The following is a 72,089-nucleotide window of genomic DNA, read 5'->3' on the forward strand; positions in this document are numbered from 1 at the left end:
ATTATGTATTTGTGGCTTTGTTATCTTCCCAGTAATGGTGGTTGCTATAGTTTTGTATATCAGCCCCAGTCACTGGAATTAGCTGGAGTGTGAGTTTGCTACTTAGGTAGAAAAGTTTCTGCTTCTACAGTTCTTAGGGCTGCAGATACTGTCCTCTGTAATCCAACACTTCCAATGCAATAGTTTCTAATTGAGCCCACTTCTACCTCTGGGAAAATGAGGAAATGGGAGCTCTGGGAGGGTACTGGGGGCACTGCTATGCCTATGTGGATTTATTTTCTGCTTGATAATGATGGCTGCTAGATCACAGTTGCTATACCTGCTCCTGTCCCTGGGTTCGGTTGTAGTATGTGCTGACATGGTACATGCTGCAGTCTCAGGCAAAAATATTGATTCTACCCTGCTGCTTCTTAGGGCTGCAGATTTTACATGCTAAAATCTGACTCCTCCCCTGCTACCGAGTGCTGCAGTGATCTGTAGGCTGAATCTCTGGCACTTGTCTCTGTCCTTCCACCTTCCCTCCTCTCCTGTTCACTTCAATAAACCTCCCTTCAGATGTTTTGATGTAAGAATCTCTTAGATGTGTTTGTGTGTTGATCAGGGAATCCTTTGTTGAATTATAGCTGTCCAACTTCAAGTAGAATTATAGCTGTGTAACTTCAAGTAGAGAGACCTGGAGAACCTCTCACACTGACATGCTGCTGACATCACCCTAGAAAATAAATTAATTTTTAAAAAACTTAAAATGACACGGTTAAAGATCTAGTTACAATGTAATTGACAAAGAAATTTGTTTTTCTCCAAAACATACAACATTTTAAGAAAATAACCATAATTACAAGAGATGACATTATACCAGGACACATCAGAATTTTAGGAACTTCATACAATTTTGGAGTATTCATATTAATAATATTTACCCATAGATTATACCCTAGAAGTTTATCATCATTTATTTTACAATGCTCTTTATATAATTTAACATGCCAAATAATTCTAATCAGCTTAATATTTCTCTTTTATAAAGAGAGAGGACAAATCTTTTGAGGTATTCCAGGTCAAGAAAAAATTATACTCAAAATTCAAATTTTAGGAAGTTTGTCAAACATATAAAAACATTTGGACATTTTACTAAAAAATCACAGGTCATTATGAAACAAGTCTTAATTACTCATTTAACCAAAGTGACAATAAAAGAATTCAGAGACAAGTACAGAAGGTTACATAATTGTTAGGAAAGATTTTGTTCTTATTATTGAGAAGATTCGATTTTCTTAAGTCATCAAGGACCTGATTAAGACAACATAAAACACAGGAAAGTTTGATAAAATATGGGATCTTTGTTTTCTAGGCAAAAAAACTTTTCATAATATCTTATCAGGAACAAACCAATAGTACAGGAAAACTTAGACCTTTTACCAGAAAGAAAGCCAACCTTTAATTCTGCATCACCTTACATTTGATATTTAAGTTTTACTTAATTTAATTTATCTCAATCTTATTCAGCTTGGCCACTTACAAAATTTCTCTTTCACAATTCCTTTTTACAAACTTTCTACAATTTTCATTGTCCAATTTAGTTTGTCTGTTGTTCTCTTACCCATTCAGAAATACCCAACTTTTTTAACAGGAGAAAATATCTAAATTTAATATGTATACATACGTGAGGTTGCCATAAGTATGTAAAACCTGGCCCTGGCTGGTGTAGCTCAGTGGACTGAGTGTGGGCTGCAGACCAAATAGTTGTAGGTTCGATTCCCAGTCAGGGCACGTGCCCAGGTTGTGGGCCAGGTCCCCAGTAGGGGGCACGCAAGAGGCAACAACACAAAGAGGGGGAGATACTTCTCTCCCTCTCTTTCCCCTTCCCTTCCCCTCTGTCTAAAAATAAAAAATAATAAAAAAGAGAATTAAGATCTGACAACATATGGGCAGTTAAGAGTTACATGAGCTAAGGAAAATGGGGAATTAGTGATTTGTGACTTCAAAGGACAGAAAGACAATTCAAATGGAGATAGGAAAGCAAATGTTTGGTAAATAAATGTTTATTGGGCCATCTTTAACAAAGGGACATGAGAGGACTTTGAACAATGGGCCTTGCTAGGTTCCTCCCTATTACACACTAGTTCATTTTTTCAATACATTTTATTGATTATGCTATTACAGTTGTCCCATTTCCCCTCTTCATACCCCTCCACCATGCACACCCTCTCCCACCCACATTCCCCCCCTTTAGTTCATGTCCATATATCATAAGTTCTTTAGCTTCTACATTTCTCATACTATTCTTACCCTCCCCTTGTCTATTTTCTACCTACCATCTATGCTACTTATTCTCTGTACCTTTTCCCCCCTCTCTTCTCCTCCCACTCCCCTGTTGCTAACCCTCCATGTGATCTCCATTTCTGTGGTTCTGTTCCTGTTCTAGTTGTTTGCTTAATTTGTTTTTGTTTTTATTTTAGGTGTGGTTGTTAATAATTGTGAGTTTGCTGTCTTTTTACTATACATGTTTTTTAATCTCCTTTTCTTAGATAAGACCCTTTAACATTTTATATACTAAGGGCTTAGAGATGATGAACTCCTTGAATTTGACCTTATCCGAGAAGCACTTTATCTGCCCTTCCATTCTAAATGAAAGCTTTGCTGAATAGAGCAATCTTGGGTGTATGTCCTTGCCTTTCATGACTTGGAATACTTCTTTCCAGCCCCCTCTTGCCTGCAAGGTCTCTTTTGAGAAATCAGCTGACAGTCTGATGGGAACTCCTTTGTAGGTGACTGTCTCCTTATCTCTTACTGCTTCTAGGATTCTCTCCTTTGTTTTTATTTTGGGTAGTGTAATTATGATGTGCCTTGGTGTGTTTCTTCTTGGGTCCAACTTCTTTGGGACTCTCTGAGCTTCCTGGACTTCCTGGAAGTCTATTTCCTTTGCCAGATTGGGGAAGTTCTCTTTTATTATTTGTTCAAATAACTTTTCCACTTGTTGTTCTTCCTCTTCCCCTTCTGGTACCCCTATAATTTGGATGTTGGAAGGTTTAAAAATGTCCTGGAGGTTCCTAAGCCTCTTCTCATTTTTTGAATTCTTCTTTCTTCCTTCTTTTCTGTTTCATTGTTTATTTCTTCTTTCTGGTCTACTCCATTGATTTGAGTCCCAGTTTCCCTCCCATCATTATTGGTTCCCTGTGCATTTTCCTTCATTTCACTTAGCATACCCTTCATTTTTTCACCTAATTTGTGACCAAATTCAACCAATTCTGTGAGCATCCTGATCACAATGCTTTGAAGTGTGCATCTGATAGGTTGGCTATCTCTTCGTCACTCAGTTGTATTTGCTCTGGAGCTTTGATCTATTCTTCGGTTTGGGCTATTTTTTTTTTGTCTTGTCATGCCGGTTGCATTTGAGGGGCTGAACCTTAGGTGTTCACCAGGGTGGGGCAACCCACATCGCTGGGTTGTGACACTGTATGTGGGGGCGGGGTCCAAGAGAGAATAATGGCGCTTGCTCCACTCTCCGTCGGATTTCAGTCCCTTCTACCACTTCCCCCAAGCAAACTGGGCCTTTCTGGTGCTAATTCCCATGTGGGTGGGCTGGTGCATAATCTAGGACCCTGTGGGTCTCTCCAGGGAACTCTCCTATGAGGCCAGGAGTCTCTCCCTGCACCTCAACCCCCACAGGTGTCACCAATCAGTGTCTTGAGGCTTTATTTCCCCACAATGGGACCCTGGGTTGCATGGTCTGTCTGGCTCCCCAACCTCGCCTGGTTTATCTGCGCATGAACGTGGGACTGCCCAGTCAGCCAGCCACCTTGCACAGTGCCTCACTTCACAATTGTCACCTCACTGGGTCTGCCCATTGCCACCCCGTGCCCAGGGTCTGCCCGCTGCAGTCTTACATGCCTGGTGTGACCACTTTTTGTGCTGCAACCCCTCTCTGCCCACCTACTGGTCTGGATGAATATGTCTATTTTAACTCCTTGGTTGTCAGACTTCCATACAGTTCAATTTTCTGTCAGTTCTGGTTGTTATTTTATTTTTAAATTATTGTTGTCCTTATTTTGGTTGTGTGAGGAGACACAGTATGTCTACCTATGCCTCCATCTTGGCCAGAAGTTCCACTAGTTCATATTAAGCTACAGTTATCTATGATAATATCCCTTACTGGAACAGGTACTCTAAATTTCTTTTAGGCAGTTAGGGGGAAACTCAAAGGTTTTTCCTGAGTCATTTCTTAAATATGACCAACTTAAATCATTAATGTCCCAAAAGGCATATTTGGGGGGTGGCAAATTCTGCTTTCTCTCACTAATTAATGAGTCCACATTTTATATCAGCCTCAGTTACACTCAGCCTATCAGTCTGCAGTACCAGTGTGAGCTCCATCTGTTTTCCAGCACACTCATGGTTTCTTCACTTTCTATTAGACATTTGACCAGGAGGAACAAAGGAAAAGAAGAGCTACTGCATGGTGATGTACCTGGGAAAGAGAGGCTAAGTGAGAGAAAAAGGAAGAGAAATGTCCACCTGGTATGACTTGACAAGCACCCACAGTGAGTTTTCATAATACAGGTTAGACCTCACTGATTTGACAGCTCTCATCCCTCTAGGTCTGGGCAGGAACAAGACATGGTCAGCCAGAGATCCCCAGGGAGTGTCCCTCTTCTGGGCTTTTCTGCATATCTAGGATCTGAAAGAATCCTTTTTATGGTTGTCTTGATTTCTTACCTCCAGGTAACACTCTGGTGGGCAACACACTCATCATCCTGCCCTCTATGCTAAACCCCAGCTTCTACTCTCCAATGTATATTTTACTCTCCAATCTCTCCTTCTTGGACATCTGATTCACCACAAACTGTGTCACCTAGATGTTTGTCATCCCCTAGGAACCAAAGAAAGCTATCATCCTCCTTGGCTACCCTGTTCAGCTCTCCAGGTTCTTGTTCCTGGGAGCAAGAGTGCATCCTCCTGACAGGGATGCCCTTTAACCTCTATGTGGCTCCATCTAGGCCACCATCATCCACCCTCACCTGTGCTGGCTGGCTGCTGGCAGCTGTGGCCTGGGTCACCAGGCTGTTGGAATCAGTGGTCCAGACATCACTTACTCTCCACCTGCCATTCTACCCCCACCAGCAGATGGATGGTTTTGTGGGTGAGGTCCTGATAGGTTAAAGGGACATTGAGAATTCTCCCTGTTTATGCCCAAGCTGTGACTTTTATTGTAAGAATGAAATATAGGCATGCTGTCTCCCAGGGAGAACTGGCCCTTCTCCCTGGGAGATTACTACTTTTAATATTTAACTGTTCCTTTGAAAAGAACTGGCCCTTCTCCCAGAGGGACCTGTCGGTTAGCTAAGTCACACAAGGCCCTTGGCACATAGCCACTTTTGTCTAAAACATATTTAAGCATAGCCCCCAAAGTGAGACTTTGGAATCTCACCTGAGGGAAGGATACTTCACTCAGAACTTTTCCCAGTCGGACATGAATGCTGTCTCCAAGATTCCCCAGCATCTATGTTCAGGTATTGGTGATTTCCTGTCTGGTGATATATGCTCTTGATTCTTGTTTTCTCTTTGCTTTTCCTTAATAAAGTGCTTAACTATTCAACTTTGACTTGGGGTTTTTATTGTCTGTGAATCTGAACCTCTAAATTAAGTGCCCACAATCCATATGTGCCCCCTAATGGCACATGTACCAGTTTTAATTTGACTCTCCAGCAGGGACTCCACCTACAATGAGATTTGCACTGTTGTCAGTGTCTTCATCTTGGTTGTGCCCCTCAGCCTCATCCTTGTTTCTTACAGTTCCATTACCCAGGCAGTGCTGAGGATTAACTCTGCAAAAGGGTGGAAGAAGGTTTCAGAACCTGCTCCTCTTATCTCACAGTGGTTACCCTGTCTTTGTTGTCTACCTTCTTCCCCAAAATCCCTATGCCCATGAAAGGAGCAAGTTCTTTGGTCTCTTCTATCCAGTGGGCACTCCTTCACTTGACCCTCTCAAATACACCCTGAGGAATGGGGAGGTAAAGAGGTCGTTTGGAGGATTGCTGGAGAACAAGAATTCCAGGAGAGTGCTTTAATGTGCTTTCAAATTGAGAGGAGATTATTCATGCTTCTGTCAAGGAGTGTGTATTCCTCACACCTCTGCCTTCCTCATACCCATCATGCCACAGTAATGAATGATAGCCACATATATGTGCATGTGTATATTTACGAGTGTGCATGCAGGTGTATGAGAGACAGACTGAAAAGTTGATAAGAGGAGGAATATATCACTATATAAAACATTATATGGAGGCAACATATCAGGCTGCAAAGGTGGCAAGAAGTCTTTAAAGCAGTCCAAGAAGCAAAGAAGATGAATGAGATAAGGCATTAAAGCAGAGAGAGAGAGAAAAAAAAAACTCAGACCATGAGGAAGATCTCCCTGGCCACAGACAGAATGAAGAAATCTGGCCAAAAATGAACTGTTCCTGGTGCCTGGGACAATGGTAACTCTTAATTCCACTTCTGTGTCAACATCTGGGTTCCCTGTTATCACATCTGTTTGCCACCTATAGCTGGAATGAAATGTTGTCTTGGAGTCCATTGTAGATCTAGAGGTAAGCTTTTGTAAAAATAATGATAATAATCATTAAACAGCTCATCTCTTCAGTTCTCCTCACTCAGTTATGAGGCCAGCACAGAATCCTGCCAAAGTGTGTTCTTCAGTCTTTGTTCTATCCTGAATTCTGGAATTAAACCAACTTTTGGGGGGGAAATAATTATATAAATCAAATTGAATATTTTCTTTCTTCTGTCTTATTTTAATGGTCTTTGCCTCCATGATGATGTGCTTATTTTTATCATTTCTATTTCTAACTCATCTCCCCTGACATATCATCACTATTTCTTCACCTCCATTTCTAATATCTACCATTTGGTCTTTGCTTTTCTTTTGAGTCTTTTTCTACTTTCTTATATGTCTGTTTTGCATTTTTATTCTATTTTATCCCCCTAAATGACAGCAAGGAGGGACACAACTGAAACTGTTCAGAAAGCCATAACTTCCTGTCAGGTAACCTCTCAAATATACCCTCTTGCTTTTATGCCACAATCAAATTTCCCAGTGTCCTTAGGCCTGAAGCCAGATAGACCTCATGGAGAAAGTTTAAATTCTTTAGTCCCAGTATTTCTTTTACAGTGGACACAAAATGTAGGTAAACAAACAGCTGGGAGACCAAAATGTCTTAATGTCCAGGCTGTCAGGACAATTTTGACAATGGGGACCTTGGTGCCATCTCCTGGCAAAACATGGCATTGAGCATAGCATCCCTGACTCCTGACCTAAGACTTCTCTTTAAGGTCATCAGTCTTGTACTCTGCTCAGAAAGGTAATTATTATTTTATTGTTATTATTGAGTATTTATATAATGACTATGATATTCCAGTACCATTTAAAAGTAATTTACACACATTGACTCATTAATCCCTTTAACAACACTATGAAGCATATATTATTCTTTCAGATACAAAAACAGTTTAAGTAGAAGATTTAAAATGTCAGAGATTTAGACCCAAGAGGACTAATTCAAGTCTCTATGCTATTAACCTTGGCTTTTGGTGCAAATAGTGCCTTCCCAGCCCAACTGACGGGTCTCAACCTCTCAATAAACTTGGAGGGAATCATCCCAATCTAGAAATGCATCTAATTCAATCCTCCAGTCAATGGAAGTTTGCTTCCTTAAAATAAGAGTTTATTAAATGACTGAAAGCATCCTATGGACACAAGAAAAAATAGCCCACTTGAAAGAAGTTCTATGACACCTCATGGTATGTGTTCCTGGCTTAGTTCCACCACTAGATTTCATACTTCCCTAAGGAAAGAATCAGATTTATGCAGAAAAACTGGCACCCAGTTACTTCTATAAATTAAGGATTGAGTGAATAGATGAATGACTGAAGGAATGAATGAATCTTTCCAAAGAATGTGGAGCTCTGGAGGTCTTGATCCCATAGTTGTCTTTTCTAACTTTTCCATGGCAATGGCAATAATACCAAGTTCTCTTTGGGTATATTTTTCTCTTTGGGACAAAAAAAGAAAAAGGAAAATCCTAGCTTTATTGTAGTCTGAATACAAAATGTCTTTGACTCAACACTTAACATGGCATCGGCACAGAACATCAGCTTAACTCTCTTTTTTAATTCTAATCTTCATTTTAGCCATCCATGTACTAATCTTAATCTTAATTTTTTGTGCCCTGATCTTAATATAGACCCTCATTTTATATTTGATAATCCTAATCTCACCCTATGAATAATACTAACCCTAATTTCACTTTTTAAATCACTTATGTAATACCTTTTTCTCATGACCACTTCTATTCCCTCTCTCTGTGACCCGAAAACCTCTATTGTTTTTGCCTATTTATCAGTTCCCTAAGCCCAGAGACCCTAACATTTATGTAAAGTCCTTTTTACACATATTCTAAAGGAAATACAACAGACAATTAAATTAAGCAATCTAATAGAATCTGTTGTAATAAAACCTAATTTGTTGAATAAATTACTTAACATCAACTTTAGAACTAAAATGTTATTCCTAATTTATTCTATGTGGAGAGATGTTCTAGGAGAAAATCCAACATAAGTTTACCCAGTCTCAATCTTCAACATGTCTGAAGAAGACAGAGATAGTCAGAGACATATTTCCAGCATTACACAGCTCGGCTGAAAACAAGTAAGAGGCCAGAGGAATACAGGATAAGTGTTAAGGGAAAAAATTCATTCTTCTTGTCAATGCAGTAAAGAATTACAGATCAGCCTGTCTATTGTCATGCAAGCCAAGTTCATTAGTGATACATTCTCACAGAAGATAATGGGAGGAAAAAAAAAGAGAATGTGCCTTGCCAAGCTTGGGGAGAAAGGCACAAGGCACAAGTAAATGCAAGGCAAGGGCAACAAAAAGCATCAGGTCCTTTGTCCTGAAGACATATAATTGTGGGGTACAGTGACGGAGTTACATATGGATTGGTGGGTAAAGGTGGTACCAGCTTCCTCTGGGGAACATGACTATCTAAATGTAGGTATGTGTGGAGGGTTGTTAGCCCAGATTCTTGCTCGACCACATTCATTCATCTTGTTGGCAGCAGTTAAAGTTAAGGTAGTTACACAAAGTTATTTATGGGCTCTTTCTGTAAGCACCAGGGGCCCCATAGTAAAACAGATAGTGACCAAAGGCAGGCAATTAACCAATTGTAGTAAGCAGTTGTTTTATGGGCTTCTTCTTTGGACACTGTTGACATCCTCCTTTTACCCTTTCCAGGCCTTGGGATAAATACAAAGTTTCAAAGGCTTTCTCTCAGATAGTGGAAACGATACATACAAAATTTCAAGGGTTCCCTTCCTTCTGTGCTTCTTGGTGTTTTTTGTGATGTTGGAACACCCAGCAGTCTTATCCCACCAGGCTGAGGACTGCTGAGTTACTGAGACATGTCTCCCTCCTTCTCCCTGCCTTGGTTTACTATGTATCCTACCTAACAAAAGAATGAAGTGTGTAAGTCCTTGGGTGGTGTGGTGATCAGAGAATTGGGTTCTTTTAACCCTCACCCAAAGATACGTTTATTGATTTTAGAGAGAGGGGAAGGTAGGAAGACAGAGAGGGAGAAAAACATCCATCATTTGTCTCTCCTACATGCCCTGACTGTGGACCCACAACCCAGGCATGTGCTCTGACCTGGAGTCAAATCTGAGGGACGATGCTCCAAGCAACTGAGCCACACTGTCCAGGGTGCAATCAGAGAATTCTTGCTAGAGGTTTAAGCCACAGCAGAGGGAACAAAAATAATGTGAAATATTTGCTGATTTACTGTGTGGAAAGAGCTAAAGTATGCTGTGCATTAAGAATGGGAAGATATGGAGGAAGGAGTTACATCAGTGAAGTCTGAGAAGTAATACTCTGAGAAAAAAATATATTTAATACAAAATAGGTTGGTGAGCTAGTTTGGACTAATAGCCACAAAAAGGAAGTCATATAGCATCCTTTTAACCCATATAAAAATTACTTAGCCTAGAGCCTGTTTGAGTGCAGGAAAAATAAATAACCAAGACAGCATAAATAATAACAGCATACAATGAGTAAGGGTAACAGATGTATAGCTTCTCTCCTGCACACTAAGATAACCTAATGGCACACAATAAGGCTTTTTAGCCCACAAAGTGAATGACCAACCCCAAAACTAGACAAGGTGATTTCAGGAGGGAAGCAGATTACTAGAAGATAAAAATTAACTGCTTACCTAATCAAGAACCAATCAGTTACTCATGATTGCTTGTAATTTTTGCTCTATAAAACCTTTTGTCTGTAAGCCATTGAGGAGTTTGAGCTTTTGAGAATGAACATTTCCCATCTCCTAAATGATACCATTCATAATATAGCCCATCTTTCTCTACTGTGAAGCCTGGTGTCAGCTCTCATTGTAGACTATTTAAGAAATATATAGGACTCCTGGCCAAGATGGGCACATAGGTAGTTACACTTCATTTCCTCACACAACCAAAAGAAGTATAAAAACCAATATAAAAAAAAAAACCAGAACTACCAGAACTGTATAGAAGTTCAACATTCAAGGAGTGAAAGAAGAAACATTCATCCAGAGAGGTACGAGGGGCAGTGACGGGAATCTGAGGTGGAGAAGATGCGTGGCAAGGAGGTAGCTGGCAGACCGGATGGGCAAGGTGACCACTGGGGCTTGCAGACCAGGCAGTCCCACAGTCACATGTGGATAAGCTGGGATGAACAATTAGAGAGCAAGATAGACCACATAACCCAGGATTCCAGTGCAGGAAACTAAAGCCTCAAAAACCTCTGGCTTAAAAATCTGTAGGGGTTGTGGTGGTGGTGGGAGAAACTCCCAGTTTCACAGGAGAGATCATTGGAGGGGCCCACAGGATCCTAGAACATACACAAGCCCACCCACCTGGGAATCAGCACCTGAAAGGGCACAATCTCTTTGTGGGAAGGGTGGTAAGTGAGGGAAGTGACTGAAAATGGGATGAGAGCTGAGAAAATGGCATTGTTCTCTCTCTGACCACTCCCCCACAGACAGCACCACGATGCAGCAAAATGAGTTCCTCCACCCTGGAGAATACCTATGGCTCCACCCCTTACAATGTAACAGGTGTGCTGATACAAAGAAATATGGCCCAAATGAAATAACAGGTCAAAGCTCCAGAAAAAGAACTAAGCAATGAAGAGATAGCCAACCAATCAGTTGGAGAGTTCAAAACACTGGCTAACAGAAATGATTGAGTACAGTAGCAAAACAAAGGAAGAAATGAAGGCTATACAAAGTGAAATGAAGAAAAATATACAGGGAACCAACAGAAACGGTAAGGAAACCAGAACTCAGATCAACAATTTGGAACAGAAGGAAGAAATAAGCATTCAACCAGAATGGAATGAAGAAACAAGAATTCAAAAAACTAAGGAATGGCTTAGGAACCTCAAGGACAACTTTAAACATTCCAACATCTGAATCATAGGAGCACCAGAAGAGGAACAGCAAGAAACTGAAAACTTATTTGGACAAATAATGAAGGAGAACTTCCCTAATCTAGCAAAGGAAATAGACTTCCAGCAGTCCAGGAAGCCCAGAGAGTCTCAAAGAAGTCAGATCCAAGAGAGCACACACTAAGACACATCATCAGTACATTACCCAAGATTAAAGATAAGGAGAGAATCTTAAAAGCAGCAAGAGGAAAGCAGACAGTTACCTACAAAGGAGTTTCCATCAGACTATCAGCTGATTTCTCAAAAGAAACCTTGCAGGCAAGAAGGGGCTGGAAAGAAGTATTCAAAGTCATGAAAAGCAAGGACCTACCACCTAAATCACTCCATCCAGCAAAGATATCACTTACAATGGGACGGCAGAAAAAGTGCTTCCCAGATAAAGTCAAGTTAAAGGAGTTCATCATCACCAAGCCCTTATTGTATGAAATGTTAAAGGGACTTATCTAAGAAAATGAAGAAGATCAAAACTATAAACAGTAAAATGACAACAAATTCACAGCTATCAACAACTGGGCCTAAAAATACAAAAACAAAAACAAATTGAGCTAATAACTAAAACAGGAACAGAATCACAGAAATGGAGATCACATGGAGGGTTATCAGCAGGGAGGGGGAGAGGGAAGATTTGGGGGGGAATACAAAGATTAAGAAGCATAATTGGTAGGCACAAAATTGACAGGGGGAGGTTAAGGATAGTATAGGAAATGGAGAAGCCAAAGAACTTATATGTACAACCCATGGACATGAACTAAGAAGGAAGAATACTGGAAGGAAGAGGGGTGAAGGGTGGAGGAGGATAAAAGGGAGAAAAAAATGGGACAATTATAATAGCATAATCAATAAAACATACATAAAGAAAGAAGTATATAGAAAATACTAAATGGAATACAATGGGAAAAGGGGATCCTTTACAGATGCTTTAAGACTACAAGATTTAGATCATGGGGGTGTAGAGTACAGCATAGAAAATATAGTCAATAATACTGTAACGACTATGTATGGTGCCAGGTGGGTAGTAGAAACACCAGAAGGAACACTTTGTAAAGTATAAAGTATATGATTCTCTAATCACTATGCTGTACACCTGTAACCAATACAAATTAATATTGAATATAAACTAATGGAAAAAATAAAATTAAATGATAAAATTTAAGAGAATAATAACTTCCAGGATTTAAAAGAAAAAAAAAAGACTACATGATTTAGATCTTATGAGGGAGGGCACTTACGTATCCACCTAATACAACACTTGAGCTGGGAGCTTTAAGGGATGTTATTCTAGAACCTCTGTTTGAGTTGCCTATTCAAGTTACAATCACCAGTTCCTTCTGGAGGGCTCACTGAATCATGACTAGCCCAAACCCTATTGAATCCCTCCTACCCCCAGTGAAGCCAGCCTTCCTGGTTTCCCCCCTGCAGAATTAATCACTCAGCCCTAGAGTACCAGAATATACCACCCCAAAACAGGCTTCTTTGGCATGTGGAGCTAAAGGTTATTGAGAACCTGCATATTCAGGAAAAGCTCTAAAAACAAGGCACAAGCTTTTCTTTAGTAAAGGAAATTTACATTTGTAAAGGTGCCTGCATGTCCTATAGCAGAAAGAAGGCATTGACTTAAATCTATTTCAGTCCTTACTAAAGGACCTTTGTTCACTTTTCCTGATCACCTTCACATTACTTGCCTCCACCACCCAGAAACCCAAACCCTTTTTCTTTGTTTAGCCTAAAATGGTACAGAAGCCCCAATTCTAACCACTCCTTTGGATTGATTACTCATCACTGGGTGCTGCCATGTGTATATGTGTGGCACACCTGTTAATAAACTTCTCTTGTTTCTCTGTTGCTAATCTGTCTTTTGCCAGTCTAGTTTAGAGGGCTACAGCTGGACAACCCAACATGGGTAAAGGGAAAAGGTTATTTTTTTTCTCCCCTCCCCTCTACACACACCTAGAGAAGGCATTCTACATGCCACTGGAGTGTGACTTCAGCATTTGTCTGTTTCCTTAATTTGACTGTATCAGGCCCTGGCAGAGTGCCTGGCTCACATAGGCCTCAGTGTTTCATCATGTGGGCCAGTGGTGCTGGGGGTTCATCTTCCATGAGAGTTTTGTGGCTGAAAAAGGGGTTACCTAAAAACTACCTTTGGAATTTCAGAGTAATCTTCTTTTTCCCTTTTTCCAGATCCCTCAAGGCACACCCACCATACCTAAGCAGAAACCATGAAACCCCTCATCATTATCTTATTCCCCACATACCAACTCTATGTGCTGAAAATATCATTAACTATCCTGTGCCCACCAATGTAAAAAGAAATGTCTGCATTTTACTCTTTATCCAATCACAATTGTCCTGCTTTGCTTTCTCCCGCCTCCCTTGTCACCAATGGATTTCATGTAACCCTGTCTACTCCTTTGATTCCAATGTATAAAATAATGTGTAAAACTCCCATTCTCTGGAGCATTTCCTCAATCCATTGAGATTTTGCTTCCTAGCAATTTTCAACACTTAGGCTAAAATAAACTCATAAAAATTCTCTATAGGTTTGGATGTTTCCTCAACAGTCTAGCAATTTCCTTTCTTGCTTCAGTGAGTCAGGTAAGTAGATGCCATACTTGCCAAGTATGTCAAATATCACTTGTTTGGGGCATCACCTGACATGAAGCTCATCCTGATTCCCCTTCAGTTAATACACCATGAAGTGCAAAGTAACAGAACTCCCTGCTTCAAAACCCTGAGTGAATGAACAAGGTGTCCATCCAGGATGGTCTGAAACTACACAGGACTATGGGAAGAGCCACAGCTGCAGAAAGGGCTAGGTGTGGGAGAACAGCTGGCCCTGAAGTGTCCAGAGAGGCTTAAAATCAGTGAAGAGACAAGACTGGCCATCAGACAAGCAGTGTGGCCAAGGAAAGTGAACACTTGCTCCAGAGCAGGCAGACCACACGTGGTAGATCATTTTTTCCAAAGAAAGCTGACCCCATGACCTATCCCCAGTGCTCTTTTTACAATGTGATTGATGCTTATCTCATCAAGAGGTTGGGGGTCTGTATTTCCTTCCCCCAAATCTAGATGCAGCCTTGTGACAGCCCAGACCATGGGGTTCCACATAAGTGATGCTATGTGACTTCCAAGGCTATGTCAGAGAAAAGAGATGGCTACAACCTGGCTGGATCTCTCCTTTCATCTTTCTCTCTCTCCAGACACTCACTTTTGAAACCTAGTCATCATGTCATGAGGAAACCCAGGCCACAGTGAGAGGCCACTGGAGGAGCCTCAGCTGATGGCCGATAGCTACCTGTACACCCTTCAGATGACTCCAGCTCCCAGCCTTCAAATCTTCCAGGTATCTTCCTGCTGTCCCACCTGAGTTCCTGCCCCACAGAAACTGTGATAATGCTTGTTTTGGGTAACAGACAATAGGTAACAATACATGCACCATGAATGCCAGCTGTAATCCTCATTAGTTGTGTGACCCTGGACAAGAGTCCTCCTCTCCCTGAGCCAGTTTCCTCGCCAGACAACAGGTAAGAACACACACCTTCCCTACAGGGTTGTTCTGGGCACCAGAGCTGATGATTACAAGATGCCCAAAGGTCCTGGTTGCTCCAGCTATCTTCTTTATCTATTTTACCTGCTTATTGGCTTCACCTTCCGCCTTGAAAATGTACCTTCATGAAAGGCCATTCTGCTCACTGCTCTCAGCAACTTTACCAATCAAAACATGTTGCCTGAAATGAAAAGATAAAACTAACAGAGCATCAATGTGCTCACAAAATGCCAGTGACTAGGGTAGGGAGACAAGTCTGTCAGGGTAGAGCAGGGCCATGAAACGCTGGCAGGCAGTCTCAAGTCCAGGGCACTCTAAAGTCAGAAAGAGATCTGAAGACTGAGGGTGACACAGGTAGGGATGGTGACGCCAAGGGAGTCACTCCCCCCAAGCCTGCTGAGTGGCAGTCTCACCACCGAGCAGAGATCCCCACCCACCAGGAGCTTCCACTAACCCTGCCATGTGGCATGGTCTCACACTGCTGCCAACAAAGTGTCCAATTTGCCCTTGGCCACAACAGAACCTCCATCCTTTGTAATACACACTATGCCTAAGTGCAAAGAAAGTTCAAAGTGGTAATTCTGATCTTTTAGGTCCTACCCAGGGCTGGTATATACAGCTTCTGCTGCTTCTGAAGGCAGCTGGCTGCTCATTGTCTATGCTAAAGGCTCATCTACTCCATTGGCTTCCTTCCCCTTTGCTTGAGAATGTTCCATGGCTGGAAGAGGGGAACCTCACATTAAGTCCAAATGGTCCAAGGCAGATTATCAGAATGGAAGACCTGGTCTAAGAGGTAATGACCATTGCTTTCATGGAACTACAGAAACTGACTCTGAAACAGGACAATGAAATGATATAGCCCACTCAACCCTTGAACTCTTTTACAAAAATCACTTAAAAGAATCAGTGTGAAAGGGAAAGTTTGAGCTTCAGGAAAACCCGTCTCAGGGAGCATTTGAGATCTTGCTCCCTGGCATATGTTGTCATTTTGGCTCAAATAAACTTTATAAAAATTCTCAAAAAAGATAAAGAAATAAAGCAAAAGCACTTCTCTAAGAGAACACAAAGGATTATAAAAGTTCCAGGCAAATTTGTTTATTTTTTTCCAATAGCCATTCAATACTTTCTTTTTATTTGGATAGCAAATCCTTCCAAGATGCCACGAGTTCTTAGACAAAGACTTCTAAGTTTGGAAACACTCAGGGGCCAGCTCATCCACTACCTCCTAGCAATCATCATTTTGTTGTTCTTAGTTCCTAACAAGGAGAGTCCTCACATCTGTTCAGCTACATGCTCTGGGCTCCCAATACGTGTCAATCACTGTGAGAGAACTCATTAAATAGCAATGACAGTGGCTAGCATTTACCCAGAATCTGCATGGTGGTGGTGGTGCTGGAAGATAATTATTGTCTTCACAAATAAGAACTTAGAGAATACAGAATACAGAAGTTTTTGCATGTTGTAGAACCTAACACTCTGGTAGTCTAACTCCACATTTTTAACCACTAATGCCATCACTCAGTAATGGCAGCCCTGAGCATGTCCTGCTTTGTCCTGCTAAGTCCTCACAGGATCAATAAAACACCTCTTTATACACCTCCCCTTTCATGCCTTTCCAGTGCCATGAAGCCCTCCAAGTGTCTGTGGTTGGACTGAAGCCCACTCTGTTCCCAATAAGGGACAGGTGCTAAGTCATACTGTTCACTGGTTTATTGAGATCCTTTCCCAAAAGATACCACAGTGTGAAAGGGTTACCATCTGCTGCTCCATAGTCCCATATATCCATGTCAACAGTCAGGGGTGCCTTCCTTTGCTCAAAATTTTCACCAACTATCCACTGGAAGCAGCTCCCAAATCTCCCCATATTTTCTCTCCTTTAATTGCCCCAGAAAAACATAAAACTCAAGGAAGCAATCTTGGGAGGTAGTGTACAGAAGGGAGAGGTGTGTGTATGAGACTGCTAAAGAGCCAGTGAGTGAAAAGCTTCAAGGAGGTACCAACTAGATTACTAAGTAGTGACATAAAATCATATGGAGGAATAAGAGAGAAAAGGGTCTGGTTCTCAGAGCAATGGAGACCCAGAGAACCTCAGGAGTCACAGAGGGGCTGTATTTACAAGAAGTGGAATGGGGCAGTATGTTCTTCCATCTGGGGATAGGGAGCCCTGCTTCTCCCTATCCCTCCCCCTACTGGCCTATCTTCCCCACAGCCCCCTCACTTGTAAAGCAAATGGACTCGACTCCCATCACAGCTAAGCCGGTCAGGGAGCTCAGGGGGGCCCCTGGGTAGGACCCCAGGCCCTTCTGGGGGTGTCAGAGGTGGGCGCCGAGAGCGGAGCTGCTGCCGAGACTGGAGCTGATGGCGCAGTTCAGAGACTCGCTCCTCTTTCTGGAAGAAAAAAAAATAATTAGGAGATGGGGAGAAGGGGAAGTCATGAAGGGTGGGGGAGAGAAAAGGGGACAACAGAAAAAAATGGAGGTGGGGACATAGAAGTAGGTGGACAAAAGAAATGAAATGAGAAATCCAGAAAGAACAAGAAAAGCCAAAAGAGCATTAATGGGAGTACCGCTGAAGGAAAAGATCAGGGAAATAAAGGGAAAGAAAAAATGAGGAAGGGGGCAAAGGTTAGTGCACACTGCTTCCAACATCTCATACAGATTTGTGTCAACCCAGTTTGAATATGCCCTGCACTGTCACTGCACAGCCTGGGGCCCAGTGGACACCAGGGACACCTGCCCATCCCCTTTCCTGGAGGGTATGCTCAATATTAGCTGCTGAAGGCTCACCACTGCCCAGCAGAGCCCTCACCTCCTGACAAGGCCAACACTGAATCTTACCTGGCACAGAATCCTTGCTCCTTGCCCTATCCCTCCCCTTCCCTAGTCTGCTGCACTCATTCCCAGGCAGGTTTCTCTTGTGATGGGGCTTCCTGGACCCCTTTTGCACCCTGCATCAGCACACCTCAGCGATGATCTTTTCAAGTTCCCGGTTCTCCTTCTCCAACAGCCGGGACTTCTCCTCCTCATGGTTGTTGGTCGATGATCCTGTCTTCATGGTGTCCTGAGCCTCCGACTGCCATTCCCCTCGGGTAATCAGTCGACGCATCTGGGGAAGAATGTTTGGGGCGTGGGAGGGCCAAGCAGGGACTGTGTTAGCAATAGACTGATGGTGGGTTAGAACTGGAAGGAATGAAAATAAGAGGAACAAGCTCAGCCCCAAACAGGAGGAAGGGGACAGGGGAGCAGAGTCCTGAGAAGAAGGGACGGGGAAGGTAGAAGTACACCCAGGAGCTTACCTTCGGCACAAAGAGCACAACCAGAGTGATGTAAGAGGAGAAGACGATGGCAAGAGAGGCAAAGGCGAAGGCCGCATCCTGCTGGCTGGACAGGATCATGGTGACAGGGGCAGTGATGAGGCACAGGACCTGGGGGCAGTGTGTTTGGGGAGTCTCAGCTCTGCAGGCTCAGACAAGATCCAGGATTTTCTTTCCCCAGGAGAGAGTCTATGAGGTCAAGCTCCTGTTGAACTTTCCATTAGAAAAGGATCCAAATAGGATCATCCTCAACTCTAGCTTAAAAAGAATCACAAATAAACTGTCCGAAAGCAGTTCACAGCTCTAGGTCAACCCATCCCTCAGAGCAGGAGTGCCCGTGCTGTCTGGACACACACCCAGAGTCCTGAAGAGTCAATCTGGCAGGAACTCTCAATTCAGATTCCAGCCTGTGAACCCCAGACAAGTAATTTAACCTCTTTCTTTCTGCCTTCTCATCTATGTCATGTGGACACTAATATCCACTTCACTGGATAGTTGTGTGAGGATTAATAAAGTAGTGTCTGTGTGTGTTTTGTAAACTGTAAAGTACTTTACAAATCTGAAGGATTTAAAATCTCTTTAAGACTTCCATCCAACTGATCTAAGATCCAGTGCCTGATCCTTCTCATGCCACCCCATCTGGGTTGCTGTAGTCAGACCCTCGGGTCAATGCCAAGTGTCCAGGCAGCTCACCGCCACATTGTAGATGGCCATGCCCACAGCCCGGTGGTCATTGATCTTCTCAGTGGATACACTCTTGGTCTCATAAGCAAGAAAGATACCCAGTAGCAGCAGCAGCCCCTTGTAACCATAGAAAATGCCTGCAACAGCAGGAAAGGGTCACCTAGGCAGCATGACCTCCATGGTCCCATTCACTCCCATCCTCTCTATGATAGTCACCCACCATGGATCCTTCTCATAGTTCTCCAATGAAAATGGAGCCTCCTCCCCAATCAAACCATCTGAGCTAGCATACTCCTCCCTGTCCACTGCCCCCAGTGTCTACCCAGTTCACCCCCACCTCACCACTTCTTCCTGGGACTAGGAACCATGTCACACAGGAAGACGACAGTCAATAACGGCTGTTAGGCAGGCAAGGGCCTGGGCCACACAGTGTCTTCTCACCTTTAAGGTGGGAAGACAGCTTTTCAGACTGGGGACAGGTATACCATTTGTGATCACAGATCAGAGCAATTTTATAAAGGCTAGAAGGGACCTAAACCCATGCCCCCAGTCTTACTCTAGGGAGCTGTCTAGATGTAGACCTGTCAGGTCTGAAGATGAGAGAGAGGCTACTCCCACTGGTCTCTGCTTCTGCTGGACCCAACTTGCCTTATCCCTTCTTTAGGCTCTATCCTCCCTCCAGCAAAAGACCAACTGTCCCCTACTCTCAGAAAAGATCAGTTCCATGACAGCAAAGGACATCCAAACTGCGTTCACCTCTTCCTCTTTTTCTAAAGATGTTTCTCCCTCCAAACCCACTGTCCTTGCCCCATCCCTCAGCCTGTCCCCCACATCAACACACCAAGCCACGTATTCATCTTCTTGGAGCTGCAGTGCTCCAGCTGGGGCAGAATAGATACATCAATATCTTCCTTCGGTTCCTCCTTGGCAAAAGTCTAAGGGAGAAATAAGGCCACAGGAAAGATGGTTGTCATCCTCCCCTGTTCCCCCCACTTCTGCTCAGTCCGCGACTCCCAATTTGGCTCCCTTTCCTATGAGACCCCCAGGATGAGGCCAAGTTCCACTCTGGGCCAGAAAGCATTCACCTGAACACCTTAGGAATGCTTACTCCCCCTCTTTCCATGATGCTTGGAAAGTGTGCAAATCCTTCCCAGACCCCCTACCATTTCCATTCTTCAGATTAATCTAGAGGCCTCTGATGGAACTCCTTCTAAGGAGGAGGAAAAACTCTGACATGCAGAAGGCAGAAAAGTACTCTCCTACAGAGGGGCTTTCCTCCTCAAGACCACATGCAGCCCTGAAGGCCGTGACTGCTCAGCCTTCTGACCCCAAGTGGTACCTCGATGGTCCGGTGCAAGGGGTCTACAATCTGCCAGATAGTGAGAGTGAGGACATCCATGCCCACCAGCAGGCCCACTGTGGTGTACAGCTTCCAGGGCTCCAGGGTCTGGGCAAACACAAAGAACAGGCACATAAGGGGAAGCCTACTAAGCTGACAGCCAAGGCACCAGGGGCTGAGGGATGGCAAACAGCTCACCTTCCTCCACTCCTTCTTCTCCTCCTTCTTTGTGAAGACCGTGTGGACCCACCAGATCTTGGTGAACATGGAGCCATAGCCCAGACTAAAGCCCAGACCCAGGAGCCAGAGGCGGGCCTAGGAAAGGAGAGAGGCAGGAGCAGAATAGGGCAGGGCTGCAGCAGGGGACAGATGACCATGCAGGCAAAAGGCAGCCAGCAGGAATAGTAGGAGAGGGGAATGCCCATAGGGGAGGGCTCCCTACCTTCAACAGATTCCTCCCATCCATCTTCTACTTTGCCACCAAGTGATCTTGCTAAAACCTCCTGGTTTTAATGACCAGTCACTTCTGACCATTCCCCAATGCCTAAAGGTTGCAGCCTAGAAATCTCAGAATATGGCAGGAGACTGTTTACAGCATGGTCTCACTCATCTTTCCAGGCTCAGCTCCCAGGCCCTTGCCTGCCCCACACTCTAGCCATGCTGCTCAACTGGCTCTCCCTTGGTCTGCTGTCTTTCGTGTCTTCGCTAGTCACATGATGTTCCCAGCTGACAAAATCCCGTGCATCCTTCAATATTTAAACATCACCTCTTCTTTAAGGTCTGCCCAACCACTCCGAGCTGCTCTCTCATTTGCTCCCACAGCACTTTGCACAGATCCCTCTTCAGACACCTGTCACACTGTACTGTAGCAAACTGTCTGCCTCCTCACTGCATTCTGGTCTCACTGGAAAGACACCGCTCCTAATGAGTGGAATGTGCATGTATGTGCAAATGCCCTGTGCAGAGAGTCATGAAGACAAGCAATGGGCAGAGGAAAGAGAAGTAGTAAGGTGGGCAGGGAAAACAGTGTGTGTTTCCTACCAGCATAACATAGAACCACACAAATACCACTGCTGAAACCAGCCTTTCCCCACAGCTGCAGAATCTTCCATGTACCAAGAGTCCCATAGGGCCTCTCCCTGTGTAACAGTGGTCCCTTCCCCTCACTGTCCCAGCTGTCAATTCACATTTCTGCCTCCACCCTTCCCAAGGCCAACTAAGGCTCCCACAGGAAACCCAGTTCCTGTTCTCAGTCCCCACACCAAAGACAAGCCATCACTGTTTCTTTGTTCAGACCCCTTCCTTCATCTTCAATACCCCCTCCTCTTCTTGGCAAAGCATGCCATGGCAACCTGGGAACCAACAAGTGAGCTACAGAATGAAAAGTGTCTGGAGGCACAGAAAGATAGGGCAGAGACCGAGACAGATCAGAGCAGTGACATTAGAAGGAAAGGCAGGGAACTAGACAGCACAGGAGGTGCTCCTGAGTGGTATGTCAGCCAAAGTCTGCATGGTATCTGTGCCCCCCTCACCTGGCAGATGAAGGGAAACTGGTTTCTTCCAATGTGGTAACCATCCAGCCCGAGGGGGAAGACAGCAGCTAATGCCAGCGAGCAGCCCACAGCTGTCAGGTTATTCAGGTTGGGCTGTGAGTTCTGGATATAACTAGGGCAGAAGCAGGAAGGGAGGGAGAGAGAGAAGAGCAGAATTACCCCCTTCTGAAGGGAGGCTCAGCTCTCCAAATGCCACAGACAAAGGAAGACAGGCCTGGAGCAGGAAGCAGAGCCTTGAGAGAAAGATGACTGGTCAGGGACTATGCATGGACTTACAGAGCGCTTCCCTTCACAAACATTTTATCTAGAGCCCTGCACTGTGTTGCCTGCACAGTTAGCTGCTTTGAAGCAGTGATGGGAGTTCTGGTTGGTTTCTCCCCTTTCATGCTCAGTGATCATTAAGAAAGCAGTAGGACAGTGTAGAAACCTCAATGATATATGGCCTAGAAGTTATACAGGTTTGATTCTCACTCCCTTCAATGATCATTATCTTGGAGAGATAGAAAGGACAAGAAAACCATCAGAAGATACACTTACCGGACATGGGAGTTGTAGATGTTAAAGGACAGACAGACAACAGCTAGGACAATGCCCAGGCTGGAGAGAACCGAGACGGAGATAAAGAGTTTCTGTGACAGGAAGCGGAACGTCTTGATGACCAGGGTCTGGTCAGCAGGGGGGGACCCTCCTATGGCATAGGGGAGGGGGAGAAAGGGAAAGAAAAGGAAGGGGGATGAAAGAATGAAGGTGGGATAGGGGGAAGGCAATGGACAGAGCCGCTGGTGGACACTCAGTTCTTTGGCTGTGAGGACAGGAGACCTAAGTGCCCTAAGCAGTGCTGCTGCGGGTGCAAACCTCTCAGGGGACAATGAGAGAAGTGATCAGAAAATGGAGTACATGTCTGAACTAGAGGCTGACAAAGGCTGAGATGTGTCACCAAAGTTATAGTCTTTTTTTGTTATTGTTTGTTCTTTGTTTTTCTTGCAGGAAAGAAAAATGGGAATGGAAAGAAGGGGAGAGCTGAGAAAATGATGAGGTTTCTTATGACTTAAATCAAAAGCTGCAAAAAAGCTTAATGATTGTAAAATCATAAAGCTAAAGAGCCCCCAAGTATCTAGTCTGCCCTCCTAACTTTAGGAAAAGAAGAAACAAAAACTAATCTATGATTTTTAACTCTGACAGGCTGGTATTCCCAAAGGTGTTTTTCAGTTATTACCAAGCACTAAGAGGAAGCTTAAATTTGTCAGTTTGCGGGGTGGGGGGTGGGGGGGAGTTTTTAATTTGGTTAGCTTGGGGGAAAATGTAAGTGTAATTTAGGCCATGCAGCATTTATAGCTGTACAGAACACTGCCCTACATTCAAATTATAAAACATTTCAGAATTCCAGCAGGGATGGGAGCTACTAGACTCCAACTGGGCAGGTGAATGGCAGGGGTCTCCCATGGCTGTGCCTCCCTCCATTCTTCAAATGTCAAGCCTTTATTTTACCAGGAAGACCTTCCTTTTGCCTACTGTTAGTATCTTTACCATTTCCTATTATTTTAGCCCACCAAGCAAAGAAATATTGGTTACTTTCCCCTTTTATAATGCACGTTTTAGTAGAAGACGATTTCTATCCTTCTTATAGTTTAAGCAATTGTTTTCTTCAGAGATAAAGAGGCAACTGAAGCCTGACATATCAAGGCACCAGAACATCTGGGACACCCAAATGGAGTTCCCCTTTCCCACCCTGCCTCTGACCCACTGCTTTTAATAGTGCATGCTACCAACTGTCTATTCTGTTTCCAAATACACCAGTCTCCCCTACCTGCGTACTGGAGATTCTATTTCCTTTCTCTGAACCCCAGCTCCTGGTCCATTCTCTGGAGCATTTCAACTTAATGGCAGCTACAACCCCACCTTCATTCAAATGCATGACTGTTTCCATGATTGTACAGAGGGGATGAAAGGAAATAAAATAGGATCTACTTACCAATCCACTTATCTGTTTTGGACCAGGAAAGATCATCCTTGGTGCTGTCATAGTAGCCAATCTTTTTGTAGCTGCCACCTGGACAGATGACAATAAAAAGAGTGACCACAGGTTGAAGATCAGATCATGGGCATTTCCCAACTTTCTACTTTCCTAATGTAGCTTTCTGTGGTTGTATCTGATTTTCTCTTCACCTGAGCCCCTGAAAGATAACTTGCAAGGATCTGAGGGGTCACATGAATAAGTAACCTGACTTAAAAGCAGCGTAAAGTGGGTCCCACAAGTCAATCTTATACATGTAAAGTTGTTCAGCAAAGAAGGTTCCACCATGTGTCTGCCACTCATTCCACTGCCCCACGCCTCTCTTAGCAAGATGTCTCGCTTTGATTCTAGTTTTAAAGCTTTAAACATTTGTTTATTCTCCCTCTCATGATAGACAGAATCATAGAATTATTTTCCCAGTGGCTTTCCTTTTAATTTTATAAATTTATTTTATGTTGGTTGGCTTGGGTTTTAATTCCTTAAGTAAGTTGTACCTGCCCCTGAAAGAGTCACAAAGTAAAATTCAGTCACTCCTAAGATTTCTGTTCTAAAACTGTCCCAGTTACCCTGACTTTTCCATCAAAAGTCAACTCACATCCCCTTCACCATGGCTGAAGTCCATTCCCTCTTGTCTGAGATACAAAGGGGAACTGAGAGATTGTGGGAGGTAGGAGGAAGAAAGAAACTTTTCACAGAAAGCCAAGAAACAGCTCTCTTGACCGTGCTATGAAGGTGAATGTGGTGGAGTTGAAAAATTAACTCACAGTTTTTCAAATACATAATTGTGCTACGTTATAAGAAAATACAACCTAGAAAAGACAAACTGCACATACTGCAGAAATATTCAGAATGGTTACTCACATAGCAAGAAAATTATATAAATTCTCTTTAAAAATAGTAGGTTTCCTAGATTCAACTTTCCTTGAGTCCATGGGTATGCAAGGGAGAGGTCATTAACCCCGCAACCCAAGCTACCAAAAGGAAATTTCTTCAATTAAAATCAAAGCCAGGTTCTGGCTGGTGTGGCTCAGTGAATTGAGAGCTGGCCTGCGAACCAGAGAGTCACCAGTTCGATTCCCAGTTGGGGCACACGCCTGGGTTGTGGGCCAGATCCTCAGTTGGGGGCACATGAGAAGCAACCACACACTGATGTTTCTCTCCCTCCCTTCCTCTCTCTCTAAAAAAAATAAATAAAATATTTTTTTAAATAAAATAAAAGCCAGCCCTGGCTGGTGTGACTCAGTGGATTAAATGCTGCCCTGTGAGCCAGTTCAATTCCCAGGCAGGGCACATGCCTCAGTTGTGGGCCAAGTCCCCAGGGGACCTAGAGGGCATGCAAAAGACAGTCACACGTTGATGTTTCTCTCCCTCTATTTCTCCCTCCCTTCCCCTTTCTCTAAAGATAAATAAACAAAATCTTTTTTAAAAAATCAAAGCCAATGGAGACACAGAGGCTGTTTCCAAAGTGCATGCCACTTTTCAAGAACACAACCACTGCTGCTCAAAGAAATCCACCCATATATGAGTTGTTTTTACTGTTTATTATTATTACTAAAGCTTGATGAACACAGTCAAAAGAGGAAGGCAGGAGGTGGAGAGGCACTCAGACTGGCTTGTGATACCATCTGGTGTCCTAGCCCAGCTCCAGCTGGTCCCCATGCCCCCACCCTATGGTCCCCATGTCCCCAACTTATGGCCCTGTGCTCACCCTGGAGTTGCTCAATAAGTGTCCATGCCATCCGAGAGCCACTGGCATCAAACACCACATGGCCCTGAGGGAGAAGAACATGAGCAGGAAGGCAAAGAGGACAAAGGCAAGAGTGAAAGAGAACATCAAAGACTCTTTGAATCCTTAGGTTTTTTTATGTTAATTGAGCTTCAGAATGAATTCTATTTATGGCATTTGCCTGCATATAGGACATACCCCAGATACTCATACCCTAGATTTCAGAATCGCTATTTTTTAGAAAAATTTCACCCATGAGATAGATAGGAATGGGATAAATCCCCAGGTAGAGGGAGCACCAGGAGACCTGGTTTATGGCTGTGTGACCTGAGTAAGTCACCAAATCCCTCTAGATGCTAGTTTCCCCACTTTAAAAGAAATAAGGAGATGATCTCTGTTTCCTCTTTCAAAATCCTATGATTCTTATGTGACTCATCAATGTCTGGACTGAAAAGAAATGAGGGGTGGGACTGAAAGAAATAGAACAGACCCCTTTTCCCCTTCTAATCCCTGGTGGGTTTTCAGGTTTGGGGTCCCTACTTCCTTGGTCTGACATTGATTATTATAGGGAGGTAACAGAGAGACAGAGAACACACGATTCCAGGAGAGGGTATCTCTCTCTCAGTGGGAGGACAGAAGAGTGTGAAGAAGTCCCTGGAACTCACAGAGACACCCTCAAAGGATGAGGAGTTCATTGCCCGGTAGATTTGGTCAGTAATGGTCTGGTTGTTGTAGTTGAAGTCTTCCAGGCGCACACCTGAGCGGCCATCCCCTCCAGATGTCTTGTTCAGAGCCAGTGCCAAGGCCCAGATAGCATCATAAGCCAGGGGTGCCTCCTGGAAGCCACCTGTCTCCTCAGGGTGTCTTTTTAGTCGCTTGGTCAGTTTCTCCACAAATTCCTGGGATGTCTGAGGAGGAAAGAATTAGAGTGTGACAGGGAATGGGTGGTGGCATATGATTCTGGTTCTGACATTATGGCTTGACTAGATGGTTTAAGTTCATGTTGTCATGGTGAGCACATGTACATGTACATCTTTAACTATGACCATACCCAAGTGTCTGTCTTATATCAGAAGCTATACTAGACTAGAGCAGAGATTAGTTGGGTCCAATGGTCTTAGTGTGAATAGCTGCTAGCTCAGAACTACAGAGTTGTTAAAGAATAGACACTTTGCATAATAAATGGCAAAAGATAAAAAGTAGAGATAGAGAAAAGCAAGAGAATGGATATTCCCACGGAGAGCTGTAACACTGTGCTCTCATTCAGACCTTCCCAACGGAACTGACCCAGCACCAAACAGCTCCTCCAATTCTGAACAATCTCAGAAAAGGTGGCACCACACCTTTTTCATCTACTTGTCAGCCTGGAAGATTTTTCTTTAGTGTTTTGACTTTTCATCCTCATGTGCTTTCAGTTCACTGACACTTAGATGGTTTTGAGAAGACTGAGTACTGTGGAAATAACCTTAACATTTTTAAAGCCTGTTATTCAATTCCTACCCACAACGCTCACTCCCAACCCTAAACCTTATTTTTCCAAGAAAGCTAAATAGAATGACAGCTCCTTCAACTGTCATGAAATAAGTTGAGAGATCTGAATTTCTATACTTGGTAGTAACCTTACTTAGCTAAATGACCATAGGCAAATAATAATATAGAAAATCACACCTGCCCTTCCTTACACCCCAGAAACCACACATAGAAAGGCTCAGTAGGCACCTCGTGGCAAGGCACAAGTAAGACACAGGCCCTACACCCTCTATTTAGATTTGGAATATATTAGTATACACACACTCTATAAAGAAATGAAGAGACAAATGAAGAACAGATAAAAATATCCATTCCCCATGCCCTGCTCATTTTTCTTTCTATTCAACTTTCTGGAGACACAAAGGAGTGGAAAATGCAAAGGACAGGCAGTTGTGGTGCAGTGGAAACAGCCTGGGCTTTCAAAACAGATAGGCCTGTACTTAATTCTCCTTAAGGACAGGATCAGGTTCCAGTCCTCTCCTTAGCCTCAGAACCGAGCATTATGCTCAGTTGATAATGGATATCCATTGAATTAGGGCAGTGAAAATACTCTATATGATACTATAATGATGGAAATAAATGTATGTGTACATATACACACAGATACACACACACACACACACACATATATATGGTCTGTCCAGAAGGTATCCAGCCATGTCATCTGAATAGAGACATTAATTGAATAAGATAAAAGACACATTGTACATAGGACAATGACACCTCAGTCCCCTTCAAAGTAGGCACCTTGGGACCCCCCCCAGTTTTTCCAATTGTCATTAGCTGTCAGGTTATATTTTCCTGAATCTCATCAACAATCTGAAATCTCTTCTCTTTCAAAGGTTTTAATTTTGGGAAAAGCCAGAAGTTACAGGGCACCACATTTGGGCTCTAGGGGTGCTGAGTCACCTGGGTGATTTGATGTTTTGACAAAATACTCTATACGAGATATGATACATGTGTGGGTACATTATCACGATGAAGCTGTCAATCACTAGTTGTCCATAGCTGTGGCCTTCTGAACTATCCAAATAGTTTCCATGGAGGAATGTTCAAGTTTATTGCAAAATTTAATACAGATTCATTGCTCTACTTGCTCTGTCATTTTGAATGTGACAGCCACACAGAACACATGTTTACTCAACAGAATCTACTGCTCCCACTGACTAGTAGAGTGAAGTTGTCATTATTCATGCCTGCGCATTCCAGTCCACTCCCCATGCCTACCAGGTTACATTGATGTCTCATAAACTACTCTCATTATATTAACAATGGCTGGACTTGTCAGACAGAATATATATATATATATATACACACACACACACACACACACACACACATCAGACTATATATATATATATATATATATATATATATATATATATATATATATATCTCAGAATGTATAACTCCAGAGGCTTCCAGCCAAGATGGAGGCATAGGTAGATACTCTTTGCTTCCTCACAACCAAAAGGACAACCAATTAAAAAAAACAATAACTGGAACTTCCAGAAAATCAAACTGTATGGAAGCCTAACAACCAAGAAGTTAAAGAAGAAACATTCACCCAGACTGGTAGGTAAGGAGGAGATGGGAAGCTGGAGCAATGAGGGTGCGTGAAGAGCAGTGGCTGCCAGACCAGGGCAGGCAAGGCAGCAGCTACTGGACTGGGATATCCCACATTCACATGCAGATAGGCCAGGAGAAACAACTGGGGAGCGAGACAGACAGCACAACCCAAAGTTCCAGTGTGGGAAACTAAAGCCCCAAAACATCTGGCTATAAAAACTTGTGAGGGTTGCAGTGGCGGTGAGAGAAACTCCCACTCTCACAGGAGAGGTTGTTGGAGGGGCCCACAGGATCCTAGAACACACACAAGCCCACTCACCTGGAAATCAGAACCTGAAAGGGCACAATCTGCTTGTGGGAAGGGAGGGAAGTGACTGAAAGCGGGGGAGAGCCAAGCAAGCAACATTGTTCCTTCTCTGACTCCCCCACAGACAGCACCACAACACAGCAAAGTGGGTTGCCCCACCCTGGACCAATGGTAAGGGGCTCCACCTCTTACAACATAACAGGTGCACTGAGACAAAGAAATATGGCCCAAATGAAAGAACAGGTCAAAACTCCAGAAAAAGAACTAAGCAATGAAGAGATAGCCAACCAATCAGATGGAGAGTTCAAAACACTGGTAATCAGGATGCTAACAGAAATGACTGAGAACAGTTGCAAAACAAGGAAGAAATGAAGGCTATGCAAAGTAAAGAAGAAAAATATACAGGGAACGAACAGTGAAGGGAAGGACACTGGGACTTAAATCAACAATTTGGAATAGAAGGAAGAAAGAAATACCCAACCAGAAAAGAATGAAGAAACAAGAATTCAAAAAACTAAGGAATGGCTTAGGAACCTCAAGGACAACTTTAAACATTATAACATCTGAATCACAGGAGCACCTGAAGGAGAAGAGGAACAGTAAGAAATTGAAAACTTTTAAAAACAAATAATGAAGGAGAATTTCCCCAATCTGGCAAAGGAAATAGACTTCCAGCAGTCCAGGAAGCCCAGAGAGTCTCAAAGAAGTCAGATCCAAGGAAGCACACACCAAGACACATCATAATTACATTACCCAAGATTAAAGATAAGGAGAGAATCTTAAAAGCAGCCAGAGGAAAGGAGACAGTTAGCTACAAAGGAGTTTCCATAAGGTTATCAGTTGATTTCTCAAAAGAAACCTTGCAGGCAAGAAGGGGCTGGAAAGAAGTATTCAAAGTCATGAAAGGCAAGGACCCTATATCCAGAATTAGTCTATCTGGCAAAGCTAACATTTAGAGTGGAAGGGCAGATAAAGTGCTTCTCAGATAAAGTCAAGTTAAAGGAGTTCATCATCACTAAGCCCTTATTATATGAAATGTTAAAGGGACTTACCTAAGAAAATGAAGAAGATCAAAAATATGAACAGTAAAATGACAACAAATACAACTATCAATAACTGAACCTAAAAAAAAAAAAGCAAAAACATACTAAGCAAACAACTAGAATAGGAACAGAGTCATAGAAATGGAGATCACATGGAAGGTTATCAGTGGGGTAGGGAAGGACGGAGATTGAGGGAAAAGGAACAGGGAATAAGAAGCATAACTAGTAGGTACAATATAGACAGGGAGAGGTTAAGAACAGTATAGGAAATGGAGAAGTCAGAGAACTTATATGTAGGACCCACGGGCATTAACTAAAGCTGGGAATCCTGGAGGGAGGGGTAGTGCACGGCAGAAGGGTATAAAGGGAAGAAAAAAAATGGGACAACTGTAATAGCATCATCAATAAAATATACTTAAAAAATGTATAACTAAGAATGAGCCCTCATGTAAACTATAGGTGACAATGATGTATCAATGTAGGTTCATCAATTGTAACTACTCTGTGGAATGTTGATAATGAAGGAACCTATACATGTATAAGGGCAGGGGGGCATACAGAAAATATCTGCACCTTCCTCTCAATTTTGCTGTGGACTTGAGCTGCTTTAAAAACAATAAAGTGTTTTTTAAATGTTCATTGAATGTATAAATATAGGTGCATGAATTCCAATTCTAACTAATTCATTTACCTGCTATTACTCTCAAGTTGCTAAACCTTAGTAGTTGCTTATTCGGCTTTAAAATGGGAATACTACTACCTTGAAGAGTTATTATAATGATGAAATAACACATATATAAAATGGTGGGTATAAAGCAAGTTACATTTTTGTGAATTCACATCTTCATGATTTTTTGTCTCTCAGCTTCATCTTTGTCACTATTACTGAGCTCTATAATCCAGCTTGGTATTTTAAGTCCTATATCTCCAATTATCTCTAAAGCATCTGTAACTATATGATAAATGATCTCAAATTAAAAATATCTAAGACTGAGCTCAATTTTCATCACTCCCCAACATTTCCCAGGACATGAGATTAAATCCTTAGAATCACCTGCAGGGGTGTACAACCTGTAGCCCGCTGTCTGCAAGTGGCTCAGGATGGCTATGAATGTAGCCTAATGCAAAATTGTAATTTTACAATTTTTGTAAATTTACTTAAAACTATGAGATTTTTTTGTGATTACATGTCACAATGTATTTAATGTGTGGCCCAAGATGACAATTCTTTTTCCAGTGTGGCCCAGACACACCAAAAGTTTAGACATCCCTGTGGGCTTACATTCTTTCAAATCACCAAGTTCTCTTAATTCCTTTGTTGAAATGTCTCATCCCTCCCTACACAGAATAGCAGCTAATATTTATATTGTTCATACAATGTACCAGGCACTTTTTTAAGGTACATATATCAACTTATTTAATCCTTAAATAATCTAATGAGGTTTATGGCCCTTTCTAGAGATAAGGAAACTGAGGCACAGAAAAGTTCAACTTGTCTGAAGTACTGCTAGTGCATAGCAGCATGCAAACCCAGGCAGCCTGACATCAAAGTCGAGACTCTTCCCAACTGCCCGACACTGCTTGTGTAAGCTGAAACATCTCTCTTCTAGAGCATCTACTGAACAGGCAGCAGTGAGCCTGAGGCTTTCTTTTTCTTTTACAATTTTTTTAATTTGATGATTTTTTTAGAGAGGGAAAGAGAGAGAGAAACATGGATTTGTTATTCTGCTTATTTATGCATTCATTGGTTGATTCTTGTATGGTCCCTGACCAGGGTTCAAACCCACAATGTTGGTATATCAGGACAATGCTCTAACCAACTGAGCTACCTGGCCAGGGCAGGCTGAGGCTTTCTGAGTAGTCCTTCAGCCACCAAGTCTAACTAATCTGCAGTTCAAAGTAAGTGCTACATCAGAAAATCACCCACTAGGGGAGGACTCATCCACCCTGCATGATGCCACCCTCACATCCTGCTGGCTCCAGGTCACTACCACTAACACGTTGTTTGGCTCTGGTGCCACAACTGACCCCTGCATAACTAAAGTAAACAAAAACATCTTCCCCCTTGGGTTGGCAAGTATAGAGCTGTCAATTTTCAAATGGAAATGTTATTAGGCAGTTTAAGGAGAACAGAACAATAAAAATTCCATAATCCACAGAAATTAGTGAAGTAACTAACTGCAAACTTATGATAGTAACTCTTTCCCAGCTCTGTCTGGCTGTTTCTATAAGTGAGAATGAATGCTCAACAGTGATCTAAAATATGTACACTGAGGTAGTTTTTGGATTTTTTTTTAAGATTTTATTTATTTATTTTTAGAGAGAGGGGGAGGGAAGGAGAAAGAGAGGGAAGGAAACATCAATGTGTGGTTGCCTCTCGCCCACCCCCTACAGAGGACCTGGTCTACAACCCAGGCATGTGCCTTAACTGGGAATCGAACCAGTGACTCTTTGGTTTGCAGGCCTGTGGATTTTTATTTTATATTGTCCCCAGATCTGATGGGACCTTTATCCAGTCAGAATTTGCTCATTTTACTCACATTCTTACCCCCACCACCCACCTGCCCCTCTAGCCCAGAGCTATAACCTTTCTCCAGAGCCCCTCTAGCCCACTCTCCCACATCTAACTCCTAAACACTCTTTTTCTAAGCCAGGGTTTCTCAGTATCTGCACTACTGACATGTGGTGCAGGATAACTCTTTGTTGTGGGGGACTGTCTGGTACATTGTAGGATGTTTTAGAAGGATCACTAGCCTACCCATTAGACAGCAGATGTAACAACCAAAATTGTCCCTAGATACTGCAACCTCTGTTTGTAAACCACTGCTCTAACCAATAGTCCTCAGAAGCATCAATTTCCCCAGAGAACTTGTCAAAAATGTAACCCTAAACCCAGGCCTACCCCTGAATCAGAGCTTCTAATGGAAATGGCCCTTTTCCCTTATTAACTGACCTTCCAGGTAATTCTGATAGAAGCTAAACTTTCAGAACTATTAATCTAAACTTAAGGCCATCCTTGTAGAATAAAGAAAGGCAACTCTGCTTCTTTTCTAAATTATCAAGGCTCTGGGCACCTAAGACCAACCCTTGCTTCTTATCTACTTTTCTTGGACCTATAATCTCTCCTCTAGTTAACTGTTAAGTCTGCTTCTACCCTCTGGTAAATCTTGGCTTTTGCCCCTGGCATTTTAGGTTACTGAGCTTGCCTGGTGTCACTAGAAGCCCTATGAGCTCAAAGGCAGGCACCATTTTTCTCTAGAAACCAAGAGTCAGAAGGAGACCTCTATCTAATTCATTCTGCTCAAATGTCCCTCCATACCCCTAACCACATCCCTGCTTCCTGTGTGGGGCTCCTCTAGCTCCCTGGTAGGAGGAAGAAGCCACAACACTAAGGTCCTGGGCTCACGGCACCAACAAGCCTTTTCAACATCACTTTCCTAGGTTCTTGAGGATGACTCACCTATCAAGTGACCTTCCAGAATTGTTCCAACATATTTTCAACCAAGATACCTTACCTATAGAGTCCCTTAGAATGTCCCAGGATAGTATCCATAATCAGAGCCCACATAGCAAATGACTGACCCTTCATCACAACACATTGCCAGAATAAATTTCCCGACTCTTCTTTCTCTCTTATTCATAAACTGCCAACACTTAAACTGTGTTAGCCCATAAAAGTTAAAACGTTTTAGTCTGACTTCATGGTTTCCCATGGAAGGTGAAGAGGGCAGAGTGGTTTGGACTCAGATTCAATTAGGTTCAATTCCAGCCTGACCACGCAGTAGTTTCATGACCTGGGACAAGTAAGTAACTTAACCTCTCTGAGTCTGTTTCCTAGCCTATAAAATGGAAATGAAAAATCTACAACAGAGTATTGCTGTGAGGATCACTGAAAGTATGTATGCAAACTTCTGGTTTACTACACAAAAGCAATTATTACTACAACTTTGTTTTAATGAGATAATCGGAGGGCTTTATAACCATTAGCTCACTCCTAGCAACCTGTCCAAAGCAGGTATTCCAGACCTGGGGCTGCCCTTGGTATAGTAAGCAGACACACAAGTAGCCTTATCCAGCTCATCCAAGATTCTGTGTTCCCTAAGATGTAGTGCTTCTCCCCCTCATACCCTGCTCACTTGTGCCCCACACCTGCAAAGGCTGCCTCAGCCTTCCTAAATCAGAGGATGTGTCTTCTAGCTCTAGGTCTGTCACTAATCAGCTATCTGGGGCTAAATAATTTCAAAAGTCTCCTTTACATCTAAAATTATAAGATTATTTAAAAACCATCAGGAAGAGCCAAGCTAATGGAGCATCAACCAGAAGTGAATATAAAACACCCTGTCCAGGTATCTCAGTTGTTTAAAGCACAATTCCGCTGTGCCAAGGTTACAGGTTTGATCCCCAGCCAGGGCACATAAATAAGTGAACAAATTGATGTTCCTTTCTCTTTCTCTCTCTCCACCCTGCCTCAAATCAATGTAAAAAAAAAATTTTAAGTTGTTAGTATCAAAAAGCTCTAAAATCACCAAGAAAATAAAATATATTTCTAGCCAGGAACACTGCTCCTGTAAAGGTGTGCTTATGTATACAGCACCTATCGATGTTATCATTAATACCTCTCCCTCATTTCATTTCTTGCTAACTGCTCCTTGCTTCCATGAACAGCCTTTCTACTCATTAAACCACTCTCATCTCTTTTCCCTGCCCAAGGCAGCCAGAGCAGAAGTGGAATCCATGGAAATACGATGTAAAAAGAACCTCAAAAGGGGTAAAGGCCCCTTGCCCCTCTGTACCTCCAAACTCCACACCTGTTCCCCTCCCCTTTGAGGCTCCCTCAGTCCTCCCCACCTGCCTAAGTGCCAGCTTCTAACTAAGTTCTCACAATCTCACCATGTTGGAAATGCTGCGGGTATTGGCAGGGTTCAGCATGACGATCTCAGTGGTGATGTGACCCTCCACCGCCTCAGTCATCTCGTCCACTGTGCAGTTGATGGACGGGTCATAGATCTTGAACCAATTGTCAGCATACCACCCAATGAGGAACCAGACATACTTCTTCCCGAAGAGCCGCTCCTTGTACACCTAAATACAAAGAAGGAGGAGGACTGAGTCTCTGTTCCTTTTTTTTTCTTCTTATCTCGCTTGTCACTATTCAGCCTCTTAGGAATCAGAGAAGAACACAGAACTGAAAAGAGAAATCTACAAGTCTTGGTGAGGTGGTAGGAAAGGCTCTACTCCTCCTCCTAAATTCTTCCCTAGCCTCTATTTTCAAGTGGCCTTTCACAGCCAGTAAGGAATGACAGGATCCACAGGCTCCTCCAGAAATACAAAGTAGAGGGAAAATAAGATCTGTGTCATGTGTGTGAGAAGCTGAGAGATGGAGTCAAAGCCAACAGATGGGGACATCATATTAATCAACACCTCATACCATTTGCTATCAACTTAAGCAGAGACGTGGAGAGAGATCCCATGACACACCCAAGGCAAAGAATGCACCCAGTCCCCCTCCCTCTTCAGATTCCAACTCCACCTCACAAAAAACTTTTCGGGCTTCAGTTTCATAGAAAAGTCCCACGATGATTCGGGCATCCTGGCGCTACAGAATGGAGAGAGAAACAGTGCTAAGTGTATCTGGAATGCTGGAGGGGCTAAGCCAAGTGCTCTTACAGCTATGATTTCCTGACCCAAAGTGTTTAGTGCACAGTTCTATTCAATAAGTGGTGGATATCAACCGAAAGATGGAGATAAACTTCCCCAGGAGATGACTGTCATGGAGGTATTAGCCAATACAGTGGTAGTCATACTATAATCTGTAAGTACATCAAATCAACATGTTGTACACCTTAAGCCTACACAATGTTATATGTCAATTACATCTCAATTTAAAAATAAAATAACAAACATTCCCCCACCTGACTCTCCTCTCCAACCCACCACTGTCACCCTGCCATTCCAATCACCCCACCTTAAGGTTTTTGACAGGCACAGCTGGGTCTGAGAAGAAACTCTGGCGGAAAGTAATCTCAATTCCAGCCTCCTTTACTCGTTCCTCTAGATCGTCCAGAGTCTTGAGTGGGAATGAAAAACAGAGAAAACATGGGGTGCACAGTGGGCAAAGACCAGAGATCTTACCTGCGACTGCACATTCAATGAAGGAACAGCAGCAGTGTGAACCTTCTTCCTCCAACATCCTCTGTCCAAGAGTGCTCAAAGGAAAGCACCTGGAGTCTCAGGATATGGCTCCCAAGTGAGGAGGAGCATGGAGCATGGCGAGCCCTCCTGAGCTTCTATGTCCACACAAGTCACACCCACTCACCCCCCGCCCCAGCCCCTTACCACTGACAGCAAAAATAGGAGAAAAGGAAACAGAGGAACCAGGAAAAGACAAGACAGGATCTGATATAGATTATATCAATCTCAAGAGGCAAGTGAGCAGACAGACAAAAGGACCACAGAAGAATGTCCTGAATCACTAAGAGAAAGTTGGGGGGAAGATTAAAGGGCCGCTGAACATAAGGGTGAATAGAAGATTCAAACAGAATAAAAGAGAGGAAGCCAACTGTCTTCTTCAGGTAGATCATGTGTTTCCTCTCTACTTCCACCTCACCTTGTTTGTCAGCATCTCTCTGAGTCAGCTACCTGACCCATGTTCACATATTTGTCTTTCCAACTGTCTCCTCTCTTTCTCTCCCTCTCCCTTTCCTTTGCTCTCTGTCTCTGTCTCCATCTTTCTCTCCCTCTCTCCTCCTTCTCTGTGCCTGTACCCACTTCCACAGCTCCATCCTGCTATTCCCATTCACACCCACCCACCACCCCCACGAGCACCTCTGGAATCTGCTACCTGGGTTCCTATCACATATTCTCTCCCTTACTGTGTCCTGACCTTGGAGTGAACCTACTTTATTAGACCTGGGTCATTTGGGAACTACCTGTCTGGAGAACAAAGCATCAAAGTGGGGAAAAAGCCCTAAAACCAAAAAGTTGAAGAGGATCCTGAAAATTAAGCTTGTTCGTTCCTCTAGCTATAGAAAGAACATGCACTTAACCCCCTTGTGTTCTCTCGTGATAAAGAATCAGGATCTTTCCCCGGAATGGATTCCACGTCACATCTCTCTGCACTGCAGTTGGAGTGAATGCCCGTTTATTCAGGTCCTCCTCACCGACGTGAAGACTTCGGTGGTCTGCTGGATGGTGGCAATCTTCTTCCAGCCCCACTTTTCAAAAAGTTTCACACGGGTTGGATTGTGCAATGTGGCTGATGGATGAGTTCGAAAGAATGTGGGGAAGCGCTGGCGGTTGGACAGGGCTGGTGAGCTGGAGCCATAGGAAAGCTATGAGGAACAGGAATAGGGCAACAGGGGACGTTACACGTGGACTCCACCACACGTGGGCAGCTACCAAGAGCTGCCAAGAGAGCTTCCAACCTTTCCCACTCTCTCCAAGTGTCTCTACTTCCACCCTAGGAAAGCAATTCCCGAAGGCCCACACACCCTCACAATCAAGATGCTCCTTCCCTGATCTGACTTCAGTTCCTTCTGGTGGCTGCAGCACAGCCAGGCCACTGTTGCTAGGAGGCTAGTTAGTTCAGGTCTGCAAAGAGCTCTGAATCTTGGAAGCTGTCCTCTTAGATACACCCAAAAGAGAATGGCCTATCTTCTGACCCCCAAGCCCCACTTACCACAATCAGGTTCCACATCCTGGCAGCCTCAGCCACGAGCGTGGAGACAGAGCTGCAGCCGGGCATGAGGATGATCTTGATGGGGTCATTGTAGAGCAGTTCGTACAGGTACTTGGTGGCTTGGCCTGGGTCACACTAAATGGGGAGTGAGGGAGAGGTAGGCTCTCCTAGAGGTCCTCTGATCCCTGCAACTCTCTCTTTTATTTTTCCCACAAAACCTAGTTACTTCCCCCAACTACCCAGCCCTCTGCTGAAACCCTCTTATCATTACTGCCATGTTCCTCTCCTTCCTGGCACCTGTTCCCATTTTCTTGGTTCCCCCCACCTGCTAAATACCCTCTCTGTCTTCCAGCTGGTGCTAACTCATATCCTTTCCTCCACATCCTTTGGTCAGTATAAATGCATATACCCCTTCCCTCCTTCCAGCTCATCAAGATATCCCTACCACCTTCCCTCCATCACTCCTACTCCTTACCATGTTTCTATGCTCCAAACATCTGTGCATAGAAGAGTCTACAGGAATATGAACAAACTCACCACAAGTCCCCAGATAGCCTCCTCAAAGCCAGTTTAGGAAAATCCTCCCTCACCTCTGCAAACTCCCTCTCCCCACCTTCCTTTTTTTCTTCTCCCTCTTCTCCTCAGAGGGTAGTGATAAACAAGAGAAAGCAGGAACAAGTCCACTAGGGGGTCTAGCTCAGCATCCATCCCCTCCTGCTGGGTCCTGACATTTGATGGGTCCATTAGAAAAAGAGACACTTAAGGGTGGGGGAAGAAACAAGGATGAGGGGAGAACGGGGAAGAATAAATAGAATGATGTTTAAGAAACTAGATACCTTCAGGGGTGAATGAAGGAGTGCCATAGAGATGGGAAAGTGATCAATGCAGAAAACTAGAGAGGAAAGGAATACTGGGAGGAGGGGAAGTGGGGGAGGAAGATCAACGGGTCTCCAACTGCCTGTTGCCCTCCTGCTGAAAGGTGACATTTCAGAAGCTGCTGGAGCCCCAAAGGAAGTGAAGAAGAAATGGAAGCCAGTGGGGAGCCAGGGCAGAGGGGACACAAATAGGAAGCACAGGGGACTGGGATAGGTGAAATGGGGAGGGCAAGTTGCAAGGAAATAAAGAAGGCCCCCTAGCATCTGCTCGCTTCCCACTGAGCCCTGACATTTGGGACACTGTGGGAAGTTGGAGAAGGGAGACTCAGGGAGGCTGGCAGAGTCTGAAGAGCCAACAGGAACCCAGAACTCTGCTGCACACCTGCCCGCACTGCCAAGGGCAGTGCTCAATGGCTGTCTTTTTTTGAGATTCCTCATCTCCCCTACTCGGGCATCTTTGTGTATCTTTACGTTCTCAGGCCCCACCTACCTGACCTCTCCCAGCATCTGTTACTCCAGATCCTTCCTACCCCAGCTTCCCACAAGGCCCCTCAGTGACCCTCCCTTCTTTTTCTAAAGAAAAGGTGGTTGGGAACAACAAGGACATATAAGAACATATATAAGGTACATACAAACAGGGCAATGTATGCTCCCCAGATGTCTCTTCCGTTGTGTCTGTATCCCTCCCTACCTTTTTTCACATCCCTTTGCCCTTCCACACCCAGTGTATTCCTGCAGACTTCCTCCACCACATGATTCTCACCCAGCCCTAATACATACCTCCTCTGTTCTCCCGCTCCCCTGTTCTTGCAAGGATCCATATTTGCAGGCAGGAAACAACACATTCCAGTTTGTCTGCCTTTCCATCTCCCCCTTGCTGCCTCTGCTATTTTCTCCTCCATCTCCCTTCTCTCAGGTCCCCCATCTGCTCCCCAACATCCCCAGGGACTCACCTGTCATCATGGATGAGTCTGAGCTCCCTGTGATCCCCATCACAAAGCTTACATCCATCCCTCCCTGTCTCTCCCTAGAGTTCCACCCCCATAGCCAATTACTTCTCTGGCTCTCCTAAGCTGGACCCTTCCATCAGCTTGACCCTCTTTCCCACGCTGCCTCCTGCCCTAAAACCTAATTCTCTTCCCGAGCCTTGTTACTCTTCCCATTAACATCTGGGGTTAGCTATGTAGGCACCCATCAGGACAGATTTTTATTGATAAAAATGCAGACCCTTGGGACTCATCCCTAACCAAGGAATTAGAATCTGTATATTTAACAAAGTCCTGCAGTGATTCTTATGCACAGTGACATTTGAGAATCACTGTCAAAGTGTCAGAGACCTGAAGTTCCCTCTCCAAGCCCCTGTGCTCTCTTCTCCCCAAGCCCTCTTCCTTCAATCCCACTCAGTCCCTCCTCCCTCACATACCTATTTCTAGATATAGATTACTGTTCTAAAACATGAATATAAACTCTCAGTTCACTCCAGAGGTGAGGTCACCAAATCTTTACCTCTGTACTTTATTTCACTCCCAATCCCTTAAGTCACTGTGCCACAGGTGAGAGAAGATGAATGTGAGGTCCCAAATTTCCTTCCTCCCTGTATCACATCCTTCCCCACACGCCCAATTATTTAGGTAGCAGATAGGAGAGGGAAAGGAAACTTACAGGACCATCCCCTGCTACACCTAGACATAAATTTCTTTACCTTCCCCCCTCCCTTTTCCTCACCTCTTTAACCCTACATCCATTTCCCATCTCACATCTTAGAGGCCGCAGTACTAAGTTCCTCAGGATGTGCCAGGATCTCTCACCGCTCAGCTTGCCTCCTTGGCCCTCCCTCACTGTCATCCCTTCCCAGTCCAGTTCTGCCACCTGTATCCTGATTTCTCTCCACCCCCACACTATTGTGGGGGCTCCCAGGTGGACCTCTAATCCAATTCATTTTCCCAGTGTCTCTACCCATCTCTTGACCATGAATCTGCCTTCCCCAACCACATATGCTACATAGTCTCACAGTCCAGGAATCCTCCACAGGATTAGGGTTGAGAAGTGAGGAGGGGCTCTTCATTACCTGCAATTTTTTTGTGATACCTAGAGCTATCAAATCCCTCCCCAAAATGTTTCTCATTTGGTCCCTATTCCTTCCAGCTCAAAACCGATGCCAAGATTTACCTTGTTGCCATGGTAAATGTAAACCCCATACAGTTCCCCACCTGAAATTCTCTCCATCCCCCAACCCATCCCAGGGTTAGCTTACTCCCCAGAGAATCAGGCTCAGCTTGTACCCTAAATCCATCACCAGCTTCCCCAAACCCCAGCATTTCCATGGGTCTCTGAGAACAGGAGGGTCTGCCTTGCAATGCAACTAACAATCTTGAACGCCCTAAACCCTTATCTTGAACCTCCAGCCCCTCTGACTCTCCCCAAGCGCCTGTACTCTCAGCCCTTCTCCTGCTAGTCACATATGGGAGGGGTCCGCCTATAAATCCCAGAAATGACTTAGACTGTGATGGCCGGGCCCCTGCTCCCCAAGCCTCCCCACCCATCCACTCCCATGTCCAGGGCTACCTTGCTGTCGTGGTGGATGAGCTTGAGCTCGTAGTCCGGCAGAATGTCCCTGCGGCTGTTCACGTCCTCCAGCGCCATCTCCACCGCGGGCTGGCAGGCCTGGCCCCCTGGCCAGCCCCCACTCATGGGAAACAGCGCCCCGATGTACACCGCGCGCCGCTCTGAGGAGGGGTGCGGGGGAACCCGCAGGTGAGGCCGAGGGAGATGGGGAGAGTGGGAGGCCCATACCACCGGAGCCACCCCCACCGCTATGGCCACCAGGAGGGACAGTGGCCACCCCACCCGGGTACTGGCGTCCCCTGGACCCATGGCAGGGAGAGAGTGGGAGGTAGCTGCTTGGGGAGGAGGAGCTCAGGGGGGACACTTGTCCTGGGGAGGGCTGCTGTAGGGGTGTCGAGGAGGCCTCTCCATCCCTGGTTTTGTGGAGCAAAAGGGACAAGGGCCTCGAAGAAGCAGGGAAGATTGGCTTCCTAAGGTCCCCACAGCTCTAGCTTCCTCCACGGCCACCGCCAGCCACCACCTCTCCTCGCAACTGACTGACCAACCGAGGGGAGGAGGAAGAGAGAGAGAGATGCTGGGATGGAAGGGGCTCTGACGTCACTGGAGACGCGGAGGGGGTGGGGGCAGCAGTTGAGGAGGGGAAAGGGGGGCGGGGATAGAGACGAGCGCAACCAAGGGAAAGGCAGCGGGGAGCCAGCCGAGGGGAAGAGAGGGAGATAGCGACACCCCGTTGAGAGAAGGGGAGGAGGAAGGGGCCTTGTGGGAGCAGAAGAGAGTGGGAGGGGCCTGCCGGGAGTGCGAGGTGGGGAGGCTGGAGCTTTGAGCGGAGGGAGGGGTGGATTAGGCGAAGAGGAGTGGGACGCTGGAGGAAAGGGGCTGAGCCAGAGTGTGTCAATGGGGGAGCAAATAGACTGTGCCAGGTGAGGGCTGGGATGCGGAGGGCGGGGGAAACGGTTTTGGAAAGAGATAGCTGAGTGGGGAATGGGGTGCAAAGGGGAGTGATGAGAACAGAAGTAGAAAACAAGGGGCTGGGAAGCTGTTGAAAGGGTGATGGGAAATGAAACTGAGATAACAAAGAAAAAAAGGATGAGAGGAAGGAACGGGTAAGGAAGGAGCTAACAGAGGGAGGTGAGGCTGGGCCAGGGGTGAGAAAGGTGGGACGGCTGACAGAGTCCTCAGGTGAAATCCTAGAGAGGGGTGGGCAGGAAAACGTTCTCGGCCAGGAAAAGGTTCTCGGGAGGGTCTGAAGGTACCCCAAAGGGAAGACAAGGGGGAAGCTCAGGGCATCCCGGCCTCCTGCTGCCCCCTGCTGGGGCTTTGCCATTTGGCCGAAGCAGAGTCTGGGAGAAGGAGGCGCCGAGGGAAAGGCAGCCAGGCAGGGAGATGGGAGGAACCGCGGCCCAGCAAAAACCGGGACTAGAGGCAGGAAACAGGTAGGGAAAGAACAGCCTGCCGTAAACTGGGGTGACTGGTGGGAGGACTCTAAGGGCAGAATCCGGGCGGGTGGAGGGTAAAGAGTGATGGGGCAGGGTATTGCAGTGCACGCGATAAGGGTTTCTCAGCTCACCTGAGTGTGGCGTTCGATTCACTGGCAGCAGGAAAGACGGGATCAAAGAAGAGTTACCACTGGCGCCCAGCTTCCCTGGCCTCATCCCCAGCCCCCTCCCACACCTGTTCATGCCAAAGACAGGGGAGAGGAGATTCAGCTACCTTTCTCTGGGGAGGATGCCTTTCTGAGGGTAGGGTGCCTGGATAAGAGCAAGGGGGACTGTGGGTCAGGGCTTCCTAGTTTTCTTCTTTTATTTTTCATAAGACAGCAGAATTTAAGACAGAAATGCCTACAGCTAAGACATGGGCAGATCCGGGTTTGTAGAGCTTAAATATTATAAAAGTTGGGAGTCTGTCTTTTAAAGAAAACAATTACAAATACAATCGGTTTTAAGCTATTGCTGTTAAAACATCTTACTTGGGCAATTTTTATAAAATACTTATGACCATGTGAAAACATTATTAGAGCTCTGTACATTATTAGAGCACAAGAAGAGACCTGTCTAAATGAGGAAATCTAAAGCTTAAATTTCATTCGTTTCATAGTTAACCCACCCCTCTATGAGACTCCTAATTTCCAGAATGGAATGATAAACTATATGCAGAATAATTAACTGAGAATCTGAGAATGTTGAAAGAGTCTACAAGGGAAGAAGCAGCAAAAAGTATGCATGCATCCCAGGAGAGGAGGCTACAGAGGGAAAAATCTATGTGACTAAGAAAGGGGGAAACTTGCCAAACTAGATGGCAGGAAAGGTGATGAACACAAGACCACCTCCCTCAGTGAATGATGGTGGATGTCTGGAAGGTACAAAGAGGGCTGATCCCCATTCCTGGGTTGTCCTTAATGCTGTGACAGTTCTGCTGCCCAGTTTTAAGCCTTTTTCATTTTATTTTGATAATTTGCTACCCCAGATATTCTTCCCAATCTTACTAACTTTTCTAAGTATGACATGATTTATTTCTAGGTCTGTAAAATAATTCAGTTATACAACGAATGGAGAGGGATCAATTCTAGAAGAGGTTTACGCATAGAAAGTTCTAAGTTTAGAGAAAGGGAGTGAGAACAGGGAAAATTGGAGTATTTAAATCTTAAGAAGGGTGATGGAGGGTGAGATTCATAACAGAAAAGAGAAAATGTGAGGCACAAGAACTATGAGCAGGGAGAAGATATAAAAAGAGAAAGGTAAAGAAAGGAAGCCCTAAGCCAACATAGGTAAAGTGGAAACTGGGGACTGCAGGAGGAAGTTTGAGGCAGGTGGATGGAGAAAGGAGTTAGGCTTTCACTTCTGCCTCCCCAAAGCCCCAGTTCTGTATAGCACCCATTCTGTCCATCCATTCCCAGCCCACTCTATGCTCTCATCAGCTGCATGCAGGCAGCTGTTCCCCTCACCCTGGCAGTGGGGCTTGGGGCTGCTCCACTGGCCCTGACTACAGACACTCCGGGAGCCGCCCACCAGATGGAAGTCAGGGTCACACCGAAAATCCACCCGGGCTCCGTCCAGGGCTGGGAGATCCCCACCCGTCAGGAACACCTTCCCATTTTCCAGCATCAAATAAGACTTGGAGCAGATTCGGACTGTGGAGAGACAGGAAAAGAGAGAGACAGACAGGTTGGAGAAGGCTCTGTCCCCTTAGAGAGCAGGAGGCTCAGCTTTGGGTTCAGATCCATAAGCATCCTACAGTGCAGGAAGTCCAGTGTAAAAAGGATTAGCCACTCAGTCTCCAGTCCTCCCTTAGCCCTGGAAGTATCCACATTTCTCACAGGAAAAAAAAAGAAAAAACATTGCCATGTAGGGACCCAAGATGGAGCTATAAGCACATAAAATGGGACCTCTTCAGTGGGTGGTTCTCTGGCTTTGGGGGGCGGTGGGGGGGGTGAATTTAGATGCACAGTCAGATTTGCATTTCTTATTCTAGTTGGCTTGTATTAAACTGGATTCTGTTTCTTAGGTATGCAGTCTCTGCATTGGAGACAAAGATATTCGGAAATGTGATGAAATCATCTTAGAATGTTTCTGCATAAACTGCCACGAATAATACTCAAAGAAAATAACTCACAAGATGAATAATCAGGTTATTTTATAAATGGTCAATGGCCTAATGAAGGAAGGATGCAATTAAATGTCCAGGCTGCTAACTCTACTGGCTCACACTGCACACAATAAAGTCCCTCTTAAGTAGATGTATTTGTGAGTTTAATTACACTGGATTTGAAGTGCTGACTTGCAAACAATAATGTTAAGTTTGAGGCAGGAATAGGAATGGTCTTGAAGAAGGGAGGGACTTTGGGAAGCTACTCACCACAGCGGCTGGGTGTGTCCATATCTGTCCAGGAGCCATTTGCCAGGCACTTTCGGACCTTGGGCCCCACCACCTCGCGCTCTCCCCGGCACACATACTCAATCTCATAGTCCACAGGCAGGAAGTTGATAGCCTTCACCTGGTCACGAGTCAGGCCCCTGTACCTGATGCCCCCTTCCCAGGGCGGGTGTATGATCTGGCAACCTGAGAGGTGGGTCAAGAAGGAGTAAAGAAAGGAATGGTGGGGAAAGGGAAAAGGTAGAGTCACTGGGCGAAAATGCAGGAGACCCTAGGGTGTGGTCAATGGACAGATGGAGGACAAAGGGGATGGGATGGGATGGGATGGGATGTTTAGAGAGTCGGAGAGGAGATGGGTATGGAACAAAACTCTGCTCAGAGCTAATGTTCTGCTCGGAGAACTCTGGGTAGACAGTAACGAGTCAGGGATAAGTCTAATGAAAGCCCACAAGTTGGGAAGAAAGGGTGCTGATTAGAGGTAAGGAGAAAAGTAACTGAGAAACCGTAGGGGGTGTGAGAAAGGCTCAAAGAGGACGTTTGAGTTGAATTAGGATGAGATGAGACGGGGGTCTTACAAGGCCACCTGGGAGAAATGTGGAACTAAGAAAAGGGCAGAACTGGGGTAGTGATGGGGGGCCAGAAAAAGGGGTGTAGTTGAGAAAATAACGCAGGGTCACAGAGAGGTAGCCTAGTACTGATGTGCGCTGATAGAAAAGCTGTCAGGGGTAGTCCAGCGGGCTAAGCAGACGTGGTTGCCTGACTGACGGGACAGGAACGAGGACCAGGAAAGATGGAGGGATGCCAGAAGTCGCGGGAGAAGGAAGCACCTTCAGAGGTGGCGTTGGGGGTCTGCGCCCCGCCCGCGCCCGGGGCGCTGAGGAAGAGTGGCGCCAGCAGCAGCAGCAGCAGCATCTGACTGAGAGGCGGCCGTGAGGACCGCATCGAGCCCCGCCGGCACCACCCGGACCCGGAGGTGGCCCGGCCTCTCTGCCGTAGCTCCTGGGCTCCGACTCCACTCAGCCTGGGTTCGAGAAGAGAGCCCCGCGAGGGAGGCGGGGGCGGAGCCCCGGCGGGCGAGGGGAGAGGAGGAGAGAAACCGTGTCCACACCCTCCTCCAGGCTCCCTCGGCCCCCCACCCTCCCGGGACTCCACCTCTTCCCCCCCCCCCGCCCCCCGTGCCCCGCGGCTCCACGGCCCGGCTCACCCAGCTCCCCGGCTGCCTCCCCGCCGCCCCTGCTCTCCCCCAGCCTCGGGCTCCCGGCTCGGCCCTCCCCGCGTCCCCCCCAGCCCTGCTCCGGGGCCCCGGCTCCCCTACCTCGGCGCTCCGGCCCAGCTCTCCCCGCCTGTCCACGGCCTCAAGGCTCCAGGCCCGGCCGCTGCGCCCCGCTCTCCCTCCTCTCGCCTCCACCTATTCCCTCCGCCCGACCCTCCTACTAGAATTCGGGCTCCGGCCCAGCCAAGGTCTCGGCCTCCTCTCCGGCTGTCGCCGACCGCACCCCCGTCTATCCGTCCCCGGGGCGGCGGCGGAGGCCGCGGGAGCCGGGAGCGAAGGAGGCGGCGCCGGGGACCCGGAAAGCTCCGGGGCGGAGGGACCAGGAGGGTGCGGTAGAAGACCGGGCGGGGGGAAGAGCGGGGAAACGGCGGGGAGGGAGGGCGGGGGAGGGGAGCCCGGCGGGGAGGGAGGGCCCCTCCCACATCCCAAGCCCGGGGAGCCGCCCCAGCCCCCGGCCCCGCCCTGGACCGCCGGCTGCGCCAGGGGCGGTGGTTAGCGCAGGGAGAACGCGGGTGCAGGTGCGCTCTCCGCTGCGACCCGCGGCGGAGGCCGCTGGACGACGCGGTAGAGGCGCGGAAAGCCGTGCCCGAGGCGCAGGAGCTGGCGTTGAGACAGGGAATCTAGGATGCAGGTGGAGGAAGACGGTTGCACAAAGAGAAGGCCGCTCTGGATCTGGGTGAGAGGAGAGAAGCAGAGGCTTGGAGGAGAAGACAGGTGGGAGAGGAAGAAGCCAGGGTCAGACAGCGGAGAGGAGAGCAGGAAAAGGAGGGGGTGAAGTCCCCGAGCCTTCTAAGCGCAACAGAAGTTGGGTGGAGACGAAAAGAGCCAGGAGACCAGAGTGGTTTCACGGGTTCAGCAGCGTTTCTACTAGCCTGCTCTGGGAAAGGAATGCGGAGAGAGGACTGGAAGCAAAAGTTGGGGAGGAGAATACCAAAGGGAGAAATTGAGATAGTAGGAGGTTAAAAAGCGGGGCGGGGGCGGGGGGCACAGACAAAAGGGCCTCCAAGAAGTGGACAGGAACCTGCATTACCTTCTGCAGTCCAACAGGGCCTGACAATCAATATTTATTCACTGAGGAAGAACTGGAAGCTCTTGAGACAGAAGAGGGGAAGTGCGGACCTTTTGACAGTTCTAGAGGCTCTTGGCTAGGGTCTAGTGGTGGAAGGTGTGTCAGTGTCTGTGTGTGTGTGTGTGTGTGTGTGTGTGTGTGTCTGCCTGCTTGTGTGGCTGTTCATGTGAGTGAATTTGGGCGAGAGGAGACAAGGCTTTTTGCGGGGGAAACTCCACTTCTTTCTGGCTGATCCTGGGAAAGAGATAGGGAAAAGCCAAATACTGATTAGGATTGAGGTTCTCAATCTTCAGCCGTTTTTATAACAAATATTTTGTAATGACTCCTTTATTATGCTGACTTGAAATTCACAGATACTATAGCCTACCTACATACATAAACCTTTAAAAGAACCAACATCCTTCCCTGTCTAATGAAAAGTAATTTGTAGTAAAATAGCATGCACAATATGTGTGAGTGTTGAGGCCTGACTAAACTAGAAGCTGGGATAAGCACACAGCCACTGGCACTTATCCATAGAGCCACAGAGATGGAGCTGCTGCACACCGGCTACTACAAGTGAGACTACTTCCAGCATGTTGTCGTCAGTGAAGTAACTTAAAATGTTGGACAGCTCTCTTAGCAAAGTCAGTCTTCCCTAAGTTTACACAAAACTGTAATTGCATTCCCAGAAAGTTAATTGTATATTAAAGTGTTTTGTAACTATTAAATTTTAGGCTCAGATAATTAAGCACAGGTTTCACCTACAAGAAATGTCCTAGGGGACATTTGAGAATCTAGTTGAGGGACAATTCTTCATTATGCAGACTAGTTTGAAGACTATCTTATACCCCTGCACTACCCATGAATGCCAATTGTGCCTTCCTCCATCATCGTAATTACAGAAAAAAAAAAGCCCACGTATTTTCAAAATGCTCCCAAGGGACTGGTTGAGAACCACCCAACTAGAAAAATGGGCAGAAAAGGAGTAGAATGGGGCAGGATTTCTAACCATTCAAAATGACAGCCACCTCTCCTCTAAGTGGCCTGTCCTCCTAGCAGGGCAGAATCAAAATAAGTGGGCTTCAACTAAAACAGAATCATTGACACCAAGAAAATGCCGTATGGATAAGTTCCTTAGACTGCTTTGGAAAGATGTTTCCTGTCTCTGTGCCCCATCTACAGGCTAGTTCAGCTGCTTGGCCAGTGGAACACCCTCCCTCTGTGCTCCTATATGGTCCTGGCATAGCTGAGTACTCAGAGGACATCCTTCCCAGACACAGAAGGGCTGGAGAGTATCTGAGTGGGTGCTTTCCAGGCAACCTACAAACAAACCCCCAAGGTCTTTCATTCTGGCAACTTGTCTCTGGCTTCCTTGAAGTCCTGTGTAAAATGAGGGTATGGAAGGATGGAATCCCCCCTGGAAAAGAGAAATCTATGATTCTAGGAAATTGAAAATTATGTTGGTGATATTCATTACCACATTGTTAGTGCTAAACCAGACAAGGAAACAATCCTAAGGTCCAAATCACAGGTACCTGACTCAGTAAGTTGGAATATATCCATTCAAAGGAATAGTTATGAAAACATGTTTAAAAGAGTATCTTCCAATGATACTAACATTGAAAAAATGAGAATTTGAGGGGGAAAAGGATTCAAAATTCATACAACTGTGGCATATATATGTTAAAAAGCTGGAAGAAAATACATCAAAATGTTAGCAGAATTGCCTCTGCGGCCCTACATGGAAACCATGCCTCTATTACAGTGGGTGAGATGGTCCCTGCCCTGGCCCAGGGACTCAATGCCCATTCTCATGCAGCAGCAGGAAAGTCTAGAGCAGATGGGAAACAAGCTCTGCTTCAGCAGCTAGAGTCAGCAAGTTTCTCCAGAGTTTTAACCTTCTTTCCCTGTCTTTCTGAGTCATCACCCTGAAATTCAAAGAGCTAACATGACTAACATACACCTTCAGATGTTTTTGGTATTTATTACACTTAGATCAGCACAGAAGCATAAGACCTTATTGGTGCATCCTTTACAAAAATCTAACATATGTCTCTTAATGCTTTCAACTATTTCTGTGTGGTAGTATCTCCATGATAAAAAACAACAAAACTGCAGCATAGGAAGTTTAAATTAATTGCCCAAGGCCACACAATCAATAAGTAGAACTGGGTCTCAAACCCAGGTCTCGGGTCCCCTTCTCTCTCACAATGCGCCAGCAATGCTGGCCAGATTGCATTCTTTTAACTTGCTCAAATACTTTAAACTCTGGGACCAAGTATACCCAGCTCTCTTTGCCTGGAGGTGTCCCCCTTGGCCTCCCCACCCCATGTTCATTTTTACCTCGTTAACAGCTTAAGTGTCACCTCCTCAGGGAAGCCTTCCCTGAAATTCCTCAGACTAACCTAGACCCCACACCTCACCCTCCTGGTCACTCTCATAACACATTGTATTCATCATTCAAAGCACTTATCTCAGTGGTAATTAAAATAACTGTGGAATCATTTACTTAATATCTACCTTCCTGATCAGAACTTAAGCTCCACAAAGACAGGGCCCCTAAGTACAGTGCTCATTGCATCCCCACACAAGAGCTGCATAGTGCCTATTGTCCTGTTAGAGGCTTAATGAAAGATCAACAAAAATGTCTTCTGACTCAAAGATCACTTGTTACTGCACTGTATATAACTTCTTTGGTGGTCTCTGTTATTTGTCAAAGACATAGATATTGGTGAAATGAGATGCTTTCTTCCATGGGCCTTAGTCATGACACACTTTCCACACATTTAAGTCCTTACATCCTATGAATTACAGGATGATAATAGTAGCATTTGTTTTATTATAACCATTTGGTGGTAGTGCACTTTACTAAGAGTATCTCTTTTACTCCTTATAACATTCTTTGAGATAGGTATTTTTATTTCCATTTTGTAAATGGGGAAACTGAAACTTGCCCAATGTCTCACACATAATAAACCAAGATGAGAACACTTATTTATCTGACACCAAAGCCCCTGCTCAGCCTGATGACCAGCTGTTGGAAGCATCTTCCAAGCCCTTATGGGTCTGTCTCTTTGGAGTCTCTGAGTAACAGCATTGCTATCGTGGATAAAACCACAGGGGTAATCACTACATGGGTAAGATTCCTGTTGGAAGTAGATTACCTTGATGTAAAGCAGGGGGCTCCAGGAGTACTTCTCCAGTGTTCATCAGTATGTTCCACTTTAACAATATCTATACCCACTGGTCTTATTTGAAGGTGCTGTTATTTTGCTGTCCATGATGCTGGTATGCCCAGAACCTTTTCTTATGGCAAGCCTTTCATGATTGTTTCTAGTATTGCATGTGTCATCATTTGTAAACTGATGACCATTTATGAAAGATCCTAGGAGTCAGAGAAATTCATCATTACTCAACTAGAAGAATTATCAAAGCATATACATAACCAGGATCAAACTGAGGCTTTAGCAATGACAACAGACACCAACTCAGTATAATCTTTTAGAAAACTTGGACATCTTTGGGCCTTTTTAAATTCCCTTGAACATCTCCCCAAATAGCTGCTGCAATTTTGAGAAAGAGAGTAAAGTAAGAGGGATCACAATACCTGACACTGAACTATACTACAAGGCCACTGTAATCAAAACAGCCTGGTACTGGCATAAAAACAGGCACATGGACCAGTGGAACAGAACAGAGAGCCCAGAAATAAACCCAAGTCTCTATGGTCAATTAATATTTGACAAAGGAGGCAGCAACATAAAATGGAGTAAAAACAGTCTCTTCAACAAATGGTGTTGGGAGAACTGGATAGCTATGTGCAAAAAAATGAAACTCGAGCACCAACTTACACCTTATACAAAAATAAATTCAAGGTGGAAAAAAGACTTAAATATAAAACGTGACACCATTAAAGTCCTAGAGGAGAACATAGGTAGGAAAATCTCAGATATTTCACGAAGAAACTTTTTTACTGACTTGTCCCCTAGAGCAAGGGACATAAAGGAAAGAATAAACAAATGGGGCCTCATCAAAATAAAAAGCTTCTGCATGGCTAAAGAAAACAGTATCAAAATAAAAAGAGAACCAACTGTATGGGAAAACATATTTGCCAATGAAACCTCAGACAAGGATTTAATCTCCAAAATATATAAAGAACTTACACGACTACACTCTAAGAAGACAAGGAACCCAATTAAAAAATGGACAAAGGACTTGAACAGACACTTCTCCAAGGAGGACATACAGAAAATCCAAAGACACATGAAAAGATGCTCAATATCACTAGCTATCAGAGAGATGCAAATTAAAACCACAATAAGATACCACTTCACACCAGTCAGAATGGCCATCATAAACAAAGCAACAAACAACAAGTGTTGGAGAAGTTGTGGAGAAAAGGGGATTTCTCCCCAGTGCACTGTTGGTGGGACTGCAGACTGGTACAACCACTATGGAAAGCAGTATGGAACTTCCTCAGAAAATGAAAAAAGGATCTGCCTTTTGATCGAGCAATTCCACTGCTGGGACTATATCCTAAGAACGCTAAAACACCAATCCAAAAGAAACTTTGCACCCCGATGTTCATAGCAGCACAATTTACAATAGCTAAGTGCTGGAAGCAACCTAGATGCCCATCAGTAAATGAATGGATCAAAAAATTATGGTACATTTACACATGGAATTCTATGTAGCAGGAAGAAAGAAGGAGCTCCTACCCTTTGCAACAGCTTGGATGGAGCTAGAAAGCATTATGCTAAGCGAAATAGGCAAGGCAGTGAAAGATAAATACCATATGATCTCACCTTTAACAGGAACCTAAACAACAAAACAAAGAAACAAGCAAAATATAACCAAAGACACTGAAAATAGAGGACAGGCTGACAGTGACCAGAGGGGAGAGAAGAGGGAATTTCAAGGGAGAATGGGAAGGATTTACAGGAACAAATTTAAAGGACACATGGACAAAAACTAGGGGGTGGGTGGTAATGGGAGGGAAGTGGGGAGGGTTGGGTGGGTGGGCTGGATTGGGAGTAAAAGGGAGAAAACTGTACTTGAACAATGATTAAAAAATAAATAAATAAATAAATAAATAAATAAATAAATAAAATTCCCTTGAACATCTTTAAATAAAAATATAAATTCTGGCTTTAAAAAGAAAGTAGCCTTTAGTGTTAGCAAACTGAAGCTTCCTCTCCAGCATTAGGCATAGCAAGACCTCTGTTTATCTCCTATGTCCAAGGAGTCCACTAATGGCATTACAGATAAAATTTCCAGTGTGTGCATAAGTTCTCACCCACATGATAGCACTAATAGTGGCTCAAGTCAGACAGCAAGATGTAAGTAGAAAGATCAGAGTTCCAAGATGGCTGCAGAGTAGCTGGATGCTCCATCTACTTGCTCCTAGCCCTGGACTAGTCTTACAGCTAAACTACAGAGAAATCAACTTGATAAGCCAGTTGAGTGCATGTGAGAGAATGTGTGAGTGAACATGTGAGCAGGTGATGTGTGCATGTGTGAGTGTGCAAGTGTCTGTCCCTTTGTGTGGGTGCTCTGGGACAGGTGGTCTGGGTTCCCCTGGTGGAGTCACTGCCACTGCCGCTGTCCAGCCTGGCACTGGTGGCTGTGAAGGGTTAGAGTGTGTGCCACTTTGTGAAATTTACAAAATCCTCCTTGGGAAGAATCAGCTGGAGCAGGCAAGCAAGCCTCTGTGCCTGCCCTCTCTACCACACCCTTTGTGCAGGCCCAGCCTTGAGCCCTGCTGCCAGGAGCCTGGGTCCAGGGACTGATATTTTCCAGGAAGGGGGTGGTCACATCTGTGGCCCAGGGAGTCACTGGCTCAGGGAGTCGCTGGAATCATGAGCTGGACAGAGTCTAACTAAAGAGGCTGTGGATTGGCTGAGGAGCTGGGGGTGATGAGGGTAGAGAGAGGCCACCAAGGAGGAACTGGCTGTGGAGGCTATGGCTGGAGTGCAGCAGCAGGAGCCTGAGGCCAAGACACTGGAGGGAGTGGTGTGAACACCCCATCTTCGTTCCATGTTATAATTTTGCTGCTGGACTCTTCTCTCCCTCCCACCAGCCCATCAGGATGATGAGATTTGAAAGAAGACAATGCATACAGGATATCTATTGATTTGAGAGAGAGAAGCATTGGTGTGAGAGAAAACATCAACATCAGTCGGTTGCCTCCTGTACATGCCCTGTCTAGGGATCCAAACCACACCTAAAAGCCCTCTCAAGGCAGAAGTGGATCCTGCAGTCACTTGGGACGTTTACTGACACAACTCTGGACCTCGTGCTGACAAAAAGCCAGCTTTGCAGAGCCGCTTGGCCCACCATGGAAACAGCCAAGCCTGGAAGAATCAGTGACAACCTTTGAGTTGCTTCTAGCTTCCAAAAGGCTGACGAGGGCCAGACATGGACACCTGACATTGGCTTACATCAGACTCAGATATCAGATTGGCATCCAAAGGGAGAAACCAGCAGATAAGCACCAAACTCAGCTGAGACCAGTCCACTTGGTTCTTTTTGCTTTTTTTGAAGTATATTTTATTGATTATGCTATTACAGTTTTCCCAAATTTTCCCTCTTTATTCCCCCTCTACCCTGCACCCCCAAACCCTCCAGCATCGCCCACCTTAGTTCATGTCCATGGGTTGTACATATAAGTTCTTTGAATTCTCTGTTTCCTATACCATTAGTAACCTCTTCCCATCTTTCTTATGCCTACCAATTATGCTTCTTATTCCCTGTACCTACCCCCCTGTTTTTCCCCTCCCCTTCCCCACTGAAAACCCTCCATATGATGCCCATTTCTGTGATTCAATTCCTGTTATAGTTGTTTGCTTAGTATTTGTTTTCATTTTTTTAGGCTCAGTTGTTGATAGTTGCTTCTTGTCATTTTACTGTTCATAGTTTTTGATCTTCTTCAATTTCTTACATAAGTCCCTCTAACATTTCATATAATAAAGACTTGGTGATGATGAACTCCTTTAAGTTGAACTTATTTGGGAAGCACTTTATCTGCCCTTCCATTCTAAATAATAGCTTTTCTGGATAGAGTAATCTAGTTTGTAGGTGCTTGCTATTCATGACTTTGAATACTTCTTTCCAACCCCCTTTTTTTGTAAGGTTTCTTTTGAGAAATCAGCTGATAGTCTTAAGGGCACTCCATTGTAGGTAACTCTCTCCTTTCCTCTTGCTGCTTTTAAGATTGTCTCTTTGTGCCCTGGCTGGCGTAGCTCAGTGGATTGAGCATGAGCTGAGAGCCAAAGCATTGCAGGTTCGATTCCCAGTCAGGGCACATGCCTGGGTTACAGGTCATGGCCCCCAGCAACCACACATTGATGTTTCTCTCTCTCTTCTTCTCCCTCCCTTCCCTCTCTAAAAATAAATAAATAAAATCTTTTTAAAAAAGATTGTCTTTCTGCCTTTAATCTTGGGTACCTTAATGATGATGTGTCTTGGTGTGTTCCTCTTTGGGTTCATCTTCTTTAGGACTCTTTGGGCTTCCTAGACTTCCTGGAAGTCTATTTCCTTCACCAGATTGGGGAAGTTTTCCTTCATCATTTGTTCAAATAAGTTTTCAGTTTCTTACTTTTGTTCTTCTCCTTCTGGCACCCCTATGATTTGGATATTGGAACGTTCAAAGTTGTCCCAGAGGTTTCTAAGCCTCCCCTTATTTTTTTGAATTCTTCTTTCTTCATTCTGTGCCAGTTGGATGTTTATTTCTTCCTTTGTTCCAAGTCCTTGATTTGAATCCCTGTTTTCTTCCTGTCACTGTTGGTTCCCAGAATATTTTGGTTTATTTCACTTTGGGTAGCCTTCATTTGTTGCTTCACTTTGCGATAAAGCTCAATCAGTTCTGTGAGCATCCTGATTACAAGTGTTTTGAACTCTGCATCAGATAGGTTGGCTATCTCCTTCATTGCTTAACTCTTTTTCTGGAGTTTTGACCTGTGCTTTCATTTAGGCTATATTTCTTTGTCTCAGTGCACCTGTTATGTTGTAAGGGATTGGGCCTTAGCTATTCACCAGGGTGAGGTAACCCTCTTTGCTGTGTTTGGGCACTGTCTGTGGGGGAAAGGTCAGAGAGGGAACATGCTGCTGGCTTGCTTGGCTCTAGCCCCACTTCCCAATGAACTCTCTCTTGTGAGACTGAGAGTTTCTTCCACTGCGGCACCCCCCACTGTAGTTTACAGCTAGCTTTGAGTCTTAGTTTCCCTTTCAGACAGCCCTATCTTGCCTGCACAGTCCGCCACCTTGCTGTGAGTCCTCTCAGCCAGCCCTGCCTCACCGTGTGGTCTGCTGCGTTGCTGCCAGTTCTCTCCATCTGCTGGCTGTCTGTCTCCTTCCTGCGGGTCTGGTAAAATGTTTCTTTAATTCTTTGGTTGTCAGAGTTCCATGCAGTTTGATTTTCTGGCACTTCTGGTTGTTTATTGTTTTTAGATTGGTTGTTATCCTCCTTTTGCTTGTGTGAGGAAGTGAAGGGTTTCTACCTACACCTCCATCTTGATTGGACCACTTGGTTCTTTTTTCATTATTTTCACTATTTTTTCTTTTTCTTATTCTTTTTATTATTTTTATCTATTTTTCTTTTTCTTTTATTTATGATGCCCTACTTTTTCTTTCTTATCTCCTATTTTACTCTTACCTTTGATTACTCCACTGTTCCCTTCCTTTCTCTTTTTACTATTTATGTTAATTTTTCTGTGTTCCTTCTCCCCCTTTTTCATCTTTCTATTCATTTTAGTATTATTCTCTTCCTCTTTCTCCTCTCATCACTTTTCTTTCCTGTGGTCCTCTCATATTATTTTTCTTTTTCCTCTTTCTCTACTATTCCATGTCTCTTTCTGCTTTTATTATTCTTGGCTTTCTTGTCATCAATATTGCTGTTATATATAGAGGAAGGTATTGCTTGTTTAAGTGTTGTTTTGGATTTTCTGTCAGCACCTATACAACAGCATGTGAGATGACGTAAGAGCCAAACCACTTAGCCAGCTAGAGGGGAGTTCCCACCAATGAATGGGCCATAATAATCAGGACCCAACTCCAACAGGAGAGTCCACATAACCAATACAAAGGACATTCCTAGGGCATCCAGATCAGGAGATCAAGGAGTTTGCATCACTTGTCCCACAAGAATCCTAACACATAAGGCTGCTCCACAAAACAGAGTCAAAGCAAACCAATCTAATACAGAAACAAACACAAAGAGACAACTAAAATGGGGAGGCAAAGAACTCCAAAACAAAAGAAAAGGAGGAATCTCCAGAAAAACAGCTAAATGAAATCCAGGTAAGCAATTTATCAGACGTAGAGTTCAAAGTAATTGTTATAAGAATGTTCAAGGAACTGAGTGAAAACTACAAGGAACTTAGTGGGAACTACATCAGCATGAAAAGACATAGAAACTTTGAATAAGAACTAGATGGAAATTAATAATGCACTATCTGAAGTGAAGCATATACTAGAAGGAATTAAAAGCAGGCTGGAAAACCAGAGGATCAAATCAACAAGTTGGAAGACAAGATAGAAAAAAACACCAAGTCAGAACAACAAAATGAAAAAAGACTTTAGAAGAATGAGGATGCTTTAAGGAAGCTCTGGGACAACATGAAATATAACAATATTGACATCATAGGGACACCAGAAGGAGATGAAAAGGAGCAAGGTATAGAAAATCTGTTTTAAGAAATAATGACAGAAAATGTCCCTAATGTGATGAGGGAGAGCAGCATACAGGTTCAAGAAGTATATAGAGTCCCAGTCAAGGTGAATTCAAAGAAGCCCACACCAAGATACATAACAATTAAAATGGCAAAAATGAAAAACAAAGAAAAAATCTTAAAGGCAGCAAGAGATAAATAGCTAGTTACCTACAAAGGAGCACCAATAAGGCTATCAGCTGATTTCTCAACAGAAACACTACAGACCAGAAGAGACTGGCTTGAAATATTCCAAGTAATGAAAAGCAAAGACTTGCAACCAAGACTACTCTATCCAGCAAGGCTCTCATTTAAATGAAAGGCAAAATAAGGATTTTCCTAGAGAAAATAACAAAAGGTTAAAGGAGTACAATTACATCAAACCAGCATTGCAAGAGTTGCTAAAGGAACTGCTTTCAGAAGTGGAAGAAGCAGAGAGAGGGGAACACAGATACAAAGGGAAAAAAAGGGCAAAGAGGGCAAAAAGGGCAATACCTACAGATATTAACCTTACATGTAAATGGTTTCAATGCTCCAATCAAAAGACATAGGGTAGCTGAATGGATAAGGAAACATAGCCCACATATATGCTATCTACATGAGACCCATCTCATAGCAAAAGATTTACACAGGCTAAAAGTGAAGGGGTGGAAAAAACATTCCATGCAAATGGACATGAAAATAAAAAGCTTAGGTAGCAATACTTATATCAAACAAAATAAACTTCAGAAACAAAAGGCCATAACAAGAAACAAAAAAGGTCACCACATAGTACTTAAGGGAGCAGTCCCACAAGAGGATCTAACCCTTATAAACATATATGTACCCAATAAGAGCGCCTAAATATATAAAGAAAATATTGGAGGACTTTAAGAAAGAGATTGACAGCAATATAGTCATTGTAGGGGATTTTAACACCCCTGTGCCAACAGTGGATAGGTCTCCCAGACAAAAATATCAAAAAGGATGTAGCAGCATTAAATGAAGCAATATCAAATGGCTTAATTGATATTTACAAAACTTTTTATGCCAAAGAAGCAAAATATACATTCTTCACAAATGTACATGGATCATTTTTAGAGATAGACCACATGGTAGGACACAAAATAAGCCTAACAAATTCCAGAAAATTGAAATCATATCAACCATCTTCTCAGATCACAGGGCTTGAAAGTAGAAATCAACCTCAAGAAAGTAAAAAATATTCAAATACATGGAGGCTGAATAAGATGTTATTAAACAATAAATTGGTTAACAACAAAATCAAGGATGAACTGAAAAATGACCTGGAAATAAATGAAAATGAACAGACAAAACCCAAAATATATGGGATACAGCAAAAGCAACCCTAGGGGGGAAGTTCATAAGCAATAAAGACCTACCTAAAGAGCTAGGAAAATCTCAAATGAACAGCCTAATCCTATACCTAAAAGAACTACAGGAACAACCAAAAAACCAAGTCCAGGGTGAGTAGAAGGAAGGAAATAGTCAATATCAGAAGAATTAAATGACATAGAAACTAAAAAAATTTCAATTCCTGGACCAAAAATTCCAGGATCTGCTTCTTTGAAATCATAAACAGAATGACAAACACTTAACCAGACTTATTAAGAAAAAAGAGAGAGTATCCAAATAAATAAAATCAGAAATGAAAGAGGAAAAGTAAACACTGATACCACAGAAATACAACACAAAGGATTGTAAGAAATTACTATGAACAACTATATGCCAAGGAATTGGACAACCTGGGTGAAATGGATAAATTTCTAGAAACATACAATCTTCCAAAACTGAATCAAGAAGACCTAGAAAAAATGGAATAGACTGATAACAATTAATGAAATTGAATCAGTAATCCAAACACTTCTGGCAGAAAAAAAACATAGACCAGACAGATGCACAGGAGAATTTACCAAACATTCAAAGAAGAACTAACTCCTGTCCTTTTCAAATTATTCCAAAAAACTCAAGAGGAAAGACTCCCAAGCCCTTTTTATGAGGCAAGTATTATACTAATAGCAAAACCAGGTAAAGACACAACAAAGAAAGAAAATTAAAGGCCAATATCTCTGATGAACATAGATGCTAAAATCCTCAACAAAATATTGGGAATCCAGATCAAATACATTAAAAAGATCATACACTATGATCAAGTGGGATGTATTCCAGGGATGCAAGGATGGTATAATATTTGCAAATCAATAAATGTGATACATCACATAAACAAAATGGAAGACAAAAATCACGTGATCATATCAATAGATGTGGAAGAAGCATTAGATAAAATCCATCACCCATTTATGATAAACACTCAGCAAATTGCAAACAGACAGAGCATACCTCAACATAATAAAAGCCATATACAACACACCTACTGTCAACATGATACTCAATGGGCAACAATTAGAAGCATTTCCCTTAAGATCAAGAAGAAGACAAATGTCTCCATTTTCACTGCTCTTATTCAACATAGTACTGGAAGTCCTAGCCAAAGAGATCAGACAAGAAGAAGAAATAAAAAGCATCCAAATTGGAAAGGAGGAAGTAAAACTGTCATTATTTGCAGATGACATGAAAGTGTACTTAAAAAACCTTATAGGTTCCACAAAAAAACTCAACCTGAGAAGTGAATTTGGCAAAACAGTAGGATACAAAGTCAATATTTAGAAACTGATAGCATTTTTGTACACCAAACAATGAACTATCACAAAGAGAGAACAAAAGTCACATTTACTACAGCAACAACAACAACAAAATGAAGTACCTAGGAAAAAAATTTAACCAAGGAAGTAAAAGACCTGTACTCAGACAATTATAGAGCACTGGAGAAAGAAACTAAGGAAGATACAAATAAATGGAAGTGTATGCCATTTCATAGATTGGAAGAATTAACATCATTAAAATGTCCATACTACTCAAGGCAATCTATACATTCAATTCAATTCCTATTAAAATACCAATGGTGTGCTTTACTGATCTAGAACAAATATTCCAAAAATTTATATGGAACCCAAAAGGACCCCAAATATCCTCAGCAATCTTGAAAAAAAAGAACATAGTTGGAGGGATTGCAATTCCTGATATCAAGCTATATACTACAAGGTCACTGTAATCAAAACAATCTGATACTGGCATAAGAACAGACACTTAGATCAATGGTACAACATAGAGAGCTCAGAAATAAACCTATGTATTTATGGTCAATTAATATTTGACAATATTTGACTGTCTTGTATGCACAAGCATACAATGGAGTAAAGACAGTCTCTTCAATCAATGGTGTTAGGAAAACTGGACTGGTACAGGCAAAAAAAATGAAACTAGACCACTAACTTACTCCATGCACCAGAATAAGCTCAAAATGGATAAGACTTAAATACAAGTTGTAATACCATAAAGGTCCTAGTAGAAAACATAGGCAGTAAAATTTCAGATATCCCACATAACAATATTTTTGCCAATATATCTCCTAGGTCAAGGAAATAAAGAAAAAACAAACAAATAGAACTACATCAGATTAAAAAGCTTCTGCACAGCTAAAGAAACCATCAAAATGTAAAGGGAACTGGCTGGTGCAAGAACATATTTGCCAATGATACATTAAACAAGGGTTTAATCTCCAAAATATATAAAGAACTCAATATGGCCCAACGCTAGGAAGACAAACAATCCGGTTAATATTCAGGGCAAAGGACCTGAATAGACACTTCTCCAAGGAGGACATACAGATGGCCTGTAGACATATGAAAAGATGCTCAACATCACTAGCCATCATAGAGATGCAAATTGAAAACTGCAATGAGATACCATCTCATATCTGCCAAAATGGCTATCATTAGTAAATCAAGAAACAACAAGTGCTGGCAAGGATGAGAAAAGGAACCCTAGTGCACTGTTAGCAGGAATGCAGACTGACACAGCCACTGTGGAAAACAGTAAGGAATTTCCTCAAAAAGTTAAAGATGAAGCTGCCTTTGATCCAGGATTCCACTGCTGGGTATGTACCCTAAGAATCTCAAAACACCAATTCAAAAGAACTTATACTCCCCTATATTCATAGCAGTGCTATTTACAATAGCCAAGCATTGGAAACAGCCTAAGTGCCCATCAGTAGTTGAGTGGATGAAACAACTGTGGTACATTTACAGAATGAAATACTATGCAGCAGAAAGAATGAAGGAATTCCTGCCTTTGGGGACAGCAGGGATGGAAGCTATCATGCTGAGTGAAATAAGTCAGTTGGTGAAAGGCAAATATTGTATGATCTCACTTATAAGAGGAATCTCATGAACAAAATAAACTAATGAGCAAAATTGAACAAGAGGCATGGAATCATGAAATAGACTGACAGCTATAATAGGTGAAGGGGATGGTGAGGATTGATTGAAAGAAAGTGAAGTGATTAGTCAAAGAGCATATAGGAAGGGCCCATGGGCATGGAAAACTGTATGGAGATTGACTATGGAAGTTGGGGTTGGGCAGAATGGAGGAGGGCAAATGGAGAAAAATGGGACAAATGTAATAGCATAAACAATAAAAATAGAAAAAGATGTTAGCAGGAAGATGGACTTGCTTCTCTTCCTGCTCCTCTTAAGAAAGTGTGCTCCAAAATCCTGTTATAAAATTGGAATAAAGGTGGAGAATTTCCAACTGTGTCTGAAACAAACTTTCATTCTTCTGGAAAATCACAAGTAGTATGGGCAAGGGAATGGGAAAAAAAGAAGGAGACCAAGGCTCAATGGACAGACATTGAGAAAGGACTGGTCACTCCATTGTTCCTAGTTGCTGTCAAGCAGACAGATGGCAAAATGAGTCATTTTCTTTCAACTTTCTATTTCTCTCCTACAACCAATGCCCCTGGGAATCTCCCTTCTTATACCCAACCCAAGTGAATCCATAGTAGGAAGTATAAAGTAACAGAAGGGAAAAAAGAGAAAAAGAAAAAAGAAAAAATACCAGAAGGATGTACCAAGCAAGTATCTTTGAATTTTTTAGCTTCTAATCAACATTTTGCTAACGCAATTTGAGGTAATGTAGCTTCAAACACTAGGCGTCTATGATGAAAGAGTATAAAGTAAACTGGTGGTTAACAGGAAGGAATTGGGGGTGGATAAACTGTTCAGGAAAGAGAATAAAAATGCTCAATATTGAGATTCAACTAGATCTTATCTCATGGCTGTGTGCCATCACCATTATTCTTGACTTTAACCCCTGAGTAGTTTTCTTTCCTGAACCCTGAGGGATCATACACACTCCAAAATCTATCTGGAGTTACTCCAGCCTTAGAGATTAACAAGGTGGGGATTTTTTTTTTTTTACAGATGTTGGCTTCCCTTTATTTGTTGGAGGGTGGGTGGGTATCTCTTAACATGAGCTCAATAAATATAAATTAGAAATAGAATAGCTTTATTTCAAAAGAATCTAGAATGGAATCAATTTAACCCTGGCTGGGTAGCTCAGTTTGTTGAGCATCTTCACAATACACCAAGGTTGTGGGTTCAATCCCCAGTCAGGACATATACAAGAATCAACTATTGAATGCATAAATGAGTGGAACACCAAATCTCTCTCTCTCTCTCTCTCTCTCTCTCTCTCTCTCTCTCTCTCTCTCTCTCTCTCTCTCTCTCTCATTAATAAATTTAAACAATTTAAAGATTTTATTTATTTCTTTTTAGACAGGGGAAGGGAGGGAGAAAGGGAGAGAAACATCAATGTGTAGTTGCCTCTTATGCACCCCCTACTGGGGACCTGGCACATGCCCTAGACTGGGAATTGAACTGGCAATGCTTTGGTTCACAGGCCAGCACTCAATACACTGAGACACAGCAGCCAAGAAGTCTTATTATTTTAAAATCTGGACCTCAGTATCCTTATGTGGCACTTGGAGGGTCTTGGGCAGCACCTGAGTGGGGTGCTGCAGGTGAGAAGCACCAGTGTTCCCTGACATACACAAAGACAGATTTCCATTGGTGGAAAAAACTTTCCTGGAACAAAACCTCCCTGGAACAAGAGGAAAGATGACATGACACAGAGAGAAGGACTCAGGTGTTCTTTTTGCAAGCGTCTTGGGAGCTGTGGAAGTGGCCATAGAGAATAACATTAAAAGATGCAAAAGGTGAGGGGAAGGGGAGAGAAGACACTGGCTGCAAGTAACCCACCACTGGCCACTGAAGAGTGCCAAAGCCAGCAATCAATGCCATTTTATCATAGGTCATCCCTGCCCCTCAATATAGCTCCCTCCAGGCCAGGAGATGCCTGAAGTTCCTCATTAAAACACAAAGTCCTTAATACAGAATTCCAGATCAAAAGTCAAAATATCTAACCTTTGAGTTAACAACTTGACTGATTAAGTGAAAGTGTTAATGTTGACCTAGAAGGATTAGAAAGCAAGAAACTCCTGAGGGACACCCTAGAGCCGGAAAGGGTGGAGAATATAATGGCTGGGGATCTAAAGGTAGAATTGTACTTTGTCACTCAATTTTTTAACAAAGGCATTCTATTATGTATCCCTCACTCTTGCACACTGAGGAAAAACTTCAACAGAAAGTCCTGCCCTTATGGCCTAACTGCCCATGCACAAGCCCCATACAGAAGGTGTTATTTTAGTTTTTGAGAGCCAGACACAGGCCTAAGTATTTTATGTACTTTGTTACATTTACTTCTCACATCAACCCCATGAGTGGGTGGTTTAATCCTCATTTTACAATTGAAGAAATAGAGGGTTTTTTGTTTTGTTTTGTTTTGTTTTGTTTTCAGAGAAACACGTCTACAGAATTTTTTAAAATAATTTTTATTGTTGTTCAAGTACAGTTGTCTCCATTTTTCCCCCACCACACCCCCATGCCCCATCCATCCCCACCTCCCATCCTCCATCCTACCCCCTTTGGCTTTGCCTATGTGTCCTTTACACATGTTCTATGATGGCTCTTCCCCTATTTCCCCCCATTATGCCTCTTCCCTCTCGCCTCTGGTTACTGTCAGTTTGTTCTTTACTACAATGTCTGTTATATTTTGCTTGCTTATTTGTTTTGTTGCTTAGGTTGCACTTGTAGGTGAGATCATATGATATTTGTCTTTTCACCACCTGGCTTATTTCACTTAGCATAATGCTCTCCATATCCATCCATGTTGTAGCAAAGGGTAGGAGCTCCTTCTTTCTTTCTGCTGCATGGTATTCCATTGTGTAAATGTACCACAGTTTTTTTATTCACTCATTTACTAATGGGCACTTAGGTTGCTTCCAGCACTTGGCTATTGTAAATTGTACTGCTATGAACTTTGACAGTGGGATGTTAAAATCCCCTAGCTTAAGTGTGTTGCTGTCTATATCTTTCTTGAAGTCCTTCAATATTTTCCTTATATATTTAGGTGCTCCTATGTTGGATGCATATATGTTTACAATGTTTATGTCCTCTTGATGGATTCTTCCCTGGAGTATTATAAAGTGTCCTTCAGTGTCTCTTTTTATGGCTTTTGTTTTGAAGTCTATTTTGTCTGATATAAGTAGTCTATTTTGCTACCGCGGCTTTTTTTTCCTGTCCGTTTGCTTGGAATATTTTTTCCAACTCCTAACTTTCAGTCTGTGTAGGTCTTTTTATCTGAGGTGAGTCTCTTGCAAGCAGCATATGTATGGGTCATGTTTTCTTATCCATTCAGCTACTCTTGTCTTTTGATTAGAGCATTTAATCCATTTATGTTTAGGGTATTATTGATAGGTACTGATTCATTGCCATTTTACTTTCTTCATACCTGTGTTCCTCTCTCACTCTTTTTCTTCCTCTTCTTATAGCAGTCCTTTTAACAAATCCTGCAGTGCTGGTTTGGTGGAAGTGTATTCTTTGAGCCTTCTTTTTTCTGGGAAACTCCTTATTTCACCTTCCGTTTTAATTGGGGGCCTTGCTGAGTAGAGTAGTCTTGGTTGCAGGCCTTCACTTTTCAATACATGGAATATTTCTTGCCATTACTTCTGGCTTGTAGTGTTTCTGTTGAGAAGTCAGCTGCTAGCTTTACCGGGGCTCCCTTGTATGTTACTTCCTGTTTCTCTCTTGCTGCCTTTAAGATTCTCTCTTTGTCTTGGAATTTTGCCATTTTAATTACAATGTGTCTTGGGGTAGGCCTGTTTGGGTTCATGCTGACTGGGACCCTCTGTGCTTGAAAAAACTGAGGTTTATTTAGGTCATCTGTCCAGAGTCACACATGGGTCTTCACACAGCACAGTAAACTAGAGTCTGACACATGCATCCATCAGTGGGGCGGGGCTGGAATTTGCATCAGAGCTTCCCATTACATGTGAAGATGCAGGGTCCTCCATATTTTGGAATATAGATATTACAATTCCTGAAAGAGCCCCAGGAGTTCCATACTATGTAATTATTCCTCCATTCCTCCATTTAGTTTTCTCTTCTAGGAAAGAAAAAAAGGACACCCCACCTGTAATTGCCAGGCTCCCTGATGATGAGCAAAAGCAAAAGACAGCTGCCCAATGGCAACATGGCCACCACTGTGGGGGGTTTTTTGTTTTGTTTTGTTGTGGGGTTTTTTGTTGTTTGTTTGTTTGTTTGTTTTGGTGAATGACAGAGGGCCTTCCCTAGGTGGGTTTTCCCAAGGACTGGGTCAGGAGCAGAATGGCCACCTGGGTCTTCTCCTAAGTGACAGTGCAGTATGGACTAAAGCAGAAAAATGAGGTGGACAGCAGAGGAAAGCAGGTAACCCAGGGCAGTGAGCTGTAGGGATAAGAGAGTCAGTCAGTCTTCCTCACCTGGATGTCTGAATGACTGTGACTTAGCAGTGTTCATATAACCTTGAGTAAAAGCCTGGATGTATAGAATTAAGCCCTGTTATATAACCAGAAGGTAAGTATTGGCACCTTGCCGGCTTTGTGTGCACTTAGTATATAAGGGGGACATGGGCTGGGTGTTTCTTACAAGTTTGTGAGCCATGATTGAGACTGCACTTCACCATGCAGCAAGGTTATGAGAGCTCTGAGAAGGAGCAGAAGCCTTGGAGGCTCAGGTCCCTGCCCTGAAAGGAGACCTCAGGACAGAGGAATTGCAATGGTTCGTTCCCCTCCCTGATCTAGTGGACAATTTGGAGAAGGGGGAAAAGGAACTGAGTTCCCTGAGGGCCCTCCCAGTAATGATACAGAAAATTAAATCACAGCAGCCTATTGTGCCTGGGTGGAAGCTGGCTAGCCCCCACCTTGGTGGATGGGCACACAACGTACCATCCCTATATGCAGTCCAAGCTAGTAGATATGACAAAGCAGTTTCAGCAGCAGTCTTGGGAACCCTTTACAGAGTGGCTCTTCTGCCTTTGGGATTTAGGAGTGGATAGTATTATATGCACTGATAGTAAGATGGGAAAGTTAGCTTCCATCACAACTCACCCCTCACTATGCCAGCAGCTGCAAAATAGCCAGCAGAACAGAAGGGGAATCTCAGGAATCTCATTCTTTGTTAGAATGTGTCATGGCTGAGATTCCAATGGTCTGGGTAGATGCAGGAGATGTGCCAGACACTGTAAGTAAAGGGTAGCCCTATTCAGGGCAGCCCCAGAAGAAAAAGGAGGTGAAGGGGAAACCTGGGGATGTGCCCCAGAAAGCTCATCCTGTGTGCCTGGAAGACCATATGGCTGTGCCAACCTCCCGAGAAGAGGAAGGAGGTATCCCTTGGAACTTTGAATAGGGGGAGGGCCGAGGAACCGTCTACAGGGGATGGACAGGGACCAGAGGCTGCACGTGGAATTGGCTATCCACTGGTTTCCCACTAATGTCCAGTGGGTCCTGGCTCCAGTAGGCACAGGGGCAGAATTTACTGTCCTGTACGGAAACCCTGACAAGTTTCTGGAGCCTGATGGTTACAGGGGGCACAGTGTGGGAGTGAAGGTTGTGTGGCTCTTCCTGAGTATTGGGCAATTGCCCACTCCCCGACCCTGTTAATATACTGTTTGTGTATATCATTCCTGAGTATATCCTGGGCATTGGGCTGCAAACCACTGCAAGGGAGTTCTGCTTGCAAGTGCAAGTGGTAAAAACTATGCTGCAGGATCACACTGAGCATCCCCCTGTTCAGCTGTCATCCTCACAACAGATGATGGTGGTTAAGCAGTACTGACTGCCCAGAGCACGTGAGGAGATCACGCCCTGTTGGTCATGGAGGTTCTAAAAGGACCTGCCCCAGGACAGTAACAGAAGACCATGTGGTCTACTATAAAAACTTGGGGGTTACCTGTCACCTTAGAAAAGGTACAGAAAGCTTGTGAGACCTATGTTGTCTGCTAACGAAAGCATCTCCAGAGGCTGTGGGAACCACCAGGCAGGTGGTACAGTGACAACTACCGCTGACCCAGTGGCAAGTTGACATCATTGGATCCCCAGCTAGTTCAGAGGGGTAAAAGTATGCAATCACATGTGTGGACACAGCCCCTGGGCTCTTGGCTGCATACCCCTCATACCACCTGGATTAAAAAGCGGCAATCACTGTGCTGGAGCATTGATGCTCTGTTTATGGGCAACACTTGATCATTGAGAGTGATCAAGGGATGCATTTACAGGGGCCTTGGTGCAACAATGGGCCTGAGACATACAAATTGACTGGAAGTTCCATGTGACCTATCAACCCCAAGCTGCTGGGATGATCGAATGGTATAATGGCTTATTAAAGCAGGGCCTACAAGCCACAGCTGCCACCCCTATGATGGGAGGATGGACGAAATGCTTATGGGCTGTCCTCCAGTCTCTGAAAGGAGTCAGAGAAGGGCCATGCTTCAGTAGCAGTGTTAGTCCACCAGACCTCAGCTTCAATTCAGCTACAAGTACAGACTAGGGATGTTTTGCTAAAACAAGACATGGGGAAATGAGGAAAATTCTGTTGCCTGCACCTGAGGGTCTAGAACATGGACAAACAGCCACTTGGATGTGTCCTTGGGAAATAAAGGCCACTCCCCACATGCACTGGGTAGCTCTTGTTGCTCTTTGGAGACAAGGGGTAGAAAGAACTTGCAAATAGTGCCCTGGGCAATTGGGACATGCCCTTCAATCTTAAAGTTGATATACCCAGGGCCAGCAGACCATGAAACACTTATCTGCAGTTCCTTCTTGATATCCCTGTGGCCCATTATGAGTTCTCCACTCGTGTTGCAAGTAGATGCTGGACCCCCAATCAAGGTGCAAAAGGATACAAACTAACACCCTTGTTGACTGGGTACATTCATATGCCTCAGTGGTTAACCAGTCAGCATGCTGGATCTGCACTGAAATCCTCCTTAGCATGGCTGCTGGGCTCCCATGGCACATCTCTCCGGCTTCCATTTCCAATTGGACTTGGTTACATTACCAGTGGAACAGTGCACATTCCTTGTGGGATGTGACCTGAACCAACATCTACACTGGGGCAGAGCAGCAGTATGACCAGCCCCAACCGTTAGTCCGCTACTCCATATGGGATGACTTGGGGTGGCTCACAGCTGAGGCCGTGGAGTTGACTGCACCAGCCCCACTCTGTATGGAGAACCCTAAGGGACAAGCCCAGATGGGCTGGAGTCCAATAGGTTTGTGTCAGCAGCATACCCTGAAGCATTACTGGGAGGCATGGAATGTGTGGGCTGTAGTTCTCACTGAGGCTCTCTGGGTGTGTGGCTCACGTGGGTGGCCTTACTTGCCCAGAAATTGGACTGGTCATTGTACGTGGGGGTGCCCTTACCTTCCTGCTTGGGTTCAGAAAACTCACTATCTAGTCAACTAGAAAACTTCTAAGGCATGATACAGGGTAAAGTGTAACCCCTGGTGGTACCAACTGGCCATTTTTTCTTCTCAAGCTGCTTCTGTAGTCACTGAGACTGAGATAACTGCTTTGACTTTGCACACTGTACACACATTGAATGAAACACATGATTTGTTAAGCATCTTAAATGAGGAAGTGTATCAATTGAGAGAAGTAGCCTTACAAAATTGCATGGCATTAGACATGCTCACTGCATCACAAGGTGGGGTATGCTCTCTAGTTGTAGCTAAATGCTGTGTATACATTCCAGATGTCTGTAGCAATGTTAGCCACACTCTACAAGCATTAGCTTCTGAGGACCATGCTATCAAACACCTAACATGTGACCCCTTGCAGGAATGGTGGGCATCCTTAAGTACTGAATGGCGGTGGGTCCTTGCTGTCTTGGGCAGTAGTGCTTGTGTCTTGGTGGTTTGCGGCATCTTGTATTACTGTTGCAGCATTTGAGTGCAGGGCTCTGACCTCCTCACCAAGGGACCCTCAATGGAAGATACCATCACATAAAATGTCTGGTAAGGAACCCTGAAGGTATGGAATGTAGGGATAGTGGAGTCACTGAGGCTTCAACCTTGAGTAAGGGTCTGTATGCACAGAATGAAGCTCTATTAAATAACCAGAAGGTCAGTATTGGCACCTTGCCAGCTTTGTATGCACTTAATATATTGGAGAGTTAGGATTCTTAGGGGCATGACTCCTCGCTTGTGGCACAAGTGGACTGTCCCACCCGGAATAAAGGTATGTCAGACATCCCAACAAAAATAAAGGCATGTCAGACACACTAACAACTCTGCGTATTTTCTTTCATCTCCCCGAATCCCATGCTAACCTGCCCAGCCTTGACCGCTTGCAGGACATGAGCCTGAAGTGAAAAGGATAAGAAAAGATTTGTCTTTGGGGACCGGCAGTCAGGGCACCTCTCTCAGTTGCTTCACTTTGCGTTCTCATTGTCTCTGCCTTATTTTCTGCCCCAAAAGGCTCTTGACAACCAATTCTTGGTGGGGAAGCCGTAGACATCAGCTGTCATGGGGAAGAGTAGGTGTGCCTCCTGGGCCCTACAAGATCCTGGAAGGATATTGGCGAAAAGTGAAGGTACCAGGGAAATGGAAAGGAGAAGAGGGAGAGCAGAAAAAAAGATGGGAAAGAAAATTGTGTATTCGTACCATCCTAGATACAACTAGAGGGAAAAGCTATGTTGAGGATCATGAAGCTCACTCCCAAAATCAAGTGGACTATTGTGATGGAGGGAAGATTCTTTTTTTTTTGTATTGAATTAACCTCCACCTTTGAGGGCTTGTACCTAACTGTTCTACTGCACAAGGACCTACAGAATAGCTAACATTTTGGTCAAAATCACAGCAAATTCATTCCATTTCTAGAAGAAGAAAAAAAGAAAATATTCTAAGTGCCTGACTCACCTTGTTCATAACAAGCTGAATGTTGTGGGATGTTTTATTTTTTTTTTGTGAATGATTACAGTATCAGTAAATTTTAGGATAGTAACAAGGAAGACACAAAGATGGAAAAATCACAGAAAAAATTAAACCTTTGTCAGGGTATCATTGGTTTTATGTTGCCTATATTTTCTAGTTTTCTACATTGTGTGGTTACTGTTTTGAATCCTGCAGGCCTGGAGGCGTCCTGCAGCATGGGGGCCCAGAAGGTGGGTAACCACCTCTCCAGCCAATCTATGCAACATCTGGCTAAATGGACAGACATTAGAACATTTTTCAGTCTGTCCATCATTGAGTCTTCATGGAATATCCAGACAAATTTAAATACATATACTGTGAAAACCAGGCCACAAAATAGAAAGGAAAATGTCCAATTCCTCGGCATATTTGAGTCACTAGAGGGTGTTCCAGAATACAAAACACTGCATGCAAAGTCCAGTGACAGCATTTTCTGAGTGGTTACAGTGTACCATTGAGACTTCACATGGATTCATTCATGTAATTCTCATCACAAGCCTAATGAGATGAATATTATTCCCCCACTTTCAGAAGAGAAAGCTGAGGTACACTGTGTAGAGGTGAGCAGTATAGTCATTACAAGTGCCAGTTTTGAGGCTAGAAAGCCTGGTGCCCTAGTAGTGTGACCCTGAGCAAATGTCTGTATAAAGCATACAATTTTGTGTAGGGCAGTTTATCAATATTTATTAAAATTACAAATGCACATGCTCTTTGTGCCAACAATTCCCCCCATGTAGAAGGCAGAATGAATTTCATGGACGTACAACCAGGGCAGTCACACAGGGTCCCATTCTTAGAAGGGGACACTGTGTTTGGGTTTTTAATGATCTTTGTCATGGTATTAAAATTCTTAATAATTTCATTTTTCAATCTGTGCTAGGTAAGTGAAGTCTGAAGTGACAATAGACCATGTGCTAGGGGCTTAGAGCCTAGGCTCAAGCTTGGTCTTATTTTTCATACCTCTCAGCCTCCCCAGGACTGATTTTCAGTTGTTCTCCCAACAACCCCTATATCCCACAGGAATTATTGCCATCCTCTGTGCTGCCCCCTCTCAGCAGGGACTTGGGCACAGGGGCAGGAACAGTTAGGCATGCATACCTGTATGCCCAGTTGGAGGCTAATGCATTAGCCCCCAACTATGGCTCTGCCTTAAGAAGTGCAACATTAAATAGGAAAAACATACAAATAGAAAGTCACCATGACATTTAGAGAGTGAAATTGCAGAAGAAAGGAAAAGACAGTTTTCCTACATGTTGCACAAGGGCCTCCATCATTTCATTTTGTACTGAGTCCCTCAAATTGTGTAGCTGGCCCCAGTAAACCAATATTCATTGCCAAATTATATGTAAGAGCAAAAAATTTGAAAGCGATGTCCTGAAACTCATTGACTTATGCCCTCCAGTAATGCATGTAGAATAAAGCTGCTGTAAAACTAGAATGTAACTTTCATAAAGTCAAGAACTTTGCCTTGCTGAAAGTTGTATAATCAAGGCCTAATATAAAGCTTGATACATGACATTTGCTATTAAATATTTATTAATATAAATTAATTTAATACAGTTTCAATCCACTAAAATAGGTACTTAAAAATTAAAACAACCTAAGTATCCTGTGAAACTAGTTAAGTATGATTCATTAATGCAATAAAATATTATGT

General features: G+C 44.0%; 1 protein-coding gene across 6 annotated transcripts; it reads right to left on the reverse strand.

Annotated features, from left to right (window-relative positions):
• Positions 1-16,165: 16,165 nt before the first annotated feature.
• Positions 16,166-46,786, reverse strand: GABBR1 (gamma-aminobutyric acid type B receptor subunit 1). Of its 6 annotated transcripts, XM_045825976.1 has the most exons (23): positions 46,468-46,785; positions 45,980-46,173; positions 45,135-45,338; positions 44,224-44,409; positions 42,850-42,870; positions 41,283-41,443; positions 37,843-37,977; positions 37,325-37,495; positions 36,130-36,231; positions 35,695-35,760; positions 35,055-35,246; positions 26,381-26,623; positions 25,698-25,761; positions 23,948-24,025; positions 22,513-22,663; positions 21,955-22,087; positions 20,621-20,737; positions 20,423-20,530; positions 19,925-20,018; positions 19,093-19,220; positions 18,382-18,510; positions 18,048-18,191; positions 16,166-17,474 (listed from the first exon to the last, which is right to left on the reverse strand). In XM_045825976.1, the coding sequence occupies exons 2-23, from the start codon at positions 46,092-46,094 to the stop codon at positions 17,301-17,303; spliced, it is 2,916 nt and encodes a 971-aa protein (XP_045681932.1). In that variant the 5' UTR covers positions 46,095-46,173; positions 46,468-46,785; the 3' UTR covers positions 16,166-17,300. The 6 variants fall into 6 exon arrangements, with proteins under 6 accessions (XP_045681932.1, XP_045681933.1, XP_045681935.1 ...); XM_045825977.1 differs by lacking the exon at positions 42,850-42,870; XM_045825979.1 differs by lacking the exons at positions 42,850-42,870; positions 44,224-44,409.
• Positions 46,787-72,089: the final 25,303 nt, after the last annotated feature.

Source organism: Phyllostomus hastatus, unplaced genomic scaffold (assembly GCF_019186645.2).
Source record: "Phyllostomus hastatus isolate PE091 unplaced genomic scaffold, TTU_PhHast_1.1 phas_scaffold_60, whole genome shotgun sequence".
Lineage (NCBI taxonomy): Eukaryota > Metazoa > Chordata > Mammalia > Chiroptera > Phyllostomidae > Phyllostomus > Phyllostomus hastatus.

Excerpts from the sequence above, each read along its gene's own strand:
- GABBR1 (XM_045825976.1), bottom strand. The coding sequence starts at position 46,094 with ATGCGGTCCTCACGGCCGCCTCTCAGTCAGATGCTGCTGCTGCTGCTG. Across the intron at positions 35,247-35,694 it reads CCCGAAAAGTTTTTTGTGAG|GTGTACAAGGAGCGGCTCTT; the intron begins GTGGAGTTGGAA and ends CTTTGTATTTAG. Across the intron at positions 18,511-19,092 it reads TGGCCATCTACAATGTGGCG|GTCCTGTGCCTCATCACTGC; the intron begins GTGAGCTGCCTG and ends CACTGCCCCCAG.